This window comes from Watersipora subatra, chromosome 8 (genome assembly GCF_963576615.1).
Source record: "Watersipora subatra chromosome 8, tzWatSuba1.1, whole genome shotgun sequence".
Classification (NCBI taxonomy): Eukaryota; Metazoa; Bryozoa; class Gymnolaemata; order Cheilostomatida; family Watersiporidae; genus Watersipora; species Watersipora subatra.
This window is the reverse complement of record NC_088715.1, coordinates 30,523,776-30,595,864: the sequence shown is the minus strand read 5'-3', so window position 1 is coordinate 30,595,864 and position 72,089 is coordinate 30,523,776. Positions and strand designations below refer to the sequence as shown.

Here is a 72,089-nt window from a genome sequence, read left to right as displayed (position 1 = left end):
CAAATATTGATTTGGTATGCATGTTTTTATGTAAATCATTTGAATAAATTAAATTTTGTTTTAGCATCATAATGTAAGAAGCAAATATACATATAAGCTAGTTTACAGTATTCAGCGTCTGGTCTGTTTAAAAAAAATTTAAGTGAAGAACATTGACTTTTGAGGATCAAAGTCTTTAAACCATTTTCTGCAAATTTTAAGTTTACTCAAATCAGTGGGACTGGCTTTCTTACCGGTAATACAATTTTTGATTGATTCTAACAGTAATAAAATAAATTATTGACTAAATACAACTTTTGGATAAAGTTGGACTGAAAATGAAACAGATTAAACATAGGGAATAATTATATATATATATATATATATATATATAATTATTCCCTATGTTTAATCTGTTTCATTTTCAGTCCAACATGAAACAGATTAAACATAGGGAATAATTATATATATATATATAATTATTCCCTATGTTTAATCTGTTTCATTTTCAGTCCAACTTTATCCAAAAGTTGTACTTTTGGATATATATATATATGTATATATATATATATATATATATATATATATATATATATATATATATATATATATATATATATATATGTATATATATATATATATATATATATATATATATAATATATATATATTACTTTATTGGCAATAATTTCATCTCAAATAGAATTTTTCTTAAATAATTTCATACAGCAATAACAAAACAAAAAAGGGCATTTGTTTGACACCAAAACCAAATAAATAGTTTTACAAACCTGTTGAAAATATGTTTTCTCTGACAGTGGAACAAAGTTATGTGGCAAATTGTTAAAGCAACTAGTAATAATATTTTTGAAATAATTGTTAGTGTTTGTATGTCGTTTGCTCGTCTTATGTAGGTTGAAATGAATTGAAAAAAATTGGCTCAAAATTTTGTGAAAAGATAGCACACGAAGTGTAAACAATTTTGAAACTTTTAATCGAAGTAAATTTAACATTCAGAATGGGTAATATAAAAAAATTCAAATATTTTAAAAGATCCTTCGTTGGAATAAGACATGCTGCGCTATGATGTAGATTGACAGTTAGGTGAAATGCTTTTTTTTGCAACAAAAGTAAATCATTTGTGACCCTTGAGCTAGATGATAATAAATGTTTATACCAAAAACAATATGACAAAAAATACAAGGTAATGAAATGCAATGGCAGAATTTGAGTTGGGCTATTATTTCGATGTTAGGTTATTAATTTTAGGCTATTCTTCTTTGTTACTTCATTATGTAGATTACATGTAGTGTACGCTAACCCTTCTACGCAATTAATTGTGTTGAGGCCATAATGTATGTAGCTTATCAATACTAAATTATAAGCAGAAGCATTTTTCTGATAGTTAATCTAACTGAAGCCATTTGTGACTAGCTCTCCAATTAGTCATTCGTATCTTACTAAAATATTTTTTGATCAAAGAAAGTAAATTTTGACGATATTGTGGACTAACTTGAAAAGGATTGATACTGAACAAAGGTTTTTACATTATCTAGATATTTTTTATATTAATACTTTCCACATCTGCATGTTAGAGAAATTGAGCTTTGTTATTAGTTTGTTATTAGCTTTTACCATTGAGAGTTCCACTGTGCAGGTAAACTGAACCGTCACCCCTAAGGCTATGATAGCCACATCTGTACCTGAAGATGTGATGATCAGTTTTTTAAATTCTCTTCCAAGTCGACGCATCTCATCAGCGTGCTTGCAGTGAAAAAGCAGCCTGGAATCAGCCTCCTCATGGGTAGTTTCTGAATCAGGAATCTCTATTGTGGATTGGGTGGAATGGTGAGTAGAAAGAAGTGCACAGCTGTGTTTGTTAGTCACAAATGCTCAAACGTTCAATGCTCTTCTCTGTGAGCTTACTAAATAGGAATTCCAGCAGTTCTTATTTATTTGTTGAGTTTGCAAGTAAGCTGGCATTCCGACAGGAATCTTTTCGGTGCCTGATGTCAACATGATGCGTTGCTGGGTTGAACCTCGCTTGGCTCTCTCAGCATCTTTGATGCTATGATTTAGATGTGAATCTACAACTCAGTGAATCTTTGAGGCCGTATACAAACGTGTAATGTGGATAATCCTTTTCCAGACCTTCTCCCCAAGCTGATCAAATGTCTTTACATCAATGAATGACATAGAACTTCTTAAAGCCATGGCATCCATGAACACAGCTGTTTTCAAATTACAGTTGTCATTTTCTGATTTTAGACAGTGAAAAGCACATGAGGTAGCATCCTTTTTCTCCATTTCAACTTGCAAACATGCACGCAGCCTACGCACTATTTTCTTTAGTAATGGCAAACCGGATCACTCATATTAAAGAGCATTGTTTAACATGGCATAGTATTTATGAAATCTTGACTGCATGTTGTGAAATAATACAACAATTTTTTTAACATTTCTACCAGAAATGGCAAGTTTTCAGCTTCTATAAGCTTGAGTTTAGTTAACTGATGCTGCATTAACAATTTGAAGTGATCAAAAAGACTTCTGTTGACCATTTTCTGCTATTTTACATTTCAGTTTCACAGGGACTGCAATATAAGAAAGAGAGAACCGGTTACACTAAACTTTTGGCAAAATATAAATTATGCATTTTAATGTTATTAATTAGATAGAATTGAGTGTAAAAATTTACAGATAAATTTACAAAAATGTATTAGTGGATTTTATTAAAAGTACTGGTAATTTTTGATAATTTGTAAATTGTTTCCATGTTCAAGATAATTTGAGTGCCAGGATGTTTCAAGGTGGAAAATGAGAAAATTTGATTGCTGAGAAAATGATCAAATGAAAATTCTGTGCCGAACTTATGTAACTATTTATGCAATTGCCTTTCTCTCATGTTATTATTGGTTATTATGTTTTAATTGGACGGTGCGATTTCTCTATTCTGTTGGTCTCTTTGCCGAAGGAAACCTATAGATGCAATAATCACACTTTTGCTTGATCTGAAAGTTTTAAATGCTTTGAAGTTTTATGGATATTAACTTTAAAACATACTAACCAGTAGATCACTTCAAACATCAGAAGATCACAAAAAATAAAAATAATTTCTTAGTAAATCATCAAAAAATTCTAAAAGTTCATTTTTAAAAGTGTAAATAATTGTATTGATACTCTAAGAGGCCAGATGAAGGAACATATGTAACAAAAGTGAGATGCAGATTAAATTTCTACACTTGTTTGTAGCTCAGCACTTTGAGCACTTCTTTGAGCATTTTTTTGCATTAACTATGAGTAATATACTGCTCAATCCTTGTGCATGAAACAAGTTTTTTTTTTTAACTTTCTATTTGTTTAAAAAAATCAGTGTTGTTTTATTATTGAATATTACCTATCTGGTAATATTTTTTGGCTGATGTAAGATATCTGCTTTGCATTTTCAGGGTTAACCACAATTGGGACAGATGCAATACTAGAAAACAGAGCATGACTTCTTACTTGATCTGATGTTTCAATTATTGACAAGTGTTGAACTCTTGCATAAAGTACATGCTATGTATTTCTTGGGAGCAATGCTTTCCTCTGCTTTTTTTCTTTAGTCGCACAGCTTGAAGTTCAAAGGCAACATATCTAACACTTTTACACTGTAAAAGCGTCACAGTTTACTTTTAACCCCAATCATCTAACCATCAACTTTTATGGTCACCACTCTAGGCTTCTTTTTTGAGCGATTCAATTCGGACCAACCTATATTGATAGTAAAACACTATTGCCCATCATTATTCATAATTGCAGCAAACTTTTCATGGGCTTTTTTACATGTTAAAAATTTATCACAAACACATTTGTTTAATCAAAATCTGACCTGGTAAATGATACCTTTCCCTTTACCATATTATTAAAGCTTTTAAAATTGATTTAGGGTACTTGTAGTTTTTTCTAAAAGAATGAAGGCTACTAGAGGCAAAGATAGGCTAAGATTAACTGATTCTATTTTTAGTTGCAGTTGTGAATGATTGATGGATGAACATGCTAAAAGTCGCTATCTTATAACACAAATTAACGGGGTTTTCCAACATCATTTGACTTGCAAAAAACATAACTTTTAATTATTGCCTTCCAATCAGTCACTATCTGTTTAACCTATAAATTATGTTGTAACAATTTTCTGGGTCTTGGGTAGCAGTCAGACTTCAAGTTTGATATCAATGAAATGAGAAATTAATAAAGCATTATATTATATGAGATATTTAAAACATGGAAGAAGTATTATAGAATAAAGTTGCCTTTGAGATGCTCAAAGGATATTATTTCTGACCATCTCAGAATTAAGAAATCAATGCATCGTTTATAATTATTATCCAAATATTCCCTTAAAGTCAGAGAAGAAATAGACTCGAGAACAGCCTAGTTGAAATTGACTGATAGAATTGATGGATTACGTTTGTAATTGAAAACACAATTTTGCCTACACCTAATACAAAAGTATTATAACTATTTTACCTATTTTAGGTTAAATTATCTATTAACAGCAAAATTATTAAACCTAAAAAATACTCAATAGCTCAACCACTTCAAGATTTTAAAAGTATATTTAATATCTACAATTTTTTTTGAATAAGACATAATATTTGCGCATAGTACTTTTAAAGGTCATCCTTCATATGATGATAGAATTTTTTAATGGTTTAAGCAGTTTGTATGGCTTGTTTTACAATACCAGATTTTATCTATTATAACAAAGATAATAAAAACTAACTTTTACATATATTAAAACACAGCGACTCTATCAGGCTACTAAAATTTTATGGCCTTCATAGCCATATGTAATTTATTTTGTCACTCTAGCTACAATAAAAACAGATTGATTTTCAACATGAAAAAAATATCAAGTGCGGTCTGTTACAAACAAAGATCTGTACAGATGTATACGTTTTTTGGATCGGGCAAGTTTTTCCACCTTCTAAAGCACCTACTTAATCATATTTTCCAATATAAGCTTTTTAGGTCAAAAATAGCTCCTAAGATTAAATGTATCTAACATTATATTTAGTGTACATTATTAATAATATTAGCCTAGGGTGACATTAAAAATTGTGACCATAGTGCATCAGACATTTAGTATTGCGTAACATGACCATTCCTTTTAATTTATACATTAAAATTGTCCCTGAAGGCTGACACCAAATTGTTAAAAGCTGAATAAAAATGCTGCGAGGAAATTTTTGAAAATGTAGATATCTCGTTTGTAAGATTGCGGCTTTTTAGCATTTACATTCCAGTCATATTGTAAAAGATTTGTAGTTACCTTTTACCTTTCACCTGTATCTAGCAACTCGATTAAGTAATACATGAATATATTTGTGTATAGAGTATGAAATGAAAATGACACATCCAATTAAAAATATATTCACTGTAAAAACTATCCTTTAAACTGTGCTGCCCTAGTTGAGCCTTTTCTTGATATAGCATAAGGCCTGCCCATGCAACTGTTGGACCAGCAGTGTTCAACCAGTCACACCTCTGGCGGACTCATACTTTTTTTGTGTCTTGTCCATTGGGAAAAATTCATCTCTCTCTTTTCCTCTGCCCCTATTCTTCCCACCTTTTCTCTTCCCCCATTTTCGCTTCCCCCTTTACCTCACATTTATTTTTCTCTCCCCCTTTTTCTTTCCCACTTTTTCTCTTTCTTTTTGTCTCTCTCTCCTCTTGTCTCTACTGTACCTTTATTTCCCCCTTGCTCTCCACCACTCTCTCGCCTCTTTCTCCTTCTCTCTTCTCTTCTCTCCCCAAAGTCTTTCCCATCCTCTTCTCTCTCCCGGCCCATTTCTCTTCCCACTTATCTTTCTCTTTTCTCTACTCTTTTTTTTCTCCGCTCTTTTCTTACCCCCTTTCTGTATCCTCCCTTTTCTTTCAGTCATCTTTCTCTCCCCCACTTTTCTCTCGACCCCCTTTCATTTCTCTTCTTGCTCTTGCCCGCTCTTTCTCCTCTTTCTCACCCTCTCTACTTCTCTCTCTCTCTTTCTCGTTTCTTTCTCCCCTTGTTTCTTCTGCCCCGTTTCTCTCCCCCTTATCTTTCTTTACTCTTTTTCCTTCTCTCTTCTCCTTCTTTGTTCCTCCTCTCTCTTTCTCACTCTCCCCTCTCTCTCCCCTCTTTTCCCACCCTCTCTTCTTTTCCCCCTTTTTCTTTTTACCTTTTCTCTCTCTTCATTTTCTTTTCTTTCTTTTCATTACCCTCTTATTTTCCTCATTTTCTTTCCCTTGCTTTTCTTTTCCTGTATTTTCGTCGTTTTACTCTCTTGCTTTTCTCTCCCGCTCTTTTGTCCCTCCTTTTATTCTCCCTTTTTCTCTCTGCCTTCCTTTTTTTCTCTCTTTTTCTATCCCCCTATATCTCCTCCCTTACTCTCCCCTCTTTTTCTCCCCTTTTCTCTCCTCTCCTTTTTTCTCCCCTTTTCTCTCTTGTTCTCCCCTTTCACTCTCCCCCCTTTTACTCTCAACTTTCTCTCGACCCTTTCACTCCCCTCTTTCACTCCCTTCCCCTTCGCTCCCTTTTCTCTCCCTCTTTTATTTCCCCTTTTTCTCTTCCCTCTTTTCCTCTAATTTCCTTCCATTTTTCTTTACCCGCTCCCCTCTCATGAGACCATTTGAGATTTTTGAGACAATTGGACCAGCGGTGTCCCACTAGTCTCTCCATTCTTTCATTTTTCTCCTGACCGGTGGGGTCAGTTCACCTTTTTCGTTCCTTTTCTCTTTCTCTTTTCCTCTATGAGTTTGGCTGAGTCGAGCCATCCCACTTTTGGCAAAATCAGGCAAATAGAGCAGATGGCCAGTCGGAGCCTTAACTACTCATTCTGGCTGACTAAAACTGTGGCTGACTGTCCATTTGAGATGGCAATATGCTGGCTTCTGCCACACTATTTTAATCCAAAACAAGTGAGAAGAATGACAAGGCGATGAAATATTATGTATCTTAGGATTAATCTTTTTATAGTTATTTGTTGAAAGCTAGTCATATGTTATGTCTAGCTAGAAATAATAACATTCATACTCTTTTAGTATACTAACATTAGTGTCTATAAAATTCACTTTTTGACAACCACCAAAAAACTCGAAAATAAATTTAAATGTTTAATAGAAGTAACATCCTTTATAGAAATATAAATCTCAGCAAAACTCACTTTGCATAAATAGGTGTAGAAAAATATAAACTGTCAAGCAGCGAAATGACATATAATATATCACATAATAGTTCATGGAAATATAAACCCCTCCCAGTCAACACACAGAACTAAAAATCATGGTTTATCGCTAACATAAATTTTTACAGCTATAATGTAAAAGTATTATTTCGACTCTAGATGCAAATGCATACAAAGCTAAATGATCAACTAACCACAAGACAGGTTGCCAAAAGTTTTGAAGGGAAACTTGGCAGCAGCCTCTTCAGAATTGTTGGTGGTTTGGTGGTCAATTTAGGCTGCGTATTTGGCTGCTAAACCCTGCAGCGTTAAGTTTAGTTCTCTACAAAAATAAGTAAATACATTCAACAACATTGAACCAAATAAAAGAAGTAGTTGCAATAGTTGTAATCAGAGCACAAAGTTAAGATACTGCTGCTATAAAAGATAAGAAAGTTGTTGGCAGAAGCTGTGTGTGAATATGACTATTGAAAAACCATGCACAGATAAATAAGTTGAGCCATGAATGTAGAAACCACACCCATAATTGAAGGTAAATACTGACCTTGTGAGTTTTTTTATTTCTGATCCATGTAGGTCAAGGTCGTGCTGCAGCAAAATCAACCTTTAAATAAAATTTATATTGTTTTACCTAATTGGTAGTATATAATAAATGATTAGACTGACAAACTGCTTCGTACTGGTGTCCATAGTGGAGTTCTAACTATGGACACTGATACATAACTGCTTAAATGGCTTTATCATTTGAGTTGGATAAGCTAAAGTATTAAAAATTATTATTTATTTCATCTTCGTCATCGTTCGTTCATGTTAATGTAGACTGATAAGCCTGGAAAGGTAGAATTATGCTGTACAGTTAGCTTTTACCTCTCGGTAGTGTTAACTGTCTCACAAATGTCACGAGCTCGGCTCTCTATGTAATCGTTCATACATTCTTCAACCATCTTGTTTATTTTCTTGTTTATTTCCTCATTATTGCTAGACTATAAAATAAAAAAAAGTTTCATTTATAGAGAATTCAATTCAGATAAAAATAAACTGGTAGATTAATCAGTAACTTTTGACAAAGTTTTTTGTAATAATGTTTTAACTCTTCCTTGAGTATTAATAATCCCCATGTTTGTTATTGCTCAATTGCCTTACTTGATATTGTTTGGAAAAAACTACTTCTATAAAATTCAAATGCTGTAAGATTTTTAAAAAACTTTTGATCAACTCCTTACTAACAATACCAATGGGCATTCCAATGTTGATCGAGACAGGCATGTTTGAGCTTGGGTCTAGTGCTTCAGAATGGGCACCGCTTTGCTACTTTGAGAGTTTTTGATTTAGTGAAATAGAAATTACATTGTACACATATTTTAAATACATAATATTGATAGATTTGAGAGGAAAAATTAGTATTTGTGAGATCTTATACCAATAAAAACTAGCAGTCAATTTCAATCGGATGCCAAATGATGGTCCACTGTTTTGCATACCTTTTGACTTTTGTAAAAGATTAAGTAGGGTTTTTTATGCTTTAAATGTTTGAAAAGTAATTAGTAAAGTTAAAAATAATCTTAAAGCTACAGGCCCATTTTTTATTTTTTTAACTTTGCTCTGTAAAATTCTGATGGTAAATTCTGTCTTGTTTTCCTGCAGTCAACTAACCATTTGGCAATGCTAGATTATGTAATGTAAAGACCCACTTCAAACTATTTAACTTTATTTTTAATCTTTTCTGTAATTTCTTATAATTGCAAATGTATTTTGAGGCTTGAAAAATGGCTTGGAAATTACCATTTTAAAAGAAATTATTCAGAGAGACAATAATATACTAATTTTAATAAAAATCTATTTAGTTCATAAGGTTTGGTAAAGTTATACCGTTGATCATAGGTGTAAAAAGGAAATCGCTTAGATTATTCAAATACACTGTCATTAGTGTTATGATTACATTTCAGTAAAGTTCCATTAATACATGCAAGCAAATCTTGCATATCTATGATAAAGATTTGGAAGTCATATATAAATCTTACAGACTAAAACAACTTTAAACGATCAAAAGCTGCTGGCGTATTTCAATTCTCAAAATTGCACACAAGCAGAGGTACGTGTGAACTCATGCAAGCCAGCTACTTGAAAAGTCTTTTTAAAAGTTTTTTTGAGTGAAAACCCAGAAAACTCAAAGACAGGTTTTTAAGGAGAAATCAATGAAATTTGACAAGCCAGTAATTTCTATATATTTTAATTTAATGTCTATATTGTGTTGTCTGGCTGTTACCACTTGGATCATGATTAAAAGCCATTTAAAATGTGTCTGCGAGTTTTGATCAAAATAGAGAGTTTACCTAGAAAATAGATAGACTATGTGAATACAATTAAAAATGTGAAATGTTTCATAATTTTAACTTAAATTTGTTTTCATAAAAACAGCAATATAATTACCACAAAAGAGTAATATTTTAACCTCTATTCTATTAGCACCTTATTTTTTTGTAGGGAACGGCTGCTGGGCATTTTCTATTTTTAGAATGAATTTAAGCTTTTTAAACCATTTCTAGTCAGGGCGAATACATAAAATACAACATTGGACTTTATTTATCAAATAATCAACTAACAATAGATAGTATAACAACTATTAGTTAGTGTGACAACTATTAGTTAGTATAACAACTACAGTTCGAATAAAAACTAACTAGTTGTTGCTTGTACAAAAAGCTAAATTTAAATAAAACAAACACATTAATCTCTGATTTAATAGAAAAACTATGTGCCAACCAGAAGTTTTTTTTAAGAAATAGGAATTCCTTAAATTTACAGAGCTTAATCCTAATTGGTTAAACCGCTCTTTCACCTCAAATACACAATTCTATTTGTTATGCCACAATCGTCTTATCTTGACTAAATATTTTACACACAGTTCTTCAACTTATTTTAATTTTTGATATTTGTCAGCCACAGCCGATAATAATGACAAATAAAAAATGTTTTTTGTACAAAGCATCGATTCAAAGAGCAGCTCAAAATTTGTGGAACTTTGCCTTAGTAAACCGAAAGTAGGGTGGCATATTATTCAGGTATTCAGATAAGGTTGCTTTAAGCAAAGAACTATACTTATCTAAAACAAGTGTACAGGTGACACACTAGTTTATTACATACGGTGACTAGTTGAGGAACCACCAGAAAGTACTTCAAGTATGCATGCGATAAGTTTTTGTAGTAAAAACTAATCATGACTGGCGTGCTCTGGGTATACTTAAAAAAGCTCTCTCAGTTTAAAGTACTAAATGTATAAAGCAAATAAAAATTGCTTTATTTGTATAACAGAATTCCTGAACAAGTTGTGAGATTTTTCTTTTTTTAAATTGAGTAAAATTAGCATATAATGGTGCGCTTTTTGCCATCTATTACTAGGAAAATACTAGGCAGCCAAATTCTGTAAAAAATTGCACATTGTTTATTGTCAGTTTTTGTTCAATTCATTTTACACTTTAAAGATGTTATGCTGAAAATGATAGCTAGAATATCTACATTTTACTCTTTTCAATTATGGTAAACCAAACTTACTTTTTATCAAGATCTTTTTGCAAACAAATAGTCTTCATACAACAGAATTTTGTCGATTGACATTAGGTTTTGTTTTGCACAGAAAAACCTTATGGAATCTCTGAAAAAACATATACAAAAGTGTGGATACTTACTAAAACTACAATCATCTTCACAGAATCCATGTCTTTTGTGATTCATATAGATGATACCAAATATGGGAAAGTATGGTCGGTCAGCATGCTCGTAAACATTTTCATAGTACTGGTATTTCCAAATAATTTCAACTCTTTCCTGAAGCTTTTCAAACTTATTGCTGCAAAATAAACAAATGTTCAAATAAGATATGTACAAAACTATATGGATTTATGAACAATATGGAAACAATATGAATTTATCTTTAAATGCCAGAAAATGAAAATTTGAGCTAGGAAAAATTGCATAATTTATGAAAGTCTGGAGATTGTACTAGTTAGCAAACAATTACAATTTTAACTCTGTTGTTATTGCTCTTTTCAAAGTCACTTGCCCAAAGCAGAAGCCGAACCAAAATGCTGCTATATTGCTGTAATATGACTGCTGCTTCCTTAGAATGCCGATCAACACAGTTTTTCAATATGACAAATGAACTCCTGATTCAAAATGGATAAAATAAACATGGACTGATAACATGAATTTCATGTAGTGCAACTTGACGAGCCAATCCAAAAAGTGAGGCTCAGCTCAAAATGAATGTTGCAAAGTAATCAGGAAACAGGCAGTATCACATATTGAGGTGGATGAAATCAGATGGAAGATGACCTAAACCAATGTGGAATGTGCGTCTAAACGCACCATTTGGACACAAAAAACATTTTGCATCGACTTATCTTTTGATGAGGACAAGCACCTCTAACCTTTGACTTAAGGGAGAAAGAGCTTAAAAATACATATATTCTCATCAACAAGTTTTTAGCGCCCGCTTACCACAAAAGCATGTTTATACTCTGTCAACAAGGCTCTACCTAGCTTTTAAAAATATTAACTTTGCACCGAAGTTCATGCTGATGAAATCAATTACTGAGATTAATGGACTAATTGTAGCATGGCAACCAGTATGCTAAATGAGATGAGTCTACCATCAGCTAAGCATTAAACCATTCCGTTTTGGCAAATGGTGCCTGAAAATAGGCTTAAAGGCTTGCACAAAGAAGTTAACAGGCTCAGTGATAGAGTCAATGACAGTTTGAACTATTTAAACCAGCAATCCACAAAGGAATCTCAAGGTAATTGCAATCTCATAATAACTATAGGGATATACCAAAGACTTTAGAGCGAACCAACTGTCCACCATTAATTCATGAAAAGTGTATTCTCAAAACACTACACAGGTTGGAAGCCCTAGAAAAAGCCCATGAGAATGATAGCGCCAATCTCCTCTGATACTTCTACTTTGGGACTGACAAGCATGTATTGGCAAATGACCCAAATATTATAATGATGGACAAAGAGAACAGGAGGTATAGCAGGACCAAATTACCACAATGCAGAGACAGCAAATAACAGGAAAAAGTGGAGAAATATATTTTTTTCAGAAAGTAGATTGAAAAGTGATCTCACGTAAAAGCAATTTTAGTCACAGTCGTCGTTGGAGCATTGGGCACAATAAGATTTGCTTATCAAATTTGGTTTGCCAAAAACCGGCAACTTATAACACAAATGAGTTTACTGTTGGGGATGCCTAAGATCATGCCTGAGTGCTCTGCTTCCAAGTAGCAGACCTGAGCTTGTATAAAAATTGAGTTTCCTGGAGGGTGAATTGGCATTGGTGAACAAGGGTAAGAAAACAATCTTTCAAAAGTATAATGCTGATTAAAAATGTTATAATACAATTAATACAATACAATATTGCATTAATACATACATTAATGCAGTTATTTAGCTATAAAATATGCGATCTGCCAAATTGAATCAACTAATGAACTAAAGACTGTTTTTAATATTGCCAAAAAACCTAACTTCAAATGATAAAACCATAGCAAAAAGATTTTGACAGTCATCTTTGTAAAAAATTACCTTAAATAGTATGCTTTAGAAGCGAATCATTGAATATTTGAGTGATACTTATGACTGAATCCAAATTTACTAATATGAAATTGGTAATAATTGTTTTTAATTTAGTATCCACAGTGTTTATAAGCTTTACGTTGTGCCATTGTTAGCTGAACAATTACAGGTACAAACAGATGTCATGTACTAATACATGATATAAATGCCACATTACGAATGCATGATATTGCTTTGCATATACATGCACAATGTGGTAATCTTTTGGCTTTACATATTCATATAGAATTTAGCTTATGTGTCACGCTATTAGTTTCATTACTGTAGCTAATGATGATGATGTATTGGCTATATTACATCTAATTTTTGACTGGATTGTCCCATAAATCAAGTAAGGGCTGAAAATCATGAACTGCTTCAGTTTGTTATAAAGGTTTGGTACTGACCTGAAAATAGCAATGAGAAGGTTGAGGAGAAGAAAATTAATCACCAGCAAGTAGATTCCCAAAAGGACAGTGTTCTGGTCTTCAATAATAGAAATATAATAATATAACATACATGCCTTGACTACAAACAATATTTAGCCGCAAACTGGTAACAAGTACTACAAAAGATTTAAATTGGCAGAAGCTCAACAACCAGAGCTAAGATTTACCTAACGGGTCACTTTTTATTTGCCAAAAAGTCAAGCTTCCATCTCCTAATTCTCACGAACAAATCAACTGCATGAAGTTTAATTTCTGTTTATGCAACAAAACTTGAAACTCATTGAGCTTCATGCTATGCGTGAAAAAGTAGCAGCAATTAAACTAGCAAATGGGCCTTTTGGTCTGCCAATGATAATTTATTCAGAGATGGTTTGTAAAAGAAAGCATGTTTGTTAATATGTATATCAACTTGCTTTGAGAAAGGAAATCACCAGAGTTGAACTAAAGCTCCATTAGTAGCCTTGACTAGTTGGAGTAGAAGAATAAATCAAAATAATCTAAATCAAGTTCAGTTCAAAACAGAAGTCTATTTTGTTATGATTTATATATTTTTGTTTACTTAAATGCTCAAATGTTGTTTTTAGTGTAACAGGACATTGTTTAAAACTGAGAAGGAGTTGTGAAATCAACTTTTCAATTACCGATGGTAGCTATAAAAATGTGACATGGAAACCAAATAGATATTTGAGCTACCAGCTAGTTTCCAATGCGAACTGATTTGATTAAGATTTTAGTCCAAAAGTCTGTAGCTACAATCCAGGGGCACTGTTAAAAACTGTTGTTTTTATGATTTGGGTAAAGACTTTAACAACACTATCACATTTCTACACATAAGTGCACATGCAAACACAAAATTATGCGCACACGCGCACGCATACAGTACATGCAAAGACAAGAGCACACCTGCACACTCGTATGCACAAATACACACAAAATCACACTCATACACGCAAATGCCCACACATGCCTGCGCATGCAAACACACACCCACAGGCACACACACGTGTGCAAACACGCACATTAACTCACACACGCGCAGACGCACGCACCCACACACAAACATAAATGTCTATGTATATAAATTTGTATGTACATGTATATATGGTATACTATATATGTAAATGGTATATTATATATATGGTATATATACATGTAGGTAAAAATAATTTCCCATATATACCATATATATGGCATCATATATAATGTATAATATCGTGTATATCTATATATATATATATATATATATATATATATATATATATATGTATCAATTGATATATATTATACAAAATATGTAAACCAAATATATATATATTATGTAAGTATAATATATATATGCATATATCTATGCATCTGTTTATCCTTATAAATTAATGTTTGGTGTATATATACAATTACACAAAAACATGTACATTTATTATCGATAGAAATGCTAAACTTGTAAAGAATATTAACGAATAAATTATTTTTATTTGTTACATTGCATATATAAATAAAAATATTTTATTTATATATAATTATTTACATATATATATACATATATATAAAGTAAAATGTGTATTTGTCTGTTCAAAAAAGATCTGTCATGAATACAAACATTTAAAATATGTGTAAATATATTATATATATATATACATTTTTAGTAGTTTGTGTGCATGTTCGTATATTTATGTATTTGTCTGTGATTGTCTTTGTCCAGCTATAGCTATATTATTTTAACATTGGGCTCACGTGTTTAGATGCCTCTGTTAAGAATTATTAACATATACAGTTTTATATATATGTCTTTTAATATATGATATATATATATATATATATATATATCTATTTCGACCCAATTTTAATGTGTATTAAGTGTGTAAGAGTACATCTGTGCAAACACAGTGGTATCCCAATATCTATGCATAGATGTATTAGTAACTATGTATATGTATATGTCTAGATATATTCAAACAAACATATGTATATAATTTATACAGCTGTATATACATAGATACACTCCTAATCATACACAACTGTACCTACATATGTACATATACACGCACACAAATACTATAGTAGGCATAAACTTGCGTACATTCAAGCACCTGGGCTAGCATACCCATTTGTATGTGCAAATGCGTCTATCTAGAGCTAAAAATAAGATTTAACTTGTGCACTGCGGTACTGTGAAATCATTCCAACAAAGATGAAAAAGGAAGTAGAACAACAAACCGTTGTAATCTTCCAGAAATAGTTCTCTGTACATCTGAAAGTACGGTTTGTAGGAATCTTACGTATGAGCTGATAGTTCCTCGTAGTATCCGTTAGCACAACTGCATAGGAGACAACTCCAAAGGGAAGTACAACACCAGCGAGGAAAATGAATAGGAAATATCCCTCACTAAACTAAAATACGTATAACATTATGAAGCTATTATCTGAGCATAAGGCGCTGATCAAGTGTTTGGTAACATTAGTTCCACAAGCAAAATAACAAATTTTGATTTAAAATGTAGTTAAGAATAAACTTACGCAAAATTTTAGTGGATTTAATCAGAAATTACAAACATGTTCTATTATTTCCAATTGCTTTTAAAGTTTGAGTTGACCTGACAGCTACACTATTTCAACATTAATTTTCACAAAACTTGATCGCAATTAAAACACTCAAAATCAAGCAAAAGAAGTCTAAATGTTTATAGTTGCAAAGAGGTTGACAGAATAGAGACGCGTCTCAATGCTTTAACTTGAACGAATAAGCTATCATCAGCTGTTGTGATGATAACAACTAGTTATGTCCCTTCACATGTATTTTTCTTCTGAGCATTTTACTTACGATCAAGCTTTACTGAATTTAATCTTGAAACATCCTAGCAATCAGAACAACTAAAATATCAAAAAAACATGTGCAATTATTAAAAAAACTGATGCGTTTTGACCAAATCTACGAAGATTTAGCGTAACGTCATCTTTAAAGAAGGTAAACAGACTATGAAAACTTTAAAGGCACTTGTTATTACATGACTCGAAACACTTCAAATGATTATTGAGAAAAGCGAATGTTTTACTGAACTTTTATAAATTACTACGAATTTAAATAATGTATGTTTTTAGCAGTGCTTTTGAGACAAACATGCACTTTTAATGCCAACCAACCATGTTCCCCACTGAGAAGAAACTTAATTGAAAGAATATATAATTGCTCTACTGCATAGTAATATATCGTAAATACAATTATGCATAATATACTGTGCAATGTGTTATATATCAATATATTATATTAAAACATAATTAATTAGAAAAAAAAAGACTTGGAATTTGAAGAAAATTTTAAAACTTTGAGAAAGAAACCAATTAGAAAATTTTATATAAATAGCTGTCTAGTTATAATCAGTTGCCATGTACTCGGAAAGGTCAATTTTTTTTCTGCATCAGCTTAATTTGCTTTCTAAATCATGTTTCAATTTTAGTTATTGACAATTATATCATTGACAAAACTAAAACTTGTAGTTAAAGTCTGTTTTTACAGATCTTGTTTTACTTATCTCAACCTTTTAAAAAAGGTGATGAGCTCTACTCATCATAGTATAAAGCCAGTGCCAATTCTCTTATGGTTTCTTATATTTTTGCGCACAACGAACCCTTTTTTACTGTGTTTCACTTACCATCTTCATGATGAGGTTCAGCTTTGGTTCAAAGAATGGAAAACGGTTAACTAGCCGATTGAAGCGTTGAACATAGAGAAGGTACGATATAGAGTAGAGCCAGCAAACCATGATAAAGTTTTTTCCTGACAGAATGAATCTCAAGGTGATGGCGATCCCGAGGAGCATAAAAGCCAGAATATCTAGAGAAAGCCAAAATTCTCTCTTCCATTTTATATTTCTTCGTTGCTTCAGCCTCCTCTTGATTATCTTGAAGAAGACATGAGTTACTATCCATGCACCTCAACATGTCTGATCATTTCTTTAGTTTTAGAACAATGTACTACATACATGTTTGTACTTCTTAATAGCTAATTCATTGAGAGACAACATGTATTTAGAGATTGCTGAGTTTAAGGTTGCTTTACTTTGCAGTCGTTCATCTATATTAGCTATTATTCCATTTTGGTTTCGTCTTGTTTTCATGAAATCTTCACTTGATATCAGCATTTATAGGTTTTCATAGGCATTTTGGATTAAAAATTTTTGCCAGGATGTCCACCGAGCTGTCTGTACATGAAAAAATGGTGCTAAACACATCCCAATAAAAAACTGGCAGTTTTTCAACTCTTATCTCAAATAATTTTTTTTTTTCAGTATAGCAAAAAAATAAGGCTATCTCACACATGTAACTCTGGTTGAACAAAGGTTGAAATAAGTTAAATTTGAGAAAAGTAAATATAGTGGATCTACATCAAAATTTCACTACTGCGTTTTTGCTTTTTTCACTCTGTCATAGCTTCATCTTTATTTTACAATTAAAATAATAATCAGAAACACAATTAGGCGAACTAAGCTTTCTAGGATTAAAACACTTTTATTTTATTACTTTTGAAAGAACTAAAGGAAAGTCCGGCATTGCCTAGGCAATAAAATTATTTGAAGAAAAAAATTGGTTTTTGTTCAAAATGTAACAACAGATACTCTTCTAACTTTCAAACTTCATATCATAGGAAAAGTGTTACACACAGTTTAAATAATTAAAGAAAAAAAATAAAACAACTGTAAAGATTTTCAAACTTTGTCAAACAACTGTAACTTTCAAACTTTATACTATGAGAAAATGATTTGCGTAGGTTCAATAAATTGAGAAACGAAAAACCAGCTATCAAAGTTTTTAGATGTAAATGGAAAATAATTAGCAAATAATAGCTAAATTGAGTCTGTTTTGCTATGATTACAATAAAAGATGATTTGGTAATAATACACTTAATTTGAACTGAAAACAAAATGAAAATCCTGAATATGTCGAATTTGTATAAACAATTTGTGTGTGCGTGCGTGCATGTGTATAAAAAATGCTACTGTTTCAGCGAAAGCTATCCATCAAACTTTGAATACGATGATACCGGTACCTCTCAATACTGGTACAAATGAGATATCAGACTGTCTTTGTCTGGTACTTTGTCTGACCAAATGGAGAGAGAATGCTGAGGATTTTCCCACTTGTGATAATACAATTTTTTGCGGTACCAATTTAGCAATCAACCTTTGGAAAAGCTGGAAATAAAAGTGTAACTGCACATTTGACATTAAAACTGCACATATAAAAATTACAAATAATTATTAAGGAAATAGGTAATAGTAGCAAAAATTATTTTTAAAAACTTTCAAAAAATAACAAATGTGAAAGGTAATATTAGGTAATAATCAAAAGTATACATTGTGTGCATACTGTATACGGTATATGGTACGAACTATAGAATGAAAGGGCTGTATAGCTCAGTATTTAGACGATTAGTTTCCAACTTGTGTGTTCAATCTTCATGAGTTCAAACCCAGCGCGACGCAAGTTTTTCATCGCGAGATTTCAATACTTTATATAGAAACACCAAATTATGGATCACAGAAGAACAGACAAACTATAAAAAATTTATACATAAATAAAAGACAGTTAGCCGATAACTTTTGTGCACGGAGACGACAAGAAAGATGCTCTGCAGTTTAATTTGTTGCTAATTAAAAGCCGTTTTTCATCCAGAAATCGAAAATTGTAAACATCATTAAATTTGGAAAATTGGTTTAAAAGTAAACTAGGTTCTATAAAGGTAGTTCTGTGAAGCACATTTTCAAATAAATATAAATCGAAAAAATATAAAAAAGCTTTTTTTTTAATTTTAAAACAAAACCACAGTAATTTAGAGCCTACTAAAATGAAAATTTAAAACAAAAAATTATCTTTTAAAACACGTTAAAAAGAAAAATTGTAAAAAATGGAATCACAGCAAGTCATCCAAACACTCTTTGAAAACAATTTGCTGATCATGTTTGGATATTCTTACATCAAAATGTCTAAGCAACATGTTCATGTTGAAATCTATTTTTGCCAAATTTTAATTTTACAGCAATTATAAAGTTCAAGGTATATGTTTTTATTTTTATATGGCAATAAGAAGTTTCCAACTCCATTTAGCTTGTGTGATATAAACCAATTGCATAAATTTTTGAACAAAAAATTAAAAAAAAATTGTTGCTTTCTCCTTTAACCATGCACATCGCAAAAACTATTTTTAACACGGAAGTATAATTGACCGCAATGGCTACATGTCCATCTAATGTTTTTATTTATTTTGATACCATTTTCTTGTTTATGTTTCTTCCATAGATTAATGTAAGAAACTTTTATTTTTTAAAATCGATAAGCAACTACAATGGTACAAAATGAAATTCAACAGTTTGATGATATTATGCATAAATAATAAGATATAGGCATTATTCATAACACATAAGAAAATTTGATACATATTTAATAAAATTATTTCATAAAAAAAAGCAACTGTGCTATTTTTAAAAAAAATTTAAATGAAAATTTTTAAGTCCTACTTTAATTATTTTATTTTTAATATTAACCTTGCCTAATTTTTATGATCAGAAGATGAGCTTTTATGAGTAAATTTTACTTGATAAAAGCAGAATAAATTGGAAGTTATGCACTTTGTTGGTTCATAAACGTCAAATTTCTAGTAAGCTAAAATTATTTTATTCGTGTTAGCTAACTGAAACAAACCTAATTACTGTTTGACCAACCTGTCTCAGCTTGTCAATGAAGCTGTGCAAGGCATAGGCGTAGGTGAAGATTTCCATACAGCTCACGTTGTCAAAAATGCAGCATGAATGAGACTCTGAGCACATGCCCATATACAAGCTGGAAGTGTCATACTTGCAGTTTGTAGAGTTAGCGGAGTTGTCACAGCCCTGAGAATTAATTGAGTGATCACAGCTCGTAGTGTTGGTAGTGTTGTCAAAGTTTGAATAGTTTGTGGAGTTGCAAGAAAGAGAGACGATCGGTCGAAGATCAATGAGTATGATATGATCATTTCTGAAGCTGAAGCTGAACGCTAGCAGAAATGCCAGGTACCACGCCTAGAAGAATATTTCAACAGTAAAACCTTTAGTTTACCAACAAAACAAGTAGTATTTTGTGTGTATATAGATAATACTAACATTTATGAATTGCATAACACACTACAATGTTTTTGTTATATGCACTACTCTTGCTATCACGTTTTGTTGCATATATGATTCAAATTTTATTTCTCTTCTCAAATTCATAAAATCATTTAAAAAAATATAATTAAGGAGAAAGAATTTAAATGTTCAAAGCCTATTCTGATGAAATATAGATTAATATTACGATTGTTTTTACTGTAACATAATACTCTGGGCTAAGTTATATGAGAGTCTTTGCAGTTGTTTTAATTTTTGATGCTAATGTCATTTGCATTTTTCATACTTGTGTTTCGAGGGCCAGAAATTTTCAGAATATTGATCATCGGTAAAATGTATTCATCTTATATGTATTAATATAAGTAATGCAAATAACATATTATAATTACATCTATATAATGTTATAGTATTAATATGGTAATATATTCATGTATAACCAGATTGTTTAGGGCTAAGACATGCGCGTCAGCAGCGCACATTCAGATAGTATATGCCTGAGTGCAGCGGGTGTTTTTAAAATACAGAATCAAAAACTCTCCTAAGTGGCAGTTGTGGTTATCATAACACGTGTGTACCAGCAATCTTTGTTTATAACCATGCTTAAAGATTACGTTCTACTTTTTACAATTTGCATTTGAAAACGCTAGAGTAAAAATCGACGACGCATGAAAATTGAACTGAGTTGTGCATTTGCAAGTATTATCTTTTTAAAGAACTATCAGGGTGTTAACTTTTGTAAGCAACTATCTACAAATATTAGAACATATTTCACCCTTTTTTTGGCTTCAATATTTTTGTTTTCTTTCACAACTAGTTTTAAATACCACATCAATAATTTATGGTTCACATTTTGTGGTGATCAAACTAAAAACAGCTCATGCATTTCTAAAACAATAATACTGTTTACAAATATGTGAATGTAGTCAAAAGTTTACGAAATGAGTTTTTTTCTACCAAATGATTACATTTCTTTGTTTTTCATGTATTTTGTTGAAATAGTTTGCCGATATTTTTGTAAAATTTGTCAGTATTACTCTACTTTATTGGAATCTTTGTTTTCCATGATAGGTTTGTGGAAGCAGTTACCAAATGCACTGGGTAGAATACTAACCCCGTAGTGTAGAAATTTGACATATGGTGTTGAGAAAAACCTTTCTAAGACTGACTTGTCCACTTTACAATCTTTCTTGTCCTCAAATTGAATACAAGAAATAAGAAAAGGAAAGAATGCAGCAGCTGTGATCTGCAAATAAAGAAATAAGTACATGTATGTTTTGTTTGTTTTGATTTGTGCCAATAGTTTAAGGATGACCTTCAAATACCAGAGGATTTTCTTTATATCTCTTTTTATTTTCTCAATTTTACATTAGTCTGTAATGGTTAGCATTGCGCTTCTTTAAGCCAATAGTTTGTTCAAAACATCGATAGACCAGGTAAATAATTTAAGTAATTGCAGAACTAATGCAAAATTGGTAGTTTTATTGTATTACTTTGTTCAGTCAGAGCCTCAACAAAGAAATCCTTCTATATACAGATTTTTTCTTCAGTCTATAGATTCCTGAAACCATATCCATAAAATACAAGTCTTTCAGCATTGTGCCACATGCTAGCTAGCTCAATCTTAGCCTATATTAAGTAAAATTATGGCTGGTGTTTTAAATAATGACAACCATTATTACTCAGCTATCGAGCAGTATAAGCTAAGTGACATGGGTGAATGGGTTATCATTCACAGTATTTTTAGATTTGTAGACACAAAAATATTGGAATAATCTTAAAGCAAATTCAGCATAGCAATCATCAGAACAAAAATAACTTATATTATTAAATACAAAGAGAACACAACCCTTCAACAGATTCTATAACTGATAGATACAGAAAGTTATGTAGCACCACAAATAGTTTTTATTGCTAAATTCCCCAACACTAACAACTATCGTATAAGTTTTCCAGCAAAGCAACAAATATTCAAAATATTTCTAATTCTCAACCTTTTTTAATCTTTTGTTATTAGATAGCTTCATCATACAACTTCGTGCATACAAATGCAACACATTTTCTCTCTTTTTTGTTAAATAAAAAAGCCTGTGTATGAACAGCTTTTCATCTACTTCCTTAATGAGTTGAATCTGACAATGCCACAAAGTATTGCCGTAGGATCTTTCACAGCAACCTTTAAGGTGGTGAGTACTGCCCTTTTTGAGTGCAGAGCGAAATGCTGTCTGGTAATTTATTATCTAATAAAGCCCTTTTGGTTAACAATCTGTCTTTTGAGAATGGGTTTAAATTTCTCAAGTAATGCATTGTCTGTTATAATGCTCTATAAATCTATTACCCTAAAAAAGGATTGTAATTTTTAGGCAATATATTGGGAATATCAAGTTGCAAATTTGTAAATTGTAATTAATCCAAATTGTAAATACTAACCATGATGATGTTTGGTATTTTTGGGCTCAGTGGTGAATTGGACTTTTTACACCCACTGAAGTGTTCAGATATATTTTATTTTTTTGTTGAATTTAACTTTACATTTAGCTTCCATCTCAAGCAAGATTACAACACGTTGCTCGTACTTGATAAGATCTTATTTACTTTAGCAGCTGCAATATTTAAGTGTCTCACTTTTTCTTCTTTTGACTTGGGATTTTCAATTGAAATGCATCTCCTCTCACAAAGAAAAGATTATCCTTTTAGTTGCATGTAACATTTTAATGGCGGTGATGTCTCATCTCTTATGCTTGTGTTGACAGTAAAACCTTTAGTTTATTCGTTTCACCCCTGCCAACAATGTTTATAAGTTGCGGAAGACGAACTTCTCTACTCCATAAAATTGTTACTGTAGAAATTCCTTTTTATATACATGAAACTAACGCTCCTTTTATAATGTGAGAAAAATTAATTACAACTCAATGTATGCCTACTCTCTACCAAAGCGATTTTAGCCTAGTGATCTAGAACCCTTGTCCTGTGAAAAAGACGTTGGAGGCTCGATAATCGAAAACCCTGCCGGTACTAGCTTGCATCTTTAGGTTGCCCCCTGCAACTGGGCGTGTCTCTAGTTGTCAAAGTGCTCTTGCCACTAGAGACAGACATGTGTAATCAGAATCACAGAGCTATCAACTGTGCAACAATGTTTTTTTAAAAGCATCCACTCAAATTCTGCTCGCAGTAATCTAAGCAGACACTTGATTGATGAGGTATTGCTCCAACAACTAAAATGCTATAACTTGATTCAAGCATGAGTATTTTGTTAGATCTTTTAGAACTCATGTTGATTGCTTCAGGGTTATTTTAATATGTTAAAAAACAGTTTTAATAAAATTTCGTTTTTAAGTTCAAGGAAATTGAACTAATAGTAAAATTACAAAATCTACCGAATAGATGCGTCAACACTGCCCAGAAAATTCTGTCAAATTTGAAACATTTTGGCTATGTAAAGCATAGTATACTATCATAGTCTATGCTATGGTAGGAAACATGCCGATCATTAGTTTGGAGCCAAGATAACAGGTTAAAAAAATTACCTGTCACTTGAGTTAAATTGCCATCTCATATTATGGTATGCCAAAATGCAAACAACTGCACCAACCGATCATTCTTCCATTATCACATAGAGTAAATGTGCACATATTAATGTTCTTTGTTTTACTAGCACACCAATGATATCTGACAATAAAGTTCTAACTTCTGTAAACTGGCGTTTTTCCACGCTTTTAAAAACAACATTTTGACCTCAGCTGTTTGAAATTGGTTTGACAAAAGAGGATATCACGAGTTTATACGACGCTAGTAATTTTTGTTGTAATTCTGATCTACAGATTTATCGTATTAAGATAAATTACTACCAACCAGTATATCATGTTTTTGTGGAGATATATCGCCTCTCCAGATGCTGTAGCACGCATCAGTTGATAGGACGTTTTTTAAATTTCCATGGTAAGACATAGATAGGATAGTGCAATCCCACCAGTTTGGATTGGGTCTTGTGAGAAAATAATTTGAAAAACTCTACAACCAGAGCTAAGATTTACCTAACGGGCCACTTTTTATTTGCCAAAAAGTCAAGCTTCCATCTCCTAATTCTCACGAACAAATCAACTGCATGAAGTTTAATTTCTGTTTATACAACAAAACTTGAAACTCATTGAGCTCCATGCTATGCATGAGAAAGTAGCAGCAATTAAACTAGCAAATGGGCCTTTTGGTCTGCCAATGATAATTTATTCAGAGATGCTTTGTAAAAGAAAGCATGTTTGTTAATATGTATATCAACTTGTTTTGAGAAAGGAAATCACCAGAGTTGAACTAAAGCTCCATTAGTAGCCTTGACTAGTTGGAGTAGAAGAATAAATCAAAATAATCTAAATCAAGTTCAGTTCAAAACAGAAGTCTATTTTGTTATGATTTATATATTTTTGTTTACTTAAATGCTCAAATGTTGTTTTTAGTGTAACAGGACATTGTTTAAAACTGAGAAGGAGTTGTGAAATCAACTTTTCAATTACCGATGATAGCTATAAAAATGTGACATGGAAACCAAATAGATATTTGAGCTACCAGCTAGTTTCCAATGCGAACTGATTTGATTAAACTTTTAGTCCAAAAGTCCGTAGCTACAATCCAGAGGCACTGTTAAAAACTGTTGTTTTTATGATTTGGGTAAAGACTTTAACAACACTCTCACATTTCTACATAAACGTGCACATGCAAACACAAAATTATGCGCACACGCATACAGTACATGCAAAGACAAGAGCACACCTGCACACTCGTATGCACAAATACACACCAAAAGCACACTCATACACGCAAATGCCCACACATGCCTGCGCACACAAACACACACCCACAGGCACACACACACGCACGCGCACGCACGCGCGCACACGCACACACACACACACACACACACATACACGCACACACACACGTGCGCAAACACGGACATTAACTCACACACGCCCAGACGCACGCACCCACACACAAACACAAATGTATATGTATATAAATTTGTATGTACATGTATATATGGTATACTATATATGTAAATGGTATAACATATGTATGGTATATATACATGTAGGTAAAAATAATTTCCTATATATACCATATATATGGCATCATATATAATGTATAATATTGTGTATATCTATATATATATATATATATATATATATATATCAATTGATATATATTATACAAAATATGTAAACCAAATATATATATTACGTAAGTATAATATCTATATGCATATATCTATGCATCTGTTTATCCTTATAAATTAATGTTTGGTGTATATATACAATTACACAAAAACATGTACATTTATTATCGATAGAAATGCTAAACTTGTAAAGAACATTAACGAATAAATTATTTTTATTTGTTACATTGCATATATAAATAAAAATATTTTATTTATATATAATTATTTACATATATATATACATATATATAAAGTAAAATGTGTATTTGTCTGTTCAAAAAAGATGTGTCATGAATACAAACATTTAAAATTTGTGTATAAATATTATATACACAAATTATATTACATAAATATAATATATATACATGTATATATATTATATATATATACATTTTTAGTAGTTTGTGTGCATGTTCGTGTATTTATGTATTTGTCTGTGATTGTCTTAGTCCAGCTATAGCTATATTATTTTAACATTGGGCTCACGTGTTTAGATGCCTCTGTTAAGAATTATTAATATATACAGTTATATATATATGTATTTTAATATATGATATATAAATATATCTATTCCGACCCAATTTTAATGTGAATTAAGTGTGTAAGAGTACATCTGTGCATACACAGTTGTATCCCAATATCTATGCATAGATGTATTAGTAACTATGTATGTGTATATGTCTAGATATATTCAAACATACGTATGTATATAATTTATACAGCTGTATATACATAGATACACTCCTAATCATACACAACTGTACCTACATATGTACATATACACGCACACAAATACTATAGTAGGCATAAACTTGCGTACATTCAAGCACCTGGGCTAGCATACCCATTTGTATGTGCAAATGCGTCTATCTGGGGCTACAAATAAGATTTAACTTGTGCACTGCGGTACTGTGAAATCATTCCAACAAAGATGACAAAGGAAGTAGAACAACAAACCTTTGTAATCTTCCAGAAATAGTTCTCCGTACATCTGAAAGTACGGTTTGTAGGGAATCTTACGTATGAGCTGATAGTTCCTCGTAGTATCCATAAACACAACTGCATAGGAGACAACTCCAAAGGGAAGTACAACACCAGCGAGGAAAATGAACAGGAAATATACCTCACTCAACTAAAATACATATAACATTATGAAGCTATTATCTGAGCATAAGGTGCTGATCAAGTGTTTGGTAACAATAGTCGCACAAGCAGAATAACAAATTTTGATTTAAAATGTAGTTAAGAATAAACTTACAAAAAGTTTTAGTGGATTTTATCAGAAAGTACTAATTTGTTCTATTATTTTTAATTGCTTTTAAAGTTTGAAATGGCCTGACTGCTACAGTATTTCAATATTAAATTCCACAAAACTTGATCGCACTTAAAACACTCAAAATCAAGCGAAAGGAAACTGCAACAGTTATAGTTGCAAAGAGGTTGACAGACTAGAGACGCGTCTCAATGCTTTAACTTGAACGAATAAGCTATCATCAGCTGTTGTGATGATAACAACTAGTTATGTCCCTTCACATGTATTTTTCTTCTGAGCATTTTACTTACGATCAAGCTTTACTGAATTTAATCTTGAAACATCCTAGCAATCAGAACAACTAAAATATCAAAAAAACATGTGCAATTATTAAAAAAACTGATGCGTTTTGACCAAATCTACGAAGATTTAGCGTAACGTCATCTTTAAAGAAGGTAAACAGACTATGAAAACTTTAAAGGCACTTGTTATTACATGACTCGAAACACTTCAAATGATTATTGAGAAAAGCGAATGTTTTACTGAACTTTTATAAATTACTACGAATTTAAATAATGTATGTTTTTAGCAGTGCTTTTGAGACAAACATGCACTTTTAATGCCAACCAACCATGTTCCCCACTGAGAAGAAACTTAATTGAAAGAATATATAATTGCTCTACTGCATATTAATATATCGTAAATACAATTATGCATAATATACTGTGCAATGTGTTATATATCAATATATTATATTAAAACATAATTAATTAGAAAAAAAAAGACTTGGAATTTGAAGAAAATTTTAAAACTTTGAGAAAGAAACCAATTAGAAAATTTTATATAAATAGCTGTCTAGTTATCATCAGTTGCCATGTACTCGGAAAGGTCAATTTTTTTTCTGCATCAGCTTAATTTGCTTTCTAAATCATGTTTCAATTTTAGTTATTGACAATTATATCATTGACAAAACTAAAACTTGTAGTTAAAGTCTGTTTTTACAGATCTTGTTTTACTTATCTCAACCTTTTAAAAAAGGTGATGAGCTCTACTCATCATAGTATAAAGCCAGTGCCAATTCTCTTATGGTTTCTTATATTTTTGCGCACAACGAACCCTTTTTTACTGTGTTTCACTTACCATCTTCATGATGAGGTTCAGCTTTGGTTCAAAGAATGGAAAACGGTTAACTAGCCGATTGAAGCGTTGAACATAGAGAAGGTACGATATAGAGTAGAGCCAGCAAACCATGATAAAGTTTTTTCCTGACAGAATGAATCTCAAGGTGATGGCGATCCCGAGGAGCATAAAAGCCAGAATATCTAGAGAAAGCCAAAATTCTCTCTTCCATTTCATATTTCTTCGTTGCTTCAGCCTCCTCTTGATTATCTTGAAGAAGACATGAGTTACTATCCATGCACCTCAACATGTCTGATCATTTCTTTAGTTTTAGAACAATGTACTACATACATGTTTGTACTTCTTAATAGCTAATTCATTGAGAGACAACATGTATTTAGAGATTGCTGAGTTTAAGGTTGCTTTACTTTGCAGTCGTTCATCTATATTAGCTATTATTCCATTTTGGTTTCGTCTTGTTTTCATGAAATCTTCACTTGATATCAGCATTTATAGGTTTTCATAGGCATTTTGGATTAAAAATTTTTGCCAGGATGTCCACCGAGCTGTCTGTACATGAAAAAATGGTGCTAAACACATCCCAATAAAAAACTGGCAGTTTTTCAACTCTTATCTCAAATAATTTTTTTTTTCAGTATAGCAAAAAAATAAGGCTATCTCACACATGTAACTCTGGTTGAACAAAGGTTGAAATAAGTTAAATTTGAGAAAAGTAAATATAGTGGATCTACATCAAAATTTCACTACTGCGTTTTTGCTTTTTTCACTCTGTCATAGCTTCATCTTTATTTTACAATTAAAATAATAATCAGAAACACAATTAGGCGAACTAAGCTTTCTAGGATTAAAACACTTTTATTTTATTACTTTTGAAAGAACTAAAGGAAAGTCCGGCATTGCCTAGGCAATAAAATTATTTGAAGAAAAAAATTGGTTTTTGTTCAAAATGTAACAACAGATACTCTTCTAACTTTCAAACTTCATATCATAGGAAAAGTGTTACACACAGTTTAAATAATTAAAGAAAAAAAATAAAACAACTGTAAAGATTTTCAAACTTTGTCAAACAACTGTAACTTTCAAACTTTATACTATGAGAAAATGATTTGCGTAGGTTCAATAAATTGAGAAACGAAAAACCAGCTATCAAAGTTTTTAGATGTAAATGGAAAATAATTAGCAAATAATAGCTAAATTGAGTCTGTTTTGCTATGATTACAATAAAAGATGATTTGGTAATAATACACTTAATTTGAACTGAAAACAAAATGAAAATCCTGAATATGTCGAATTTGTATAAACAATTTGTGTGTGCGTGCGTGCATGTGTATAAAAAATGCTACTGTTTCAGCGAAAGCTATCCATCAAACTTTGAATACGATGATACCGGTACCTCTCAATACTGGTACAAATGAGATATCAGACTGTCTTTGTCTGGTACTTTGTCTGACCAAATGGAGAGAGAATGCTGAGGATTTTCCCACTTGTGATAATACAATTTTTTGCGGTACCAATTTAGCAATCAACCTTTGGAAAAGCTGGAAATAAAAGTGTAACTGCACATTTGACATTAAAACTGCACATATAAAAATTACAAATAATTATTAAGGAAATAGGTAATAGTAGCAAAAATTATTTTTAAAAACTTTCAAAAAATAACAAATGTGAAAGGTAATATTAGGTAATAATCAAAAGTATACATTGTGTGCATACTGTATACGGTATATGGTACGAACTATAGAATGAAAGGGCTGTATAGCTCAGTATTTAGACGATTAGTTTCCAACTTGTGTGTTCAATCTTCATGAGTTCAAACCCAGCGCGACGCAAGTTTTTCATCGCGAGATTTCAATACTTTATATAGAAACACCAAATTATGGATCACAGAAGAACAGACAAACTATAAAAAATTTATACATAAATAAAAGACAGTTAGCCGATAACTTTTGTGCACGGAGACGACAAGAAAGATGCTCTGCAGTTTAATTTGTTGCTAATTAAAAGCCGTTTTTCATCCAGAAATCGAAAATTGTAAACATCATTAAATTTGGAAAATTGGTTTAAAAGTAAACTAGGTTCTATAAAGGTAGTTCTGTGAAGCACATTTTCAAATAAATATAAATCGAAAAAATATAAAAAAGCTTTTTTTTTAATTTTAAAACAAAACCACAGTAATTTAGAGCCTACTAAAATGAAAATTTAAAACAAAAAATTATCTTTTAAAACACGTTAAAAAGAAAAATTGTAAAAAATGGAATCACAGCAAGTCATCCAAACACTCTTTGAAAACAATTTGCTGATCATGTTTGGATATTCTTACATCAAAATGTCTAAGCAACATGTTCATGTTGAAATCTATTTTTGCCAAATTTTAATTTTACAGCAATTATAAAGTTCAAGGTATATGTTTTTATTTTTATATGGCAATAAGAAGTTTCCAACTCCATTTAGCTTGTGTGATATAAACCAATTGCATAAATTTTTGAACAAAAAATTAAAAAAAAATTGTTGCTTTCTCCTTTAACCATGCACATCGCAAAAACTATTTTTAACACGGAAGTATAATTGACCGCAATGGCTACATGTCCATCTAATGTTTTTATTTATTTTGATACCATTTTCTTGTTTATGTTTCTTCCATAGATTAATGTAAGAAACTTTTATTTTTTAAAATCGATAAGCAACTACAATGGTACAAAATGAAATTCAACAGTTTGATGATATTATGCATAAATAATAAGATATAGGCATTATTCATAACACATAAGAAAATTTGATACATATTTAATAAAATTATTTCATAAAAAAAAGCAACTGTGCTATTTTTAAAAAAATTTTAAATGAAAATTTTTAAGTCCTACTTTAATTATTTTATTTTTAATATTAACCTTGCCTAATTTTTATGATCAGAAGATGAGCTTTTATGAGTAAATTTTACTTGATAAAAGCAGAATAAATTGGAAGTTATGCACTTTGTTGGTTCATAAACGTCAAATTTCTAGTCAGCCAAAATTGTTTTATTCGTGTTAGCTAACTGAAACAAACCTAATTACTGTTTGACCAACCTGTCTCAGCTTGTCAATGAAGCTGTGCAAGGCATAGGCGTAGGTGAAGATTTCCATACAGCTCGCGTTGTCAAAAATGCAGCATGAATGAGACTCTGAGCACATGCCCATATACAAGCTGGAAGTGTCATACTTGCAGTTTGTAGAGTTAGCGGAGTTGTCACAGCCCTGAGAATTAATTGAGTGATCACAGCTCGTAGTGTTGGTAGAGTTGTCAAAGTTTGAATAGTTTGTGGAGTTGCAAGAAAAAGAGACGATCGGTCGAAGATCAATGAGTATGATCATTTCTGAAGCTGAAGCTGAACGCTAGCAGAAATGCCAGGTACCACGCCTGAAAGAATATTTCAACAGTAAAACCTTTAGTTTACCAACAAAACAAGTAGTATTTTGTGTGTATATAGATAATACTAACATGTATGAACTGCATAACACACTACCATGTTTTTGTATTTGCATTACGCTTGCTATCACGTTTTGTTGCATATATGATTCAAATTTTATTTCTTTTTCAAATTCATAAAATCATTTAAAAAAATATAATTAAGGAGAAAGAATTCAAATTTTCAAAGCCTATTCTGATGAAATATAGATTAATATTACTATTGTTTTACTGTAACATAATACTCTGGGCTAAGTTATATGAGAGTCTTTGCAGTTGTTTTAATTTTTGATGCTAATGTCATTTGCATTTTTCATACTTGTGTTTCGAGGGCCAGAAATTTTCAGAATATTGATCATCGGTAAAATGTATTCATCTTATATGTATTAATATAAGTAATGCGAATAACATATTATAATTACATCTATATAATGTTATAGTATTAATATGGTAATATATTCATGTATAATAAGATTGTTTAGGGCTAAGACATGCGCGTCAGCAGCGCACATTCAGATAGTATATGCCTAAGTGCAGCGGGTGTCTTTAAACTACAGAATCAAAAACTCTCCTAAGTGGCAGTTGTGGTTATCGTAACGTGTGTGTACCAGCAATCTTTGTTTATAACCATGCTTAAAGATTACGTTCTACTTTATACAATTTGCATTTGAAAACACTAGAGTAAAAATCGACGACGCATGAAAATTGAATTGAGCTGTGCATTTGCAAGTATTATCTTTTTAAAGAACTATCAGGGTGTTAACTTTTATAAGCAACTATCTACAAACATTAGAACATATTTCACAACTAGTCTTCCACAACTAGTTTTAAATACCACATTAATAATTTATGGTTCACATATTGTGGTGATCACACTAAAAACAGCTAATGCATTTGTGAAACAATAATACCGTTCACAAATATGTGAATGTAGTCGAAAGTTTACCAAAATGAGTTTTTTTCTACCAATCGATTACATTTCTTTGTTTTTCATATATTTTGTTGAAATAGTTTGCCCATTTTTTTGTAAAATTTGTCAGTATTACTCTACTTTATTGGAATCTTTGTGGTCAATGAAAGGTTTGTGGAAGCAGCTACCAAGCGCACTGGGTAGAATACTAACACCGTAGTGTAGAAATTTGACATGAGGTGTTGAGAAAAACCTTTCTAAGACTGACTTGTCCACTTTACAATCTTTCTTATCCTCAAATTGAGTACAAGGAATAAGAAAAGGAAGGAATGCAGCAGCTGTGATCTGCAAATAAAGAAATAAGTACATGTACATGTATGTATTGTTTGCTTTGATTTGTGCCAATAGTTTGATGATGACCTTCAAATACCAGAGCATTTTCTTTATATCTCTTTTTATTTTCTCAATTTTACAGTCTGTAATGGTTAGCATTGCGCTTCTTTAAGCCAATAATTTGTTTAAAGCATCGATAGACCAGGTAAATAATTCAAGTATAGTTGCAGAACTAATGCCAAATTTGTAGTTTTATTGTATTACTTTATTCAGTCAGAGCCTCAACAAAGAAATCATTCTATATACATATTTTTTCTTCCATCTATATATTTCTGAAACCGTCTTTATGAAATACAAGTCATTCAGCATTGTGCCACATGCTAGCCATATATTATTAATTACAAAGAGAACACAACCCTTCAACAGGTTCTATAACTGATATATACAGAGAGTTATGTAGCACCACAAATAGTTTTTACTGCTAATTTCCCCAACACTAACAACTATCGTATAAATTTTTCAGCAAAGCAACAAATATTCAAAATATTTCCAATTCTCAACCTTTTTTAATATTTTGTTATTAGATAGCTTCATCATACAACTTCATGCATACAAATGCAACACAATTTCTCTCTCTTTCTGTTAGATAAAAGAGCCTGTGTGTGAACAGTTTTTCATCTACCCCTTTATGAGTTGAATCTGGCAATGTCACAAAGTGTTGCCATATGATCATTCACAGCACCCTTTAAGGTTGTGAGTACTGCCTTGTTTTGAGTGCCAGAGTGAAATGCTGTGTGGTCATTTATTATCTAATAAAGCTCTTTTGGTTAACAATCTGTTCTTTTGGAGAATGGGTTTTGGATTTCTCAATTATTGCATTGTCTGTTATAATGCTCTATAAATCTATTACCCTAAAAAAGGATTGTAAATTTTAGGCAATATATTGGGAATATCAAGTAACAAATTTGTAAATTGTAATTAATCCAAATTGTAAATACCAAACATGATGATGTTTGGTATTTTTTGAGCTCAGTGGTGAATTGGACTTTTTACACCCAATGAAGTGTTCAGATATATTTTATTTTTTTGTTTAATTTAACTTTACATTTAGCTTCCATCTCAAGCAAGATTACAACATGTTGCTCGTACTTGATAAGATCTTATTTAATTTTGCAGCTGCAATATTTAGGTGTCTCAATTTTTCTTCTTTTGACTTGGGAATTTCATTTGAAATGCATCTCCTCTCACAAAGAAAAGATTATCATTTTAGTTAGTTGCATGTAACATTTTAATGGTGGTGACATCTTATCTCTTATGCTTGTGTTCACAGTAAAGCCTTTAGTTTATTCGTTTCACCCCTGCCAACAGTGTTTATATATGTTGCGGAAGACGACCTTCTCTACTCCATAAAATTGTTACTGTATAAATTTCTTTTTTTATACATGAAATTAATGCTCCTTTTGCAATGTGAGAAAAATTAAGTACAACTCAATGTATGCCTACTCTCTACCAGAGCGATCTTAGCCTAATGGTCTAGAACCCTTGTCCTGTGAAAAAGACGTTGGAGGCTCGATAATCGAAAACCCTGCTGGTACTAGCTTCCATCTTTAGGTTGCCCCCTGCAACTGGGCGTGTCTCTAGTCGTCAAAGTACTCTTGCCACTAGACACAGACATGTGTAACCAAAATCACAGAGCTATCAACTGTGCAACAATTTTTTTTTAAAGTATCTACTCAAATTCTGCCCGCAGTAATCTAAGCAGACACTTGATTGATGAGGTATTGCTTCAACAACTTAAAATGCTATAACTTGATTCAAGCATGAGTATTTTGTTAGGTCTTTTAGAACTCATGTTGATTGCTTTAGGGTTATTTTAATATGTTAAAAAACAGTTTTAATAAAATCTCACTATTAAGTTCAAGGAAATTGAACTAATAGTAAAATTACAAAATCTACCGAATAGATGCGTTAACACTGCCCAGAAAATTCTGTCAAATTTGAAAAATTTTGGCTATGTAAAGCATAGTATACTATCATGATCTATGTTATGGTAAGAAACATGCCGATCATTAGTTTGAAGCCAAGATTACAGGTTAAAAAAATTACCTGTCACTTGAGTTAAATTACCATCTCATGTTATGGTATGCCAAAATGCAAACAACTGCACCAACACATCGTTGTGCAATTATCAAATAAATGTGCACATATTAATGCTCTTTGCTAAACTAGCACACCGATGATCTCTCACAATAAAGTGCTAACTTCTGTAAACTGACGTTTTTCCAGGCTTTTAAAAACAACATTTTGACCTCAGCTGTTTAAAATTGGTTTGACAAAAGATGATATCATGAGTTTATACGACGCTAGTAATTTTTGTTGCAATTCTGATCTACAGAGTTATCGTATTAAGATAAATTACTACCAACCAGTATATAATGTTTTTGTGGAGATATATCGCCTCTCCAGATGCTCCGAAGTTTGCTGTAGCACGCATCAGTTGATAGGACACGTTTTAAATTTTCATAATAAGACATAGATAGGATAGTGCAATGCCACCAGTTTGGGTTGGGTCTTGTGAGAAGATAATTTGTGAGCTGTCGACTCTCTTCCCAACAGTCATTCAGAAGACCCACCACCATGTTTTCAAATTTTCTAAAAGAAAATTTGCACAGGAAATAATTTTAGGTAGCCTTAATAATAACAAAAATAGTTTAAAATTAACAAAACATCGCTTCAAATTTTTTAGTTTAAACATGCGATGCTTGCAGAAAACATTTCAATAAACACTTATTTTTTTCATGCCATTTTAATTTCATTGCAACTCAAATGTTATGACTGTTTAACTTATTGCAATATTTTATTACATGGCATTGAACTCCTCTGAATTGAAGACTTATTAAAAATATTTTAGTTATTTATTTTGCTCAAGTGCATCGCCATGTTAAATATAAAAAAAAACAATGGGACCTCTCACAAAAGGGTTGATATTTACAGCACCCTGTGGATTATGTCACCCACTCTGAACAGAAGTAACTATTGTGTGCTCTGATATTTTTCCTTGCAGTCTTCAACTGTCTTCGAGAAATCTTAAAAATATAAAATCGAAGATAACAGAAAAGTGTAACAGCAGAAAGCAACAGCCTAATGAAGACGATCCTGTCCAACAGCATGACAGTACACCAGGGAAATTTGAACACGCTAGTAAACTTTGATGGCAGAACTAGAACAAAATTTAAATGTGCTTTATAAAATTAAAAACAAATAAGTCACTAGCTGACTGGACTATGGAACTAATATTTTAAATATTAATATTATACATGCAATTGAGCCAAAATTAGGTGAAAAAATGAAAAGGATCACCAGAGATACACCGAAACAAGGAAATAACATACAGACAATGTTCACTTACATATTTAATACCAAGAGATATAACCAGTATGTAACGATGAATGATTAGATTCACAGTAAATAAAGAGTTTAAAAAATAAAAGTTAAAACATGACAATCAAGCTTAGCAGGATACCAAGTGTTCATAATATATAATGAGTATGTATTATCGCTAGCTCCATGATTAAATTTGCAAAAGTATTACAAAAAAATTAAACATACTTGACCATATATTATCTACATTAAAATTTTCTCCATAAACAACTCCATATGTTTGAACATTAGGTCAATTCAAGTTTTTATATTGACCACAGTTTTCATATTTAAAATCATAAATAACGTATTACGTAAGAAAGCAGATTGAAAAAAGTAGCAGAGAACAGGGTGAAGAAAAGCTTATGACCACAAGAAATAAATTAATGAAAAATTTCATAAAACAACACGCAATGATTTGGCTTGATGTTTTGTTTCAAACGAGTTCAGCTCAACTAGTTTGGCAAAAGAGTTTTAAATACCCAAACCTATAATCTTTGAACTGCATTGAACCTGAACAAAATTTTTTTTTCCTAATCTACCTGATTAGTTCATGAAACATTTTACATATTTAACAGTATTCTAGGAGTAAAGCAAGCATACCTGACAATAACTATAAACTAGCACTTTACTCTGCATAATTCTCTCTCAACCCGTAACAAAGATGTTTACTTTTTTGCACAGGTTTACAGAGTCGCTTACGTTATTTTATTTAAATAGAGGTGTACTTCTTCGTTGAGTGAAGGTATAAGATAGGGCATCTAAGCAACTCTAATGATACCTGGATAGCTATTTACGACCGTTGATATTTAGCAAATTGATCACAAAAGGTTGAAAACTTGTCATACCTTGAGTTCTTCCGGTACAAATCGGCTACTTCCTTCTGTTCATTCTTCTTAGCTATTTTTGCTATGAATTGCATCACTGATGCTGCTACGACAGCTCCAGCTGACAATAAAAATTCAGAAAAGAATTGATGTGCTGATGAAAAGGTGTGAAGTAATTTGCGTTATAAACTTAATTTATGAGTTAAAAAAGATTAATTTTAATTATGGCTAGCTTTAGATGAAAATGTGAAAATATTTTGCTGAAGTTAGGTTAAAAGCCTTAAGATGCATCTGCACTTTAAAAAATATTCAATCTTTTGAGTAGAGAAAAGTTAAATTCAAAAAGTTGTAGAAGTAGACAAATCAGAATTTGTATCTGTAATTCTGAGTAAAGAAATAGATCCAAATATGTTACTAAATTATTACAAATATGACAGCTGAGTAGATGATTGATGCACTTTAATTCATGCTTTCTTTAATTAAACACTGCTACCAATTTTTGGAGAATAAAGAACAATGAACAGATGTTCTTCTAGAGCAGGTCTAGGCAATGTTCGGCCTTCAGGCCATTGTTTCCCTTTTGCTGTTTCAATGTGACCTTTTTGTTGCTGGCTAAAGGGAACAAATTAAATATAGTTTTTAGTCTGAATTCTGCAAAAATTTATTTGCTGTGTGACATCATAGAGAAGGTGCTTCCCTTATTAAGGAAATAACACGATCGTAACGAGTAATCATTGTGCTTGTCCTGCAGAAATTAAAACCCAATTTTTGCATGGAGAATCCCCTCCAACATTTCCTTTCCACATCAAAATATTCAGAAACTCCGTGGCAGTGAGTTCAGGTGCAGCAATGGAAAATGCAGCAAAGATTATATTAAAGCAAGGCAAATAATAATAATGCACTCATTGCAATAGCAGGAGAAAGTTGAGGTTCTTCTATTTTTATAGTTTTCTAAAAATTGGTAACGCCGAGGTAATATCTAAAAATTCATGATATGATCATTGACATTCTGAGAAACAGTGATAGAGGGAGGTAAACATTTTTCTCCCTGCATTGATCATTGAAAGTTCTAGGACATAGGTGATGGTGGCCTTTTATCGAAGTACCATCCGAAAGTGGCCTTATGCCCAAAAAAAGTTATCCAACCATAATTTGGACATTTAAGAAAAAATCACTTTCATATAAAACTTCTGGGTTATGTGACATGAATGAATAAGGCTACTAAATCAGACGAGTACTTATTATATATATTTTCTTAATTTATTGTTTATTTGATTTATTAATTTGTTTGTTTAACTCCAACTGTCAAAAGGTAAATTCTATAATATAAATGAGCATTTTTTAGTCAAGTAGGGTTACCGAAAGGTAATTTTAGCAAATCGTGATTTATGAGAAGATTCTTGTAGCTGCTGGTCAGGAACAGAGCTTTTAACAATAGTTTACTTGCAGTTGATGTTTAAAGATTAAGGCAGCATACCATGAAACGAGCTGCCAAAAATTAAATTTAGACACAATCAGCATTCTATATAAAACGGCTTTCTTCTGTTTATAGCTTTTCTAGACTTTTCAATAAAGGAAACTTGTAAAGGTATAATATCTAGCCTAGTACAATATCAGAAGCAAGACTGATACAGGTTTTTTTAATAAGCCATGACAATAAGTATAGGCATTAATTACGCTTACCAATATCAGGCTTGCTGACTTCCCAGAGTATTTTTGCAAGATGAAACTCTTTAAAAATTACAGCCCATAGAAACAAATGTTTGACCGGATCTTCAACAATATCTGCAAAAAACCACTTGATCATCAAGTGCTGCATAGTGGCATTCACATTAAACAAGGAAACAGGTAACAGTCAGCTAAGCAGCAGCAACTTCAACAAGCATTTCAAGTTTTTTAGGAAATATTTGGAAAATGAAAAAAGCCTATTAAAACTGATTACATTCATTAACATTACGTAACATTATATTATAAGGTTAATTTTTGCCTACTGATAAAATAGGTAAGTTAAATATTGGCTAAAAATATGTCATGCAGTTGCTGGAATGTACAAAAAAAACCATTAAACTTAATATGAATACTATTCTTATAATTAAAAAATAAATTGATGTATACATTGTGCCAGTACAACACCGAAAGTTTTATGATTTTCTTATGCCCTGAAGTTTTTAAGTTTTGGTTCTGTGTTCTGTTTGTTTAACTCAACTTTTTTAATTTAAATTTTTTTTATTTGTTCAGACAGCAACATACCACTGCAATCAAACCCTACACAAAATCTGAAGGAACCTGACCCCATATCAACTGTGTTGCATGATCAAGGTTGTGGGAAAAAGGCTATACTGATGTCTACTGCGATTGGGACATTTGCAGTTAACAATGGCATATATGACAAATGAATGAAGTTATATGAATAAGTAGTACAGCTGCTAGTAATGATCATATGTCAGCAAAAAGGAAGATAAAGGACTGCTTTGAAATTATCACTGGTAAGTAGCTCTCCCTCATTCATCATGAAACTTTGATTTCTTTTTGAGGCGATCATCAGTTAATGAGCAGAAACATGAGTGCTGAGGCTGTAAGGAAAAAATGCTTTTGTTTCACCCTTAAATGATTGTGCATTTTAGATAACATAAAGTAAAGGTTTGGCATGCAGGTAAAGTAACGAGAGTAAAAGGAGAGATGGTATTGTACAAGAGGTTGTGGATCAATAGAGATACCATTTCTGGAAAAAACACTGATGCAGGAGAGGTGTTGGTGTTGAAAAACTTCTAGTAAAGTGAAGTGCTTTAAAGCATTCAGTTTTAGCAAATTTGTTGGAGAAGTTATGAATCCAGAAGAGAAGAAGGGGGAACTGTGTCATAGATTTTGTAGTGATTTTAAGTGGGCAAGAGTATTTGGTAATGGTAGATTTCAGTTATTCAAAGCTTGAGTTTGGCAAGCATGACAATGCTTCATCAAAAAGGTTCACTGATAAACAACTTTTCGTCTCATGGGCGCCGTTGAAAGTAAAGGTTTGGAAGGTAAAAGTTTCAATAGCCAATCTACCTTGAGGAGAAACCTGAGGTAATGCTGACACTGAGACTAAGAGTAAAACCCACAGACACAAATGCAACTTAGATGCAGTCATAGAGAGATGTTGTTGGATGCAGGGCATAACTTAAATGTAAATTGAACATGGGTTTCTTATAAAGGTATTATAAAGGCATGGTTATGAAAGTAATAGTTTGGTAAGAGTAAGGAACATTGCAAAGGATCACCTTTTTGTCTCATCAAGATCGTAGCTGCTCATAGCTTCAGTAATGCTCAAAGTATAGACACATTAAGCTTTTTGCATTGCAAAATTGATTAACATGTTGGCAACATTAAATAATTAACAAAAATTTTCTAGATGGAACTTGAAGTTTAAAAAATTGTATACATATAACAAAGCAAAATTGGTAATCTTTTGGAGAAATGGTTGTCAGTAGGCCAATAGCTAAATTTGTACATGGAAGGCAGTGAAAAGCTTAACAGGGAATAATTCCTTGCATTGACTCAATATAGAATGTCCATCTCGGACCGGACGGTACCGCAATGCCCCACACTCGGAAGGTCTTACACCCACACATTGCCGAGCAGGCACCCATGTCTATCCAACCAGGTCAGAGGCTGTTAGTCACCAAAAACCTTTGCTGCTAAAACTTCCAAGAAAAGCAATCTTAAGATAGCCTCATATTTGTAGTTTGTACTTATCAACTAAAGTTTCTGCTACAACATGTAACTACTCACGTTCCCTTTCATGCATGTGACTTTGATGGTCACTAACAAAAAGGCTGCTAAGGAAAGCTCTGACTTGAGGCAAACAATCCTATTAATGAAAAAGAACAACAGTGAGACATTAAGAAGACATAGTATAACCTGCTGATCTCTGAGAACTTATAACAGTTTTGTAACATCACACACTTTGTCAATCACTTTCAATCTTGGTAATACTGGATAAATATTATGACAAATTATATTGTGAACTTTTACATAAAGTCAATTATAGTAATGATAGTTTTATATATAACCTAATTGTGGAAACATCACAAAATTATAAGAAAACGTTACTGAAATGATAAGTGCATAAGCTTTGCGCTAATGCAACCGATGGTAAAGTAGCTATTAAATTTGAAGTCTTTCAAAAAAGGGCCGGATAAATCTGCTATGCTAAAAATTGCATATGAAAAAATAATAATCTCAAGTTTTTATGTGTTAACATAATTGCACAAAGCATTATAATACAGTAAACTAAAATACTTTGAACAGATATGAACTTAACTAAGTGTTGTTTTTAAAAAATCAGTATTTTTGTGAAGCTTGCATGCGACTAAATGTCTGTATTTTTTTTGCAGCTTAGTAAGGTTTACTTGCCTTTTTGGTAGAAGCGCTAAATAACTGGGAAAGCACATTCCAGACTAATTCTTGATTGGTTCCTTCAGAGTCTTCAAGTTCTTTCAAAGACTGTCAAGTAAAAATAGGCATAGAGGCTATAACGTGCAAACAGTATTTATCTCACCATTGACAACTTTATTAGATAAAACTGTACCATTTACTATTAGCTATTTAGAAAATGCAAATGTTCTGATTGTCTTTGGTTTTTATTCAACCATAGACTTATATTTAATCAGCTGCTCGTGTATGAATAAGGTTTCTTAAGTAACTTATGTGATAACAAAAGTGCTTATCTAGCACTTTTATCAACCTCTAGCCAAAGTCAAAAAGTTGTACTACCTTTCACTTTCATCTTGTTTATCTGAGTCAAGTTTTAGTAAGAAACATATTCTATTTTAAAATGTATAGAGAAAGTGTTCAGCATTTGGTTGTTACCCTAGAGGCATATTTCATATAATAAATTTACAACATCATCTTATTAGAATAGCTGCAGCATACACCTTTATAGTACATTATGTAAAGTAACCTTCTGAGTTCCTCTATGTGTTTCAAAAATTAACAAACCACTTTAGTGCAGGGCAAAGTATGTATATATTTCTCAAGGACATAATACAGTCAAGATTACTGCTCATACATTTAACTGCTAAGGATGAAACTTTCAAGTAATATGACTCTCTCTGCTCATCCAGGCTTCTCACATCTGCTTCAATCTTTGTTTGCTTCAAGCCTGGCAAGCCGTGTGTATGCGAATTGGCTTCAGTATAAAAATTATACCGTGACTGGCTTCAGTAGGGATGGTTATAGCCAGCCCCAAAGCTGTATTCAAATTCACTCTGTCCTTCATAGCCGAGAGGGTCTCACCTGTGCTGACCTTAGTTTTGTTAGCCAAATTGGCTATATTCCTGATACTACTGCTCAATTTACTTTAAGCAGTTTACTCAGCTCGGCTGATCATTAATGTAACTAGTTATTGACCTTTAGCCGGAGCATTCAGTGCTAGTTTTCCCGCTGGTCTCTGCCAAATGTTTTATTCACTTGAGTCATCAAAATAAAAGATGTTACTTATGAATAAGAAAATAAAATTGTGAATGTACCAGTTTTGCTTCCTCGCCATCTAACTGCTTAGCAAAAACTGTTTTTTTATTTAGATCAAGTATGTTTATATTTATAAAGCAGAGTACACCATTTTATAAGCAATGAGCAGATTAGTCATTGAGCTTATACAATTATTGTTAATTATTGTAAATTGTTATTGTCAATTATTGTAATTATACTGCTTTAAATTGTTTACCCAGTTTGCAAAATACATGTATATAAAAAATAGTTTAATATTAACAAATCTAAAGCATTTATGGTTGATTAGTAAAATAAATCAAGTAACTTGAAAGGTGTTTGCTGAATTGAGGTATTCAATATTTCAATATTTTTACGTTTAGTTCGAGTCAAAGACAAAATGATACAATGATACCACAATGATACCCTTAATTTAAAAATGCCAATAAAGAGAAGAAGTTTATTTCTTATTAAGTTTTATTACTAACATTGATGCATGTTGTGCTCTAGTTTTAAGACAAAAATAAAACTTTGCTTGTATTTATAATGTAGGCACTTTGAAAAAAATCTCATTTACTTGGCATCAAAATAAACTGTTCTAGAGGTTTTTAAAAGTGTCTCTCTATGTATATGTAAATCCTACACAGACAATATTGACTTTTATCAGAGGGCATTCTATTATGCATTATGAATTATTATTATATTTTTGTTTTTGTTTAAACAACAATTTATCACAACATCACTGTCTGTGTATTGTATTTCATATCTGTATGTAGTTCGCTCAATATTTTTGTGGTTCTTTCTGTGGCCTATGACAGATAGTGAAACTTTATATTCCTAAAACTGAGCATATCTTATATTGAAATCAATATTATCAGCCGCCTGAAATGTTGAGCGCTCTGTGCAAAGTGTTCTACAGAGGAAACATGTATCTTTGACATTGCCCTAGTAAACTATGCCTCATTTTTGGTCCCAGTAAAGAAACTTTACAATTGTTAGTTATTTAGCCAAAGTTTAGACTTTAATAAGTAAAACAGCAACTCACCATACAAAAAATGATAGGTGGTATTAATATTTGCCACACTAACACAAAATCTACCATAGTTTGACATTCCTGCAGTTCTTGAAATAACTTTAGAATACTCACCGACTCATAGAGAAGCTCCAAGCAATCTCTCTCTGGGGAGATCTGAGTCAATGTTGGAAGTTCCCTTCGCTATTCAAATATGATTTATTAATGGTCTATATGAACTTTTAACGAGCCAAATTTTATCATATCTAACTTACGATAGACAGTCTGAAAGTTAGCAGTAGCTTTAAAAGGATAAATGAGGAGCAAAAGGTTGATTTCATTACTTAATTTTTATATGTGTAATTGGTTAAATGTTCCATAATGTTGTGCTATTGAATAGTAATTATGAACAAGCTGCACATAATTCAATAGTTTTTCTCATGTTAAAAGATTTTTAGTAATTTAAATGTTATCACATTTTAAAGATAACTGCATGTAGCCCAAAATATAGGGTAAGAATAAACATTTATTTATTTATTGACAAATGACAATGTCAAAATTGTTCAGACAGATGAGTTTTTTCCCAATCACAGTTTTATGGAGAGTATATGTTTGTGAAATAGAAGCAAGCAAACTGATGCAAAATCTAACAACTTTAAGTAGTCAAAAGTACTCACAGTACTCAAATACACAATTTGAGCACTTCAAGTATTCAAAATATGTACTTGAGTACTTTGAGTGCTTTTGAGTCCTTTACATTGTTAGTTATGGCATCAGTTTGTTTGCTTCCCTACACAAGTAAATTAAGTACTTAAATATTTGAGTATTTCAGTACCGGTTTAAAATTACTCAGTATATAAATATTAAGATTAATCTCAGTCCTTGAGTATCGACATAAGTAAATACTTAAGTAAGAAAGTAATTGAAGTAACGTAATTACTTTTACTTAGATTTGTTTAACCTAGATTAATTAGAGATTTTCAAGCACAGAGAGTAGTTATGCACAGAAAGCGCAGAGCTCTAAATTGTTAAAGTAGTTAAGGAAGTTGATACGCTTATTACAAAACTAGCTGAGCCTCCCCGCGTTGCTTGGGTATTACAAATCAACTTATAAACAATGAGAACCGATGAGATTTGCTTACCACTTGCTGACAGGCAACTCTCCAGCATGTGGCAGGCCATTGCCAAGTGGCCTGGCACATCACCGATGGAAAATTCTACTCACCTAGTTAGTAAGCTTCAAATGCCGGTAGGCAATGACATTGTGTCAGCATTGTTGCCTAGCTAGGCTGTTCTAATAATCGCTATAGCCGGAATGCAGACAGACATACGACACACGGCCATACTTTGAGAAATATATATATATATATATATATATATATATATATATATATATATATATATATATATATATATATATATATATATATATATATATATATATATATATATATATATATATATATATATATATATATATATATAGATACATAAAACTGATAAAAGCAAATCATATGAAAATTAGCACTTCGTAATTTAGCATTTTTCATCTTAAACTTTGATGAAGTGAAATTTTTACCTAAAAGACTCAGTATCACACTCCTAAACACCCAAACATAAGATTAATATGTTCTAGATGTTTTTGTATAACATAGCTATCACAATCACAGTATAAGGATTCTTCTTATAATTCCATTTAATTTTGGACATTATAATCAAAAACTGCAGCCATTAGCTGTTGAATTATGACCAATATTGAAAGCAAAATCCTAAATTATTAAAAAGAAATAAAACTAGTTGAGGTATTACAATTAGGAGTTTTATTGTCAAGATCTTTCTTATCCAATCTAGTCAGAAGAACAGACTTCTGGTCAAGTGATGCAAAGATAAGAGTATTGATAGAACTATAGATGGAGTTTAACTCAAAACACTAAAACAATTAACTCATATCACATACAATTCAACTGTTTTAATAATTCCTATGGCTTGTATTTTGTTATTACCGCATATATGTATTTTTTTTAATGTTTCCGGTTTAATGTATTCATTCATACGTTGATTATCATTAGAAGTGCGCAGGGAGCTTCTTGACTGTTTGCTGTGCTAGACTAGACTAACTTATTTCACTGAAAGAATTAGTCACAAACAAGCCAGCAATGAATCAGACGACACACAATAAGAGAAACAAGGTTATGGATTGCCCCACTGAAAGCACAATAAAGAAACATTTCTGCACTAGTTTGTAAAAACTGTTGATTCACATAGTGTGTTGCATCAGCTTACATACAGGTGTGATGATCATGAATAATCAAAGAATACAAACATCGGTACATTACATCCGTTTATCTGAACCACTAGCACTTTTTGCCAATAGCTAATAAATCACTTCATAGGTCTCTTACAAACTTTTTCAGAAATAATATAAGTTTATAGTTTGCCACAATTTTTGCTTTAATTCAGATTGCTACCACCACTATCAATAATCTTCTTATGATATTTGACTGCACAAAAAGAAGAAATGCAGAAGTCAGCTACTCAGAAATTACTGACTCTAACAAAACTACAATGTTTTAAAATTCAATTAGATGTCATGTGATGGAAACTTCTTTTGATTTCAGTTTAAATAGTTGTTAGATTGTATATCAGAAATCTATAATTTTGCCTGTAAAAATGATTACAAATGAGGATCTAATTATAATACAAAAACTAATATATTTTATCATCATAATGCCATTTTATTAAGGACAGGCAAAAATAGGTGTAGCCTTGGTAGTAGAGCAGATACATTTGTATTTGTAGTGTAGATTAAAGAGGTAATGTAGAAATGTATTTGAAGTTATAGTACATGAAATAAATTTGTTACCTTGACATGTTTCGGACTTTAATTTTACTTTTTATTATCAAAATTCTTAGGTAATATTTCATGTGTTACAATAATGGAATTTAAATATATTTGCTCCTTTTTTGTGCAACTTCATCATTCAATTTTCAAAAAATTAATTTTTTAGCATATTTCATTGAAAGAATCATCAGCATTACCGCTAGTAAAGCCATAATCAAATCTACAGTTTATAAGTCTAGAAAACATAAAAATTGCATAGTGTAACATAAACACTTTTAGAAGGAATCTATAGAAAATCAGCCCATCTAAATATCTAATAGAATTGAGAATCAAAATGATTTAAATACAATCAATTGTTACTCGTTGAAAAATTTCAATCTTGATTTACATCTTTCGTTAGGAATTGTTGCGTGCTAACAGCCTTGTAATCTCGGGTGATTATAATCTTTGATTTGCCTTGGATTTAATTGACAAACAAATCTGTATCTAGTAAAACTTGAGATAGTAAAACTTGAAACTCAATCAGATGTGAGCACTAAAAAGTTTTAATTTATGAATCTGATAGCTAGCGTTTCATTAGCTATGTAATTCAAGTTAGGTTTACTAGACTTGATCTAAAAAAATGTGATGATTTAATAATTAATACCCTCTGATCAAAGTTTTTTGCTTACCAAAGCTGATATTTGGTGTATTTTAAACATAATTCTTTAGCTAAACTTTTGAGACCTTATTTAACTACCTTTGTTTTACTACTTGTACTGACATTTATTAAAGCCTATACATTTCAAATTTAATAGGCAATAAGAGTATGTTTATGAATATGCATACAAAACATAACATATAACGGATAATATATCGGTCATTTTAGATCTAAATTTATAAACTTGTATACTCACATCAAGTTTCAAAGCAGAAAATAAACATTCCTTTCACTTCTCGAGCATTTTTTCTACATCAAGTACAAACACCTACAAGCAATAAACACCATGTGAGAATTTGGTATTGAATGAAGAAATTGCAAAAACAACATTGGTAGCTGTTGCAAAAATACTTTATATTTTTTAATTAAAGTCTTACTAAATGCTAACCATATTTAGTTTTAACATGTTAAAGATCATTTAAGTTATTTACAAGTATTTCTAATGTCATTACAAGCCATATTCAAATATTCTTTAGCACGTGATGAGAAAGTCAAATGCTTGTAAAGATTTATATACTTTTAAAACAATTGTAGGCCTATGGTGCCCAAAGATCCTTCTACTCATAGAATCATTTACCTGACAAATAAATTATTCCATTTGTTTGTATGAACTTTTCAGCAATTAACCACACATACATGTATGTTGTGGTCAAACCAGTTTCCTGTTGTTTACAATAAAGCTGTTTTGTTTACATTGCGTTTTTAATGTTGCTGACCTAGTTGTTGTGTTTCTTTTGGGTCACCCATACTGTCATTGGACCGGAGTATGGTTCCAAGTCTGGTGGGACTAATAGAAAAGCAACAACTAAATAAATATCTTTGTTTTGCCCTAGAGATATATTTTACCTTCACTCATCCTAGTCAGTCTGGCTTCCCTAGCCATTAAAGAAACAGTTTTTTTACAAACTTCTTTAACGTTGTTATACCCTTTTGTGTTTATCAAGTATTTTCAACAAACTTCTAGAAAGAAGGCAAAATGTATATGTATATCATTTTTTCTGCCTTTTGTTTACAAACTACTGATCATTGAACTGTGCTTAGCCTTGACCATTTTCACATGTATCAACTGCTTTATTGATGTAATTTGCTAGAAGAATGTCTGTGTAATGTCTTGGCTTGATCACTTATTAAAATCAATTACTAGTTACATAATATTGCTGTTTATATTTAGTACTTAACATACTATTTTTATGTTTTCAGACTTCACAGTGTTCATGGTGTTGGGGTTAGTGTTGTCAATGTGATACAAGTAACAAAGAAATGTCCAGCAACTACATCATCATCAGTAAGGTTCTACGCCAAAAATTCTAGCAAATTATAGAAGTTCAAACAAAGTTGCAATATGCTGACACAATATTTTTAATTTGAAATTTATTTTTGTAGTTGTTTATTGATCTCTAAATCTTTAAACTATTTATTAGTATTAAAATTGTAGTTATTCCGCATGTACTAAAAATTAGTTGCAAATCGGCTTTTTCAACCAAGATTAAACTGCAGAACCGTACACTTTTATCATTTAGATTGGCTTTAGGACCTGCCCCTTTTGTGAGAATCATTAAAAAAGCTAAACAAGCTGACATGAAGCACAGTATTACCCTACCCAGCAATTTGGTCATCTTTAGCAAAATATTCAGCCCTCAACTAGAAGCACTAGCTGATGTACAAGAAGGCTTCAAACAGACTAAGTTTAAATTGAAACTTATTAAATGCAAGATTTTTTAGGATGAAGTCAAGTAGTTGGGTGTGTAATCGGTATTGTAAGAATAAAAGCTGACCCAGGACATTATTCGTTACTTTATTCATGAGAAACAACAAGAGATCTGACAAAAAGATGGGAAACTATCACCTTATTGCATAGCAGGCAATCAAACAAGGATGCAGCAACCAGGACACAATATAAGTACATGCGAGGGTGTGCTGACTTCCTATTTATGGGTTGGGCTTGAAACAGGAGGTTCACTCTAAGCGTTAAGCAAGAAGTTGTATTTGAGTCAAATACACTCTGCGTATAGCAATCACATATAAAACACTTCTTCTTTTATAATAAAACCATGACGGAATGATTGCGTCAAAGGATAAACTTTGCCAAACACAACTTGGTACACGCATATGTGTTGCACAAAATTAGCCAAAATAAACATTTGATGTTTTGAACATCGATGGCACGACCAAAGTTCACAGGGAAATATATCAATAGGTATGATGAAATGTATCAAGAACAAGCTTGGAAGGCAGAGAGATAATGAGATTGTTGGCTTTAGGCATTGCTCATAGTAATTAATGTGAGCAATGACTGTCAATATAAATGAAACAGTAAACCTGGCATAGCTTGCATGCATTGCAAGTCAGTGTCACTCTTGGAATGTTACAGGGATGTTATTTTAATGAGATAATAGTTGTCATGTAAGGCTGACATATTTAGGTAAACTCAGGCAGTCTTCTTCGTTGAGACATCATATCTTACAACATCCTCAAAGCTGCAACCTAATTATTACAGGCCATAATATACAATATATATAATATTGCACCATAAAAAAGTTTGGTAAAAACACCTACTCGTTACCGCAAAACAATAGAACTCTGGTTATTAATGATTTTAAGCTAAAACTGTATTATTCATGTACTTTGGTTTATAGTGTGGCATTCACATGGTATGAGGGAGCTCAACAAAATAAGAAAATATGTCAGAACGTTGCTCAAATGAAGAATAAACAGACCTTTATAAAAACATTCCCAACTGGCTCTTTCTCAAGTAAATTAGATGAGAGCACTTTAAACTTTTGGCTAAAGTTCAACAGGATACATTAGAGCTGTACAAGACAAGGGCTTTTCACAAACCAGATGCAGACAAATCTGCCGTTCAACGGGACCACAGAGTAATGACACAATTTGATTGTCAAAAGCAGAAGGCACCAGTAGAGTTCTTCTTCACTTAGTAAATCAACAGACAGACAGAGAGAGCAGATTAATTCCGCTCTCAAGATCCCAATTATAATTGAAGAGTTCCCCAACTAGATATAAAGATTACCTGGTTACCCAGGTATGGTACATTTAGATTCAACAGATTGAGACCAGCTTACCAGCAGTCATAACTTTAACTTCCTGCAGACATCTAAATTAGTCACTGTAAATTATGAACAGCTAAACAAGCACAAATTCAAAAGACATACAGTGCTCCCTCGCTGTACAACTTTAATCTGTTTTAGGACTGGCATCATATACCGAAAATGTCATATAGCTAGGTATAGAAGCCCATTGTAGTTATATAATGTAAACATTCCTTGGAATACTAAAATATAGTAATAAATAGTATGATTGCCTTAGTAACTAGAGTTAACCACAACAACTTTAGTGTATTTAGTGTATTAGTTATGCTCTGCAATAAAATGTAACAGTACTATGTACATCATGTACCATAGAGAGTTTTTACTTTCAAGACAGGTATATAACATAGAATTTGAATTTAGCTTGAATAAACTGTCTTACTAAACACCTGCTTAAAGCTAAGTTTCGGTATGCATTTTTAACTATATTAAACCATAACTGTCACAAACAGATTTTATCGTATTTATTAGGTAAATCAGACACGCTGACTCAAATTTTGTACTCAAAATAAAGACTAGTCCACTAACCTTCAATGTCATTTAGGCTTTTTTAAAGCGTTTCAATGTTCGTTTCGAAAACAACACAATCGGCATTACAAGCTCCGCCCATACATATGTGACGAAACCTAGCTTTTTCAGGAATGGAAGTTAGGAATGTTTAGTCGGAGGTTAGAATAATAGATATGGGTGTCTTAAAACCCATTACTATCTAAATCCAGCCTGTAAAATAATTTCAGTTTTTTATGAAAGATATATAAAGTACATGTATTTAAATTGCTGGTAGCTTGTTACATGATGTTTAAATGGGCTGAACGCCGAGAAATAAGCTCAAAAAGCGCGGTTTTATCACAAGCTAGCGTTGTTATCGCGCTTTTTTAAATATACAATGCCAAATAGCTTATCTACCTTTCAGAAAAAAGCTGATATTATTTTTAAGGCTGAATTTAGATATTAATGGATTTTAAAACACCAATCTCTATTATTCTAAATCGGTCTAAACATTCCTACGTAACTTCTGTTCCTAAAAAGCTAGGTTACGTCACGTACTTATGGGCGGAGCTTGTTGTGCCGGTCGTGTTGTTTTTGAGACCGATATTAAAACCCTGTAAAAAAACTTTAATTACTCTGAAAGTTAGCTGACTAATCTTTATTTTGAGTACAAAATCGGAATCAGCATGTCTGATTTACCTAGTAAATACGATAAAAGTTGTTCGTGACAGTTATGGTTTAATTAAAATTCATCTTTTTCAGCACTAAAATTATATCTCCTATTCGTTTCTAGCTGTTTCCGCTATAACTTTCAGCCAACCTCATCCAAACTTTATTTAACTTAATTCAACAAGAAAGCCCGAGTGATGCTGGTCTTGATGCTACTCTGTTGTTTATGACCATTTTATGTTCATCGAAAGGAAAAATTAGATTTCATTACTGTACCTTTATGGTAAAGTGGTTTGAGCTGGTACATGAAGTGGGTAGAGCAGAGAAGAGACCAAAAATGTATTGATGCTAATTATGTTACAAAAAAGACTAAATACGTTATGAAGAAGATTTTTGTTGTGACTCTTATTTTGTACTGGTGTCAAAGAGGAAATTCTTACCAATTTTTACATAAAAAACTAAAAAAATTGATCAGTGTATGACTTTTAGGCATCACGAGAAGGTTTTCAGCAAAAAGAATATTGACATATTTTTGTCTCAACGTAATAAGCACGTCGACAGCCGAATTGCAATTTTAAGGAGAGTTTTTGTGGAACTTAAATGGTGAGCTATGATTTGTATGGGGAGATAAAAGCAGTTGTATTTTAATGGGTCAAGCAAAAAATGATTTAATTAACAGAGACAAAGTAGCCTGTTGGCGCATTTTAGTCTAATGACCACAAATGCCATACTTTGCAACCACAAAAGAATTCAGATTCTCAATTTATATTAGCCAACAACACAGATTTACTGGTATATTATTATCTTGTCTAGGCTATAAATAGCTAGAAAGACGGATGTTTTTACTACTAGCGGCTAAGCAACAGGAAAATTAACTGCAGCCATCTACTTATCCACTTTTTAACCTACTTAGTATGAACCATTTGGTCAGACTTCTGAGAGAAAAAGTTTACACAGACTGTAAAATAAGTGCTGCAGATATTAATGCATTAACATACTCAAATTGAGGCTGGCTCTATACTCAATCTAATATGAATGATTTTAGCAAGATAATAAAAGAAGAGCGAACACTCACTATTAACATTTGTGCCAGACTTTTAAAGTGCCAGCACTTGCTATTTGCCTTATTAACAAGGTTCACACATCAGAGGCAAAATACAGCACTGGCCACCTTAAATTGAAAAGGCAAAGATAAATCTTATTATCACTTTTTTATGCTGCTTAGCACAAAAATTACATTCTGAAGAAAAATATCAAAAAGTTGCAAAGATATCCATAGGACTGAGCACACAGTTTTACACAAACCACTGTAGATCTGGGAAAAAATGCTAAGTACACCTCTACCAAAACGTTGCACTTCGCCGATTTATATATGCCAACATGACTATTTATTACTCTTCCACTTCTCCAGAAAATTGATTTTGCTCATGCATGCTAGATGCAAGAAACGGTGTAAGAATGTGTTAACCATCTTAATGAAGTAAAACCACATTTCAATCTAAAGCTAAAAAAGCTGAAACACTGCAAAAGACAAGAGTTACTGTATAGGTTAACAGTAAATTAAAAAAACTCAAAGGTCTGCAAACTGTTGAACATCAGTAATGACAATGATCATGGTTATCGGAGTTATGGTTCATGGTTCTCAATATTGTACATGGGTGTGTGTGCGCGCCTGTGTGTGCGCGCCTGTGTGTGTGCGTGTATGTTTGTGTTTGCGCGTGTGTGTATGTGCGTGTGTATGCATGTATGTGTGCATGTGTAAATGAAATCAATTAAGGATGCAGCGACCAAGACACAATATCGGCACATGTAAAGGTTTTATGACTTCATATTTATGGGTTGGGCTTAAAACCGGGCGTTCGCTCTAAGCGTTAAACAAAAACTCGTATTTGAGTCAAATACACTCTGCATATAGCAATCACATATAAAAAACTTGTTCTTTTGTAATAAAGCCGTGACAGAATGATTTTGTCAAAGAATAAACTTTGCCGAACACAACTTGGTACACGCATATGTGTTGCACAAAATTAGCCAAAATATACATTTGATGTTTTGGACATCGATGTCACGACCAAAGTTCACAGGAAAATATATCAATAGGTAGGATGGAATGTATCAAGAACAAGCTTGGAAGGCAGAGACATGATGATATTGTTGGTTTTAGACATTGTTCATCGTAATAAATGTGAGAAATGACTGTCAACATAAATGAAACAGTAAACATGGCATAGCTGGCGTAAGTCAGTGTCACTCTTGGAATGTTTCAGCGATGTTATTTTAATGAGATAATAGTTGTCATGTAAGGCTGACATATTTAGGTCATATCCGGCAGTCTTCTTTGTTGAGATATTATCACATCTTACAACATCTGCAAAGCTGAAACCTAATTATTACAGGCCATAATATACAATATATATAATATTGCACCATACAAAAAGTTCGGTAATAACACTTACTAGTTACCGCAAAACAATAGAACTCTGGTTATTAATGTTTTAAGCTAAAACTGTATCATTCATGTGCTGTGGTTCAAAGTGTGGCATTCACATGGTATGAGGAAGCTCAAAAAATAATAAAATAGGACAGAATGTTGCCTAAATGAAAAATAAACAGCCCTTTATAAAACATCCCCAACTTGCGTTTTCCCAAGTAAATTAGATGGGAGCACTTTAAACTTTTGGCTAAAGTTCAACAGAATATATTAGAACTGTACTAGACAAGGGCTTTTCACAAACCCGATGCAGACAAGGCAGCCGTTCAACAGGACCGCAGAGTAATGACACAATGATTGTCACAAGGAGAAGGCACTAGTGGGGTTCTTCTCCACTTAGTCAATCAACAGACAGACAGAGAGAGCAGATTAATTCAGCTCTCAAGATTCCAATTATAACTGAAGTGTCCCCCAGCTTGATATAAAGATTACCTGGTTACTCAGGTATGGTACATTTAGATTTAACAGATTGAGACCAACTTACCAGCAGTCATAAATTTACCTTCCTGCAGACATCCAAATTAGTCATTGTGGATTATGAACAGCTAATCAAGTATAAATTCAAAAGACATACAGTGCTCCCTCGCTTTACAAGTTAAATCTGTTTTAGGGCTGGCATCGTATATCGAAAATGTCATATAGCTAGGTAAAGAAGCATATGGTCATTATATAATGTAAACATTCCTTGGATTACTAAAATATAGTAATAAAATAGTATGATTACCTTATTAACTAGAGTTAGCCACAACAACTTTAGTATATTTAGTGTATTTATTGGTTACGATTTGCAATAAAATGTAACCCTACTATGTACAGCATGTACCATAGGAAGTTCTTACTTTCAAGACAGGTGTATAACATAAACTTTGAATTTAACATAAATGAACTTGTCCTACTAGACACACACCTAAAGCTAAGTTTCGGATTGTATTTTAACTATATTAATTAAAATTCATCTTTTTCAGCACTAAAATTATATCTCCTATTCGTTTCTAGCTGTTTTTGCTATAAATTTTAGCCGACCTCATCCAAACTTTCTTCAACTTAATTTAACAAGAGAGCCTGAGTGATGCTGTTCTTGATGCTGCTCTAGCATTTATGACCGCTTTATGTCCATCGAAAGGAAAAATTAAATTTTATTACTTTACCTTTAGAGTAAAGCAGCTTGGCGACAGGAAAATTAACTGCAGGCGTCTACTTATCTACTTTTTAACTTACTTAGTATGAACCATTTGGTCAGACTTCTGAGAGACAAAATTTACTCAGACTGTAAAACAGGTGCTGCAGATATTAATGCATTCACATACTCAAATTGAGGTTAGCTCTATACTCAATCTAATACGAATGGTCTTAGCCAGATAATAAAAGAAGAGAGAACACTCACTAGTAACATTTGTGCCAGACTTTTAAAGTGCTAGCACTTGCTATTTGCCTTATTAACAAGGTTCACACATCAAAGGCAACATACAGCACTGGCCACCTTAAATTAAAAAGGCAAATATAAGTCTTATTATCACTTTTTATGTCGCTTAGCAAAAAACTCACATTCTGAAGAAAGATATCAAAGAGTTGCAAAGATATCCATAGGACTGAGCACGCAGTTTTACACAAACAACTGTAGATCTGGGAAAAAATGCTAAGTACACCTTTACCAAAACGTTGCACTTCGCCGATTTATATACACCAACGTGATTATTTATTACTCTTCCACTTCTCCAGAAAATTGATTTTGCTCATGCATACTAGATGCAAGAAACGGTGCAAGAATGTGTTAACCATCTTAATGAAATAAAACCACATTTCAATCTAAAGCTAAAAAAACTGAAACACTGCAAAAGACAAGAGTAACTGTATAGGTTAACAGTAAATTAAAAGAACTCAAAAGTCTGCAAACTGTTGAACATCAGTAATGACAATGATCACGGTTATCGGAGTTATGGTTCATGGTTCTCAATATTGTACATGGGTGTGTGTGCGCGCTTGTGTGTGCGCGTGTATGTTTGTGTTTGCGTGTGTGTGTATGTGCGTGTGTATGCATGTATGTGTGCATGCGTAAATGAAATCAAATAAGGATGCAGCGACCAAGACACAATATCGGCACATGTGAAGGTTTTATGACTTCATATTTATGGTTCTCAGGGATATCATTTATACCTCTTTAGTGAATTAATTTATTTATTCATTTACTATTTTATAGTGGCTTTTAGTTAAACTTCTCAGAATTTAGCTAAATGTTCCTTTCTTTGTTTTTGAGCAAGCATTTTGTTGTATTACTAGAAATTTCCCTGTAATACAGCGAACGACTAAAGTGATATTGAAAAAAGAAATGGTACTGCTGGTTGATAAATGCAATATTTGCAGTCAAATGGCACTGCAGTGCAATAGGAGAACTGCAATGGTAGCTGTAATGTACTAGGTGTTATTATGTACAACAAACAGCAATAATGAAAAGAAAAGATTATATGTTTATATATCTCCCTTGAAATAGGAGAATTTCAATATTAGAAGGAAAATGACAAGCTGCTGTGTAATATACACAGGCTGGGGGAAGGGGCTGTATATCATTGTTCATAGCAACCAATATCAAGAAGTTGTGTTATTTATCTAGATTTCTGTATTTATATCTAAAAAATTTTGCTAAATTTAAACATCTAAACAGATTTTAGCTGGTTGTTATAGAAATAGATGTTTATCTTAGTATCCATAAGAAAATGTAAACATATTACTTAATTTTGCAGATATTAAAAACGGCTTGGCAGTACTGCGATATTGGCCATAGCCGCAGTATCATCAACAAAATCTTCAGAAAAATAATAACAGTAATATATTGCACACCATCGGTCACTATATACTTCGATCTTATAAATTCGAATGATTATTCTTATAAATAAATCTCATATTAATCTTATAAAATCAAATAATCATTCTTACAATTAAATACTGTAATAATCTTATTAAAATCGTTAGAAAATTATCATTGTCATTTCCTTTACTTTCACTGCTTTGGACCTCAGTTCGAATACCAAAGTACTCAATATAAGCGTCTAAATTGTCAGAGTCTGGTTAAATCGGCAAAAAAGAACCGATTATTTTCAGTATTTCTACATTAATCACAGAAACCTTCGGTAATCGGAGAATGCCATAGACTGGTGAAATGTGCACATTTTTCTCGTAAAATACGCTCAACTTAATGGTTCTACTCTCTGTCGCACAGCCTTATCGCCGTTTCGTTGGCCGGTCTTAATTTTGATTAAAAAAGGCTTGCCAAGTTTTTATTGCGGTTTTAGGCCAAATTAAACTGTCTATTTATGTATAACCCAATCAGATGGGTAAGGTTGAGAATATTTTCTACAAATTTTAAAGACTTGGTAACATATTTAAATAGGTTTATATGTGTTTCGTATCGTTATTATACTTAAACGACTCCATTGAAAAATGGTTAAAATTGTTGATGAGATTTCGGTACAAGGGTTTGCGACGGTGTTGATGAATAGTTTTCGTGAGTTGTGTGCACATGCATTTATTGTAAAGCTCCCAAACAATGGCTTCGCTCCTGTTTGGTCGTAGGATACTGTTTCAACCTATGGTTTAAAATTTCCTTATTCCACGAGGGCAGTATAATGAGGATTCATGCTTAGTAATTGTCTTCCCTTTATGGTTTACACTCTTATTCCCCATAAATGTGTTTATCATGCTATCCATTTTACAGCTACCTAACACTAACCTGCAGCATTCTTGCAATGTTTCATATTACTATTCACTATTACCTGCACTAACAATACATGACATTTATTACTATCCTTATACTAGGACTAATTATATCATACCCCTTTGTTCTTTTAAAATCATCATGCTAGATAGTTTTACGGTTAATTGTTATGCAAAAAAGAAACTCCACTGAAACATCAAATGTTTTTCTAGCTTTTTGTATTGATCTACAAGTTTAGTGACAAGTTACTAGCTTTTTCTGTTACATAATAAACTACATCATGGTAAGAGAATTGCACAAGCGTACTATGTCCATGTCAGCCCGCATGGTTTCACTGTTTGATAATCTTTTCTAAAATATTTTATTTATTTTTAAAATTGTATTACAACAATTAGGTGTTGGCTTGAGCAATTATGTAACAATCTGTACCACTATTTTAAGGCAAACAACTGTAGTCTGTGAGAGTGTGCTGACCTCACACTTAGGGGTTTGGCGTAAAGTATCATACAAATAAGACTGTCACTATTAACTTCAAGCAATATCATATATCTGAGTAATGTACACTGTGCATATAGCAATCCCGTGTAAAAGGTTGCTGATATATAACTAAAAATGATTATTTTAAACACTGATGGCATGACCAAGTTTGCAGGAGAACATATCAATAAGTATTTGGCTTGAGTAATTCTGTAGCAATCTATGCTACTATATTACTACTGGTTACATTTTTGCTCTGCAAAAAGTAGTTAAGATGCTAAAATCAACTCGCTCAACTGTTCAGAAAACGTGTTGAGGTCAGAAGACACCGTAGAAGGTATTTAACTGGCAGAAAAGTAGAACTGAGTCAAAAGAAAGGCAACAATCAGAAGCAAACTGGCTGAGCCAACGATGCAAACATTTTTGTTTTAAAATTATTAATTTTTGATTCTACAGTAGATGTATCATAATTATGGTTTGTTCATGTCAGTTATTTTTCAATAGGATTTGTAGCATTTGATTTGCTATGATTTTGATACAAGCTATACGTTTTCAGATTTACAACAGATTACTTGTAGATATCATTGTCACTTTCTAAATTCACTTTTTGATGATCGAGGCTCACAACTTCAATTGCAAGTAAACAGCCGGCTTCGGCAGCAAACAGTAGCAAACGAATTAATGAATGCAATAAACTTGTATGAGTAAGTGTTAGATATAAACATAAAAATACGCTCTCAAATTTATAATAATGAGATGAAAAATCTACAGCTCAGACAAATGGCGGCAGGGAATAAAAAATGTTTATATGTTCATTTCAAGAAATAAATAATAACTTGCAGCGTAATTTATTTGCTTGTCAATGCATACTTATTTAGGAATGCTCAACAAGTTGGAAGTAAGTTGTCACAGCTTTTTTGCATGCGGCTCCAAAGTTGAAACTGTGCAAGTAGTTGGCTTGGTATGTTGTGCAATTTTGGGCCTTATTCACTCAGTAGTCAAAAGGTCAAAATGCTCAACATCAGGGCAAAATTTAGGATGATGTAAGACATGATGTAACGATTGTAAGAGGTAAGTTAATTAAACTATTTTTTTGAATAATAAAGCATCAACATTAAAAAATTGTTTGCTCATTTTGCGAAATCAGTTGTAAACATGTGTTTAACCATTTAATTCTTGATTCTCAATATCTTTAGCATTAACAACGTAGTCAATGGTTTTTGCTCACATTTTTGCATAGGCTGAATTACACAAAAACAGTATTTTTACCAATTGTGCATTCATAAATGAATTTTTTAATGTAAAAATTGGGTGTGGTTAGTTTTGTGGTGTGTTATTGTTAAAAAGTAGCCAGCTGAATATTCCTTATAAGCTAGCAAAACTGAGTTTAGTTTACCCAATTTCAGCTGGTATAACAAACTTTGGTTTCTATTGTATTCTTAGCATGAATTCACAAAGTAGTTTGGTTATTTTATAGTTTGCAGTAATTTCTTGTCCACATTTCATTACTTACCTCAACAGGAAACTTTCTAATTTTTGACTGCAATATTATTATTATTTTTGTAATTTTGCTTTAGACTGGAAAGCAAATCTCTCAACATAGCCTTGTGAACTTGGAAACATATCTTACGTTTATGTGACACTTAGAAATTGTTCTCAAAATCTCCAGCATGTCTTTTGAAAAGCTTGTTGTTGTCATAAATTTCTCGTATATCTCCTCCAGTTGGTAATCACTGAGTCTGAAATGAGAAAATATGAGTCAATTGATGTAATTACAGTGCTTATTATTTTGATAGCTGATTGATTTGGTACAGCAGGTTTGTAATCAAAATATTTCTTACATATAACAAAATAATTGGTAGAAAAATGCTTAGATAAACATCATATAGCCGATCGATACTCAGTTTCATAAAATTTATCCGTAATTATTACACGCAGCATAATTATTGGGATATCATAGGTTGCAAAACATAGAAAAAGCTGATAATAAAACCTTTAAGCCTCAAGAAGCTGTTGGTTTTCAATTAATACACATAATTAATATGAAGAGAGTACCAATTAATTAAGGGAGTAGAAAAGAGAGAAAAATAAAAGAAGAACCAATGAAAAATATCATTGTTGGAGGCATAAAAAGTTTCAAGTCACCATCTTTTCATTAAGGAATTTCAAGTAGACGTTCTAATCTGATAAAATTAAATCGAAAAATAACATGGCTTTAGAATTTACATTCATTAGCACAAAAGGAATACCTTCTTTCATTTCAAAAGTATATACATATTTATGTATATAAATACATAAATATATATGTATTACCTATTCGTAAGCACTATTGGTGATGTTAGATGTGCATGTGCATATTTTCAATAACTTAACAGCAATAAAGAGTGCAACCCACCAACTATCGTGCTTTATTTATAAAATATGTTTCAGTATTTTACAAAAAAAATAGCTGGAAAGTAAAAAGTATCATCATTTTAACTACATCAACAATGATTCACCTCATGTTGTTCTCTCGTATGCTATCGATTTCAGCAACAACTTTTGCCGCTCCTCCGTCATCAGCCAGAACTATCAGTGCTTTAGGTCTAGATCTCTCTAGAATATTCCCAAACTTTTGCAAAGCTTCATCATTGTCGCCATGAAGATATACCACTTCACTATCATTCCTGCCAACTGGATCTAGAATCATAGGACAATACGATTTAAAAAATGTATTTAAAAATATTAGACAAAAAATGGTAAGATTGACCGGCATTGTTCTGATACGCTGCTATGATGTTCATAGTTTGATTAGCTTATTTATATCGTGACAAGACAGCAAAGGTTTTAGCCATTTTCTTCAAATCTGTCACATTTTATGCAAACTTGCTTTAAACAGAACAGTTTTTTAAGCCGTTGTTACTTTAGTGTCCCAACCTATATGTTATGTTATCCCAGCCTATATGTTATGTTGTCCCAGCCTATATGTTATGTTATGTTATTCCACCCAGCCTATATGTAATGTTGTGTTATGCCAGCCTATGTGTTATGTTATCTCAGACTAAATGTTTTGTTATGTAATCTCACCCTATGCTGTTATGTTATACCAGCCTAAATATGATGTTATTCCATGCTATATGCTATGTTATGTTATCCCAGCCTATGTGTTAGGTTTTCCCAGCCTATGTGTTAGGTTTTCCCAGCCTATACATGTATGTTATGTTATCCCAGCCTATATGTTATGTTATCCCAACCTATGTGTTACGTTTTGTTATGTTATGTTATCCCAGCTTATATGTTAGCTATCGGTAGCCTAATATATTCAAGTATGCTTCAAAAAGCTTTGATGATGTACAGTCAAACATGGATAAGTCGAACTTCACGGGACTGAGCGAAAGTGTTCGAATTATCAGAGCATCCAAGTTATCAGAGCACTGGCACAAGTCCATGTATTTACTTATTTATTAGTAGATTCATGTACATATACAAACTATAATATAAATCAAAAGCACAAATGGCTTGTTTCAAATAAAATGCTTCTAATGTAAAGTATAAAACGTTTTTATCAAAAAGTATAGATTTTTCTATCACTTGAGATTGGTTCATTGTTTGAGGCGATGTTATTGCCAGGACGTTTTTTAGATTGACGTTGGCAAAACTTGATCGTTGTTGAAATGCTCAAAAGAAAATACATCTGTTTCTTTCGAGCGTTTTACCCACGATCAATTTTGCCAATTTTTCTTGAAGTTAATGCAAAGATTACCTCACTTTACCTCGCTTCGGAAGGGCGATCGTTAAGCAGATGTTTGGGATAAATCAAATTTCACCAAACCTTTAGAAAAGTCGTTGACAAAAATATTTTGCCGATGGTGGTAATAACGATGCTTATGAATTACGAAAAGTTTAGGTTTACCTCTATGGCTTGGAATAAAGTGATTTTCTAAAGCAATAACAACCATTTCGGTAGCCGCTGGGCAAAAAACAGTTCGAGTTAACAGTGTTGAGTTCGAGTGATCTATAGCAGTTTATCATTACGTGGGAACAGACCAAAGAAACTGTTCGAATTAACCGTGTGTTTGAGCTATCCATGGGCGAGTTATCCATGTTTGACTGTATTTAATTTTATTTTTTCACTAAATCTATCAAACCTGAAAAAAACTGCCTAAAATTTGATTATTAACCTTCTCACTAGGTTTTTTCTGAACTATATTTTCAATGGTAACATTGTTTAAAGCAATACCATTTCATGAGCCAATACCTTTTACTAATTGAAGCTACTAATTAGCAAGGTCTTAGTACCGTGCTTTACTAAACTACAAATAATAACCGTGAGAGCCGTAAAGTTATTTATTCTTAAATAGTGAGTAGCCTTTTTGGAATCGCAAAGATATTTTCAATGTTTATGAATGCTTAAAGTTTTTTTTTGTTTTTAATATAGTTAAGAAAAAAAGGCATGCATGTTTTGTCACATTGTCAAAAAATCTAAAAGCAATTGATACCACCATTTTTTCTTCTTTTTCTATATATATTTTCTATTTCTCAAAGTCTGTCCGTGTGTTCATCGAAAATCCGGCTATAGATTTTGAAATCTTGGAATAAATATTCCATACCGAAGAGGGTTTGATCTCAGACCAAGCCGCTCTTCAGTCTGACCACTAGACTACGGAAGTCAAATTGCTAGACTGCCAGTATAAGTCATTATATCAGAGCAATACCTAATTGAATTGCGTATGACGAGGGTCATAGCATAACATCACGAGAATCTGTTTGCTCACATTATTAAACTCGCTAATAGCAAAATTCTCATTATTTCTGCTTGTTTATAAGACAAAAAACTTTTCATGATATGTAGTCTGAGAGTTAGAACGGAAAATGTTGTTATATGTTAAATACAAATCAATTTCTTGTCCAAATACTATTCTATTACATGGGCAACGCCGGGTGACACACTTAGTACTTTAATACATGTCTGTTTGCTTTTCACCCAAGAAGAATGTTCTCTAACTACTTTTTAGGCTACATAGTCAAATGTGTGAGCCATTGTAATTTCTTCTAATTCAGAAATAGTATGTTATATTTATGTAAAGAAGGCTACCAATCATTCCTTAAGCAAATGCAAAGTTGTTACAAAAGAATTACTGTTAAACCAAGTTGGAAATAATATAAAAAGAAGAAGGGTGTCCTAAAATGACCATACCAAAAGAAAATAACAAAGCTATCTTAGAAGCGTTCAAATAAGCAAATTCACTATGTAAAATTGGAAAAATTTATCCTAAGAAATATTATGTGGCTCACGCGGAGTAGTCGGTCGTGATTCAATATCTTTCTTGAGTTCACTCTCATCTGCTTGAACTTGTGGAGGAGATGAGTCAGTTGCTGACGTTGAAGGGCTTTCATTAAATGGTGGGTATGCGGTGATCATCTTTGCAGCCTGCACAAACAATTGCTGGAGGTTATATGATTTGCTAAATTTTGTTAATGTAAAAATTCAGTTTTAAGCTAATATCTCACAGCTCTATCAAAAACTATGTGATCAAACAATAATACATGCTTTTGTTTATCTTTACTTCCTTTCAAGCCATTTCAATCCATTAAATATTTGACACAAATAAATACAGAAATCTCTCCATGTTTTAGCAAAATAAAGCAAACACCTCTCAGCGACAGTTCATATGCGAGGTGATAGAATTAATGTCATTATGTCTACCAGGTATTAACTGTAATCCAGCCGCTTTACCAATCAAAGGACCAATTTAATGGTCACTGATTCTTACGGAAGAAGTTGAAATCATGTTTCAATAGTATATATAAACTAACTACTTAGTTAAAAAAACAATAAATAAACCACAAGGTTACCTTTTGACCTTTTTTGAAGATCACTTTAACACATATATTTTCTTTGAAAAAAAATGATTACCAATTGCTGCTTACTTGAAGCTTGTTCAACATTAGGTAGACTGCATGTTAAAACTTGCCTAATACAACACATGCAATAGTTTTATTTATAGTATACAAAACATTATCAGCCAGGCATGAACAATGATCTAGAGCGAGAGCAGTGTATTCTAGGAAAATTATTAAAATAAAGTTTACAGTGCTTGTCTTACCAGAAGGAAATTACAGTCTGCTTTAAACCTTTATTGCTAACTAAGCTAAACTCTCTCAGCAGTCAAAACTTAAAAGTTTTCCTAGTCAAGATACAATTAGAACTGATCTGTGGCTATTGATTTGTTGCTACCAGTGCTGGTGTTTTATACGTAGAAGCCAAGTAGACACAGCAACAAGTAAGCGCTACAGTAGGTCCTACAGCGGTGTTGCTCAATGGTTTTTCAGCCTTAGAAAAGCGTTTAAAACCTATAGTGCATTACTTTCTGCAAAGGGAGAAAGTTTGAGCCAGTTTACTTAATGTATTCAATAGCCTGAATAAAGTCATGCATGCCTGCATTCTTTTAAGGCAATCAGCGATTGTGCTGCAATAGTTTTGGTCTAAAGAACTTACCAAGCGGATCTTTAGGTAAACTCAGACTCTCTAAGTAAGGTTTGATAATTATTTTACATATGAAATATATGTAATCGCAGACCATCTGGCAAAATTGACACAAAAACATTACACAGCAGTTTCACTTCTGTGCAAAAGCCAATAGAACATCTATCATCAGCAAAAACTTACAAACTTTCTATAGAATATGATTAACCAATCTAAACATACTTTGTGTTGTATCACATTTTTTTAAAAAGCTTTTTAGTGTAGTCAAAATAACGTAATCTAGGAAACTCAGCTTCTTTACCAACTCTTTAGAAATACTACTCCAACATAGCAATCAACCACGAATTGTATGAAACCATTTAACAGGCCCCTCAAATAATGGGCTTTAAGTTGATTATGTGATCTTCAAACTTCTAAATATGCATATGTAGAAAAAATCAGTATTATTATGATCTTAAAATAGAAACTGTTATGCAGGCAACACTTCCTTACATGTATTTCTAAACGCATATCAAAGCCCATCACTATTGCTGACTAAGCTGTGCATGTGTAATTATTTAGAAACTTAAGCATGGTTCCCACATATGCCAAATAATTGACAAGTTGGTAATAGCTCACAGCAAAAACTAAAGATTTTTTAGTCTACCTGAAGAATGAGTGTTGAAAAATAAAGCCAGCTTATCTCCAATAAAGCTACTTGTCAAGTGTTTGGCTATCCACTATGCAAAGAAGCTTCATAACCATCAGTGACTGATTCACTTCCTTGATGCCTGAAAATGACAGTATAAAACTTTTGACCTGAGGCAGGTGTGATGAGGTGAAAGGTTAATCAAGAACTCTATGTAAACAACACACTATGATGACAATCTAAACAAAATCTAAGCTTTTAACCAGCTTACTACCTTACTGACATTTTCATGCATTGTCTCAGCATCAAACATGACCTAACAGCTAGTAAATATCTATGCATTATGACTCACTAGACCCCCTAGTAGCTTATTAAAGGTTACTTGTAGACGTTACCTCATATATATATATTTATAAATATATATATATTATATATATATATATATATATACATCTTTAGCAACTTGCGAAGTTGTTGAGTATTACACAGATATTGCTTTCTTTGCCATGTGGCTTGTTTTGTACATGTATACGACGATTTGGCAAACTCGTATTTAGTTTAAACACCACAGACCAAATTGCATTTTCAATTAGACAGAAAGAGAGCAAAATTGGGTTAAATGTTCTAGTTCCCTGCCCTTGCTTTATATAGAATTTTTGCCAATACTTGTTGTTGCTCAGGAAAGATCGCTAGCTGCTAGAATTATAACTTATGAAAAACTGCTAATAAAGTTAGCTATTTAGATTGAATAAGTTTAGCAAAGAATTTTTAGAGTCATTGGCTATCAACGCAAACTGACAATGAGAAAAAAAGTTCTTTAAGGTATTATCTGTAATAGCTACCTACAACCTATTATTTATACTATATTCAAGTAATTGATTATGGTAAAGCAGTACTGTAAAGGAAATCGCTGTACCCTTTACTGCTCCACAATAACAAAACCATTTTATTTCAATGGTAAATATACATATATATCCCAATAAATATATATGAGTATACAGTCAGGAGGCATGTAACATGCAATGATCACTGTAATGCAAGACAACCAGGTGCTCCGCTTCCCTGCCTCATCAGAAGGAAACCTTATATACTCTTTGGTATAAAGAGTATAAAATAGTTCTTTATAAACTCTTTTGCCCCGTATATGTTTATTCACAGCCATAAGTTTTTCCCCTCGGTTGTAGAAGCTACCCTGGTGGCCGACCCAGTGGCCACCCTACAATGGGCCATATTTTCAGCCGAGCCAATGCTCGACTATGTTTGGTGAGTGATGTCAATTGTCTCGAAGAGGCTTCCTATGGTCCACTTGGCCATCTTTTCCCTTGACCTTGAGCTCATCGATTGGCTACCACACTACTTCGAATAGCATTCAATTATCGCAACTATTGCTATACTTGCGCTATGGCAAGAAATGTTTTTGCAATCATATAAGTTCATTAAAACTAGGCATTTCAGGCTTTAACTTGTTTTACCCAATTTTAAAAATCCTACATCAATAAGTCTAAAAGTTTTGCAAATATTTTGCGACTGTCAGACTAACAAGCACTCAAATTTCATATTCAATTTTTAGTATGAATTATAGAGTTCATAGTTTTGTCAATTTTTAAACCATGTTTTAGACTAACAGTAGCTCCAGAGAGTATTTAATGACTAAAGGAAAAACTCTATGCTGTACTATAAAATATACAGCTAAAATAAGACATGGGATTTCGTCTTTAAAGTTTGGCATGAATTTAGTGCATTAAAATAAATGAAAATGTTGAGGGTAAAAGCTTTACAAGCTCAAAATAAAATATTGGTCTATTTGATTAAAATTTACCTGGATTATATAGTATCAATCAATTAATCACCTTATTCACTTCACTTTAGTTTACTCCACTTCACAATCTTAATGAATAAGGAAATCAATTTAAATTAACAGATTCGAAATAACTCAAAATTTAGTTGAATCCTATTAAAACAAACAAAAAATTATATTGGTAGTAGGTTGTTTTATTGCACTAAAATACCATAAGTTACCAATAGAATTAAAGAGCAATGAGATTTTGTAAAAGCATTATTCTTTATAAATGGCCAAAAAGAATTTATGAGGTTAAGACTTTCCTGATTTACATTTTAGTTGGCCATTTATAAGTTGAGGATGAGATCGCATCAAATTCTAGTAGATTTATATCAACGATAATTGGCACTTTTCTATTATTTGATATTTTGTTTGTCGTTTTAGGTGATCTGACTGCCAAATTGATTTAGAATTGAAATCAACAAATCTTAAACCCAGTGTCACAGTATTGCTAAATTTGACAGGATTGTTGTTCACCGCTGTTGCAGTCAGGGCGAGGCCAATGTTATTACTGTTGTTTATCTAGTTTTTTGCAATTTTATCACATACTCACTATATACGCATGAAGGGCCAGGCGTGTAAAGGGGAGGTAGCTAGAAAGTAGTAGAATACACCTGTGAAAAATAAAGCCTGCTCTGAAACACTTGCTAGAACCAACATCTACATACAAACATAAAACACACAGTTAAACCATTCAGCAGAAAGAAAACATACCAAAAGCAGCATAAATAGTTGTGCTTTCCGTTTGCAAGTATAAGAATGATAGAGTTTCATCAGCATTTAATACTCATATGTTTATACCGAGTTTAGAAAAAATAACTAACAACATTTTTATCCACCTATTTTTAAATCACTTATTACATATAAGGCAATGCATCTAAGGCTATTTTGAAAGTTTTATTCCATCAATCACAAGCAATTACAGAATAAAATGTTTGTCAATAGAGAGTAGTTGTAACACCACAACTTGGACGGCATATCCAATGTCTAGGATAAAAGAGAAATAGGCAGTCGGGCAACTAATTACGCCACTATTGAGAATTCTGGATACCTGGTTTTCTTCGGAGCATTTTAACTGCAATTAAGTTTGTCAATTGTAATTTTGATGAAGTTTTGAAAATTTTTACCCTGCTCTACCCCTCTCTTCCCTCTCTCCCCTCTCTCCCCCTATCTCTGCATGTCTCCCCCTATCTTGTCCTCTGCCCCTCTCTCCCCTTCTTTTTTCCTCTCTCCCTTTCTCTCCCTTTTTTTTTTTTTTTCACCTTTTCTCCCCCTACCTCCCACACTCTTTTCCTCTCTCTTTCCATCTTTAAAGTCGCAAGAGTAGCATAAGCCCTACTCGTGCAAATTTTAACACTGTTTGAGACGTTTGAAAAAATTAAACGAGCGGTGTCTTGCAAGTCACTCCATTCATTCTTTTCTTATTGGTCTAGCAGGCACAGTACATCTTTCTTTCTCTCCCATTCTTATTCTCTCATTCCATCAGTGTGGCAGACTCAAGCTATTCCGGCTGGCTAGCCAGCCATAGCCTCACTTGACCATCTCAGCTAACAAAAGCTGTTGCTGGCTGCTTCTTCAAAATGGAGGTATGCTGGTTTCTGCTACACTATTTTAATCGAAAAAAAGTGTGGAGAATGACCAGGTGATTGAATATGTTGCATTTTAATATTAACGTTTTTTATACCTGTTTGTTTAAAAGTAACCATATGCTATGTGCAGATGAAAAATAGTAACATTCATACTTTTCAAGTATTCTTACTTTAGTGTCTAAAATAATCATTTCCTGACAACTAACAAAAATTTTGGGAACATATATAAACATCTACTAGAAGTAATATCTCACCTAGAACTATAAATCTCAAGGAAACTCACTATGTGTAATGAAAATGCTGAAACATATAAACGATGAAGCAGCGCAATGACAAATAATTTATCATATAAAAGTTTGTAGAAAGGTAAACAACTTCAAGTCAACTATTGGACTATTACTCAGCTGTCAAAAGCTGTTGCTGGCTGTTCCTTCAAAATGGAGGTATGCTGGTTTCTGCAACACTATTTTAATTCAAAACAAGTGTGAAGAATGACCAGGTGATTGAATATGTTGCATTTTAAGATTAATTTTTTATTATACCTGTTTGTTTAAAACTAACCATATGCTGTGTATATGAAAGATAGCAACATCTGCACTCTTCTAGTATATTTACTTTAGTGTATAAAATATTCACTTCTTGACAACCACTCAAAATCCTGAAAAAAAATTTAAACATCTAATAGAAGTAATATCTCACCTAGAAACATAAATCTTAACAAAACTCACTCATCATAATTAAAATGCAGAAACATATAAACTATGAAGCAGCGCAATGACAAATTACATATCATATAATAGTTTATAAAAATGTAGAAAACTTCAAATCAACAAACAGCATTAAAAATCAATCAATATCACTAACATTATATTTTACAGCCATAAAAGAAATGTATTTGTTGTACTCTAGATGCAAGAGCATGCATATCAAAGTGATTAGGCAACCACAAAATAGGTCACAAAAAGTTTTTGAAGAGAATCTCTGCAGCAAATTCTTAAACTTGTTGGTGGTTTGGTTGTAAATTTAGGCTGTGGATTTTTGCTGCTAAACCCTGCAGCGTTAAATTTAGTTCTCTGAAAAATATAGGTGAATACAATCAACTACGTCAAACCAGAAAGAAGAAGTAGTTTTAAGCAAAGCACAAAAGTGAGATGCTGCCGCTATAAATGATGCGGAAGATGTTGGCAAAACTTGCGTGTAAATATGACTATTGGACAACCATGCAAATGTAGACAGTTTGTGCTATGAATGTAAAAACCACACTCATAATTGAAACTAAATACTGACCTTGTGAGCGTTTTTATTTCTGATCGATGTAGGTCAAGTTCGCGCTGCAGCAAAATCAACCTTTAAATAAAATTCAAATTGAGTTATTTAATTTGCAGTATATAATCACTGATTAGACTGACAAACGGCTGTGCACTGATGTCCATAGTTACAGTTTTAACAATGGGCACTGATGCAAAACGGCTTAAAGTGATTTATCATTTGAGCTGGATGAGCTAAAGCATTAAAGATTATTATTTATTTCATGATCAACATATTTCATTTATGTTAACTGTAGACTGATAAACCTTGAGAGGTAGAATTATGCGGTACATTTAGCTTTTACCTCTCAGTAGTTTTAACTGCTGTATCCGCAATGTCATCAGCTCGGCTCTCTATGTATGCGTTCATACATCTTTCAACCATCTTGTCTATTTCCTCGTTTTTGTAACTTTTGCTTGATTCTGAAATGAAAAAATGTTTTATTTATAGGGAATTAAACTCATATAACAACTGATATTTTTATGATTTATTTCTACACAGTTTTTTAAAAGTGGTTATATTTTAACTCTTCTATGAGTACTAATTATCATCAGAATGTTATTGCTTAACCAATTTTTGGGAAGACAACTTCTATGAACCTCAAATGATACTAGATTTTTGGCAAACTTTGTATCAACCCCATACTAACAATACCCATGAGCGTTTCAACGTTAATCAAGACAGGCATGTTTGAGCTTGGGGCTATTATTGCATAATTGGCACTGGCTTGGATTTTTTGGTTGCTTCAACAGTTTTTGTTCTAGCCAGTAAAAAGAAATTACATTATACACATATTTTAGATACTTAAGATTAATAGTTGTGAGAGGTAAAATGATTATTAGAGATATCTTGCACCAATAAAAGTTAGCAGTCAATTTCAATCAAATGCCAAATGACGATCCGATGTTTTGCATCACTTTTGTCTTTTGTACAAGTTCAAGTAAAATTTCACTTTGCGAATATATTTTAAAGCAAATTAAAGGCACACAATTTTTAAAGCCACAAGCTCAATTTTTATAGATTTGTTCTGTAAAAAGCGAATGCTTGTCTTTGTTTTATGCAGTCAACCAATTATTCGGTCATATTAAAGAATATAATGTTTGATAATATAAAAAAGTGCAACTTCAAACTACTTAAAGTTTTATTTGAAGCTTTTCTGTATTTTTTTATAATTGCACATGTAGTTTTAAGCCTTTAAAAACGTCTTGGTAATCACACCTTGCCAAAATTATTCAAAAAAGTGCCTAGTAATTTTGAGAAAAATACGTCTAGTTAATAAGCTTTGGTGGAGTTATGCACACAATCTGTTGATCACAAGAGTGAGAAAATGGCTTAAATAGCTCAAATAAACCATCATGAGTGTTATGATTACATTTCAGTAAAGTTCCAAGAATTCATGTAAGAAAATCTTAAATATCTATGATAAAGATTTGTAAGTCATGACATCATGTCATAAAATCTTACAGACTAAAACAAATTTAAACAATCAGATATTGCCAGCAAACTTTAAATTTCAAAATAGTGCACAAGCAGAGTGACTTGCAAACTCATGCAAAGCCAGTTACATGAAAAGTCTGATTAAAATCTTTTGTGAGAGAAAATGCAGAAAACTCAAATACAGGTTTTTAGGGCAAATATGAATGAAAATTTACAAGCCAGTAACTTCTATATATTTTTAATATATATCTTTATTGCATTGTTTTTCTGTTACAACTTTGTTCATGATTAAAAGCTAATTAAGATGTATTTGTGAGTTTAGATCAAGAGAGAAGGTTTACCTAGAAAATTGAAACACAGCGTGAATACCATTAAAGATGTGAAAATCCTTTTTGAAGGTATTTAATTTACATGTATGTTTGATTTATTAAAAACAATGTAATTACCCTAAAAAAGTACTATTTTAACCTCTACTCTATTAGCTTTTTTTTGTATTTGAATTGCTGATGAACATTGTCATTTTTTTAAATTTAAGCGTTTGAAACCATCTAAAGTCAGGTAGAATACATAAAATGCAGCTTTGCAATATATTTTGTGAGATAACTAAGTGTTTGTTGCATGAAAATAAAGCTAAATTAAAATAAATAAAGAAGCTTTTATCGTTGATAGGAAAGATAAAAACTTTCTGGGTCAACTAAAGTAACCTCTTAACCAATAGGAATTCCTATCAATTTACAGGGCATGATCCTAATCGGTATTAAAGCTCTTGTGTCTTGAATGTTCAATTATATTTGTTTAGACACAATTGGCTTATCCTGACTAAATGTTTGACACAAAGTTTTCAACTTATTTCAATGTTTGTTATTTGGCAACCACAGCTTTTATTAGTAACAATTAAACATTTTTGTGTACAAAGCATCGATTAAGGACAAGCTCTGAGTTAGTTGA

At 32.1% G+C, this 72,089-nt stretch overlaps 2 protein-coding genes and 1 long non-coding RNA gene across 3 annotated transcripts; all 3 read right to left on the bottom strand.

Annotated features, from left to right (window-relative positions):
• Positions 1–5,898: 5,898 nt before the first annotated feature.
• On the bottom strand, positions 5,899–6,679 carry LOC137402445 (octapeptide-repeat protein T2-like). The gene is made up of 2 exons (XM_068088944.1): positions 6,516–6,679; positions 5,899–6,190 (listed from the first exon to the last, which is right to left on the bottom strand). Exons 1-2 carry the CDS (start codon positions 6,677–6,679, stop codon positions 5,899–5,901), a joined length of 456 nt encoding a protein of 151 aa, XP_067945045.1.
• A 504-nt stretch (positions 6,680–7,183) lies between these two features.
• Positions 7,184–8,174, bottom strand: LOC137402161 (uncharacterized). Its single transcript, XR_010979479.1, has 3 exons — positions 8,052–8,174; positions 7,729–7,788; positions 7,184–7,506 (listed from the first exon to the last, which is right to left on the bottom strand). It is a non-coding gene; the product is annotated as an uncharacterized lncRNA (long non-coding RNA).
• Positions 8,175–31,281: 23,107 nt separating this feature from the next.
• LOC137402444 (transient receptor potential cation channel subfamily M member-like 2) lies at positions 31,282–54,216 on the bottom strand. The gene is made up of 9 exons (XM_068088943.1): positions 54,190–54,216; positions 43,528–43,596; positions 41,307–41,396; positions 40,683–40,761; positions 38,598–38,699; positions 36,936–37,035; positions 35,094–35,319; positions 32,548–32,679; positions 31,282–31,376 (listed from the first exon to the last, which is right to left on the bottom strand). The coding sequence occupies exons 1-9, from the start codon at positions 54,214–54,216 to the stop codon at positions 31,314–31,316; spliced, it is 888 nt and encodes a 295-aa protein (XP_067945044.1). The 3' UTR covers positions 31,282–31,313.
• Positions 54,217–72,089: the final 17,873 nt, after the last annotated feature.

Bases quoted from the DNA above. Each gene is read 5' to 3' on its own strand.
- LOC137402445 (XM_068088944.1), bottom strand. From the start codon at position 6,679: ATGGAGAGACTAGTGGGACACCGCTGGTCCAATTGTCTCAAAAATCTC. The intron at 6,191-6,515 runs GTGAAAGAGGGG...AAGAAAATGAAG, and splicing joins AGGGAGCGAAGGGGAAGGGA to AGAGAGAAAAGGTAAAAAGA.
- LOC137402444 (XM_068088943.1), bottom strand. From the start codon at position 54,216: ATGACTAATTTGGATGTCTGCAGGAAG. The intron at 41,397-43,527 runs GTGAGTATTCTA...TTTACTTGACAG, and splicing joins TGGAGCTTCTCTATGAGTCG to TCTTTGAAAGAACTTGAAGA. The intron at 37,036-38,597 runs GTAAGCGTAATT...TTTTATTGTCAG, and splicing joins AGTCAGCAAGCCTGATATTG to CTGGAGCTGTCGTAGCAGCA.